The sequence below is a fragment of the Schistocerca piceifrons genome, chromosome 4, assembly GCF_021461385.2.
Source record: "Schistocerca piceifrons isolate TAMUIC-IGC-003096 chromosome 4, iqSchPice1.1, whole genome shotgun sequence".
In the NCBI taxonomy this organism is placed as follows: Eukaryota; Metazoa; Arthropoda; class Insecta; order Orthoptera; family Acrididae; genus Schistocerca; species Schistocerca piceifrons.
In genome coordinates this window covers 186,909,916-186,982,004 of record NC_060141.1, presented here as the reverse complement: position 1 = coordinate 186,982,004, position 72,089 = coordinate 186,909,916, and positions in this window count along the sequence as shown.

Sequence of the window (72,089 nt, the reverse complement as noted above, 5' to 3'; positions counted from 1 at the left end):
AGACAGTGTTTGTTGGTAATGAGGATCACCCTGTGGCTAAACATGCCTTGGTGCATGGCCAGCACATCTTGGCACAGTGTTACACCGTCCAGGTTATCTGGATACTTCCCACTAACACCAACCTGTCAGAACTCCGGAGATGGGAACTTGCCCTTCAGTATATCCTCTCTTCTCGTTACCCACCAGGCCTAAACCTCCGCTAATTTCAAGTTGCTGCTGCTCGTACCTCACCTGTCATTCAACAACATCTTTGCCTCTGTACTTCCGCCTCGACTGTCATCTCTAACCCATACTCTTTGCCTTTACAAATGTCTGCTTGTGTCTGTGTATGTGCAGATGGATATGTGTGTGTGTGTGTGTGTGTGTGTGTGTGTGTGTGTGTGCGAGTGTATACCTGTCCTTTTTTCCCCCTAAGGTAAGTCTTTCCGCTCCCGGGATTGGAATGACTCCTTACCCTCTTCCTTAAAACCCACATCCTTTCGTCTTTCCCTCTCCTTCCCTCTTTCCTGACAAAGCAACTGTTGGTTGTGAAAGCTTGAATTTTGTGTGTATGTTTGTGTTTGTTTGTGTGTCTATCAACATGCCAGCGCTTTCATTTGGTAAGTCACATCATCTTTGTTTTTAGATTTATTATGTACAAAGGTATATTATATGTAAAACTGTTAATAGTAACAAAAAATCCTAATATCTCTTGCACATTGTGCAGCTGTAGATGAAAAGGATCAATAAATCAAATCAATAAATCAAATGCTAGTGCAGGCTGTAGCTGATCAGGTTTGTTTGTTCTGGGCACTCCAACACTTCCAGCTATTCCTGTCTGGGATGCATGCACTTGCAGTCTGCTGACTAGCTTGCTCCCCAATGTGCTTGCACTGTTTTGCTCTGAAACCACTTGTATTTTCACAGCAAGTTGTGTATTGCATTGCACACTGCCGTGCATTTGACAAGTTCATTATTTGTTTACAACTAGGCTACACACAAAGTAAAGCACTGTATTTAGCGTATCGTCATCTCTAGAGACATAGAAGTAAATTTATTCCTTATTAAAACCACTATCATTTACAAATTTGAGATATAAGAAAAAACACAAAAATTTTTATTAAGAACTAACAACATAAATTCTGAAATGTGACTTCCCAGCATCCTAAATCTAATATTATTATTAACGTCTACTACTTAGAGGGTATACAGCCCTTCTTCAATATATACTTGTTCTCAAGTCTTAGGGCGGGTAAAGGACCTTGTCTTTACCTGTGTTTGTGTGTACCAATCTGTATGCTCCCGGGTACAGGATTTTAGTAATTACGTATCATCTAGTGTATAGTACTTGCTACTTATGGTTCAGTTTTCCAATTTTTGTCAACTTGGGATGTATTCTAAGTAACACCTTGTGTCCTACATCGAATTGTGTTGTATGTTTCAGCTTTCTGTCATACATTTGTTTCCTAAATTTAGTCCCGCTTCCTGTATTTTATCATCCAGTGATAATTCCTGTATCGGTATCTTGGGCAAAGGTTCCTCCCACTTATCTACTTGTATGCAACTGAATGTCAGCTCCTTTGTTGATATACGGGAAAGTTTGTTACCAACTTGGAAGAATTGACATATTCAATCCACTTGGTATGTTTACAAGGTATATAGGTCCTCACAAACCTACTGAATTCCTTAAACAACCTGTCATTGTGGCATGCTTCTAGATGAAATTTGGACACTAAAATGTCTTTGATTTCGTTGGAGTCTACAAACTCTTTCCATTTACATCCAACAAAATAAGAGGCATTATCTGTTAACATAACTTCTGGTTTTCTTACTCTTGCAAAATAATCCTCTTTGATTTGTCTTACAATTGACTGGCTATAATGTTCTGTGCAGCATACAATTTTACATGGTTGGTGCAAAATCACACAGACCTACTTTACTCTATCTTACATCTGGGGTAGGTTCCAGACACATCCAACAATACCTTTTCTAGAGCTTTTTAGCCACAATGGGAAGTAGTTCAATCTGTTTGGAGATGTTGGAATGTTTTGTTTTCTGGCAGACAATGCACTCTCTTCCCACCTGTAGTACTCTTCACCTAAGGTTGGGCAAATATCAGTATTTACCACTTTGTCAGTGCATTTAGCAGTATTATGTGTGTATAAGATAAAATCATCCACACATTCCTCAGGCAAACACATGCACCATTGTTCTTGTTTGGTATGGTTCCTATGGAACAGACCACCTTTGTGATGAGTGAGAAACATTTTTAATTTTTCATCACTGTTTCACATATGTTTCACTCTTACCTTACTCCAGCATGGGCCTTCCTACTGTAATTTCTCAATATGTTTACATTTGTGAACATAGTATGCTTGGGATGTTTCATCTTCCATCAACATAGTTCTTATTTCACCTTCATGCTCTAAAAGATAATTAAATTCCTTTAAGCCTTGTGGTATCAAGAAATAGCATCAGCTAATACGTTCTGGTTTCCCTTTATGCACAGTTTCAAAATTAAATTCTTGAAGATACATACACCAACTGGCTATCCATCTGTGTAGCAATTTACAAGTTAACAAAGACAATAGGGACTTATGGTCACAGTATACTTTTGTGGGTTTACCCCAAAGGAAATATTTAAACTTTTTAAAGGACCAAATTACAGCCAAACCCTCCAACTCCATTACTGAATATGAACGTTCAGTGTGGATAAGGTGCAGCTGGTGAAGCTAATTACTTTAGGGTTGAGTTTTCCCTCTTCTTCCATCATTTGAAAAAGGATTGCATCCAGACCTTGAGAAGACACATTGGAGCATAAACAAAAATCCTTCTTCATGTCTGGTTGAGATAAAATATTAGCTTTTAATAAGGCTTGCTTGATGTTCTTGAAATTGGTTTGACATTGCTTGTCCCATAACCAAGGTCTGTTTTTCCAGACAAGAGTGAGCAAAGCATCACTGTTCATAAGCTGGTTAGCGATGAATTTCCTGAAAATTAAGACTAGGCCTTAGTATGTCTTCAATTGCATCTTGTTTTGAAGAAAAGGACAGTTCCTAATGGTACAAAGTTTTTAGGACCTACACTATGCCAGAGATTATAAGTCCTAAAAATTTTACCTTTTGTTGTCTGAAATTAGATTTGAGATTTTCTGTTACTCCATCTTCATAAAAGTGACTCAATACTTGTTCAGTTAATCTTAAGTTTTCTACCCAAGTGGGCATGGTGACTAAAAGGTCATCCACATATACTGTTACCTTACTTAGAAGCTTGGACCCTTACACTTTCGCCAGAGCAGAGATAAATACACCTGCACTTAGGCTAATATGAGGACCAGAGATCAATTCCAGTAACAAATTTAGCATTATGGAATTTCATATGCTGTTCCTCTAAATTGTTGGATGCGTTTGATCTGGTACAATAATCTTATTAATGTTACATGCATCAAGGACCAAGTGCACCTTGCCATCTGGCTTCTCACAGCCAAAATAGGCCTACAATAAGGAGAAAATGATGGTTGTATTATGCCCCATTGTAGCATCCTGTTAATCTCTTTTCTTATTGCTTCCATCTCTATCCATAATATAGTACAGTTTCATGAGGATATACTTCCATTTTGTACACAAAATCCTTAATGATATCTGGTCTTTTTCCAAATACATGTATATGTATCAGTACTGCTTGCTGTTCTAGAGATGAGCACTTTGACTCATTTACCTTTGTGTTTATTGTGTTGACATTTACCTCTTCTACTGCCAACTGTTCATGACAAACGTGACTATGGGATTTATCAATTGAGGGGTTTGGCGCAGCAGTGGTCTAACCCTCTCCAATATGGAAAATGAGATATTGGTGCAATCTGTTGTTTAGTGAGGTGATCTACCTTTCTATCATGTGACATAGACCAATATCACCTCATACATATTTTTTAGGAGCCACTAACTTATTCCCTCAAACAAACTTCCATTTTGTTTGAGTGCAACGTTGGTACAGCCTCAAACAGCCAATGAGAGGTCAGTATCTGGATCACATGTAATAACATCAAGTATGGCTGACATTCAGGGCGAGAGGGATGTCTCAAGCAATGGAAATAATGAAGGAACAGTGGAAAACTGTGGAAGGAAAAGGGCAAGATGCATACATTCCTGGGCAAGAATATAAAGAAGAAGAAAAGAAATGCAGGAGAAGAATATGTAGGGAGATCAGGCAAGAAAGTCTACAAACGTAAACAAGGCCCACCATGTGGTTGTCAACATAAGTGTTATGCATTTTTCAGTGAACAACAACATGAAATAGTGTTCAAAAGGTTCTGGAATATGTGTGACTTTAGTTTACAAAATGCATATATTAGTGGGTGTGTGAAAGTAAACCTAGTGAAAAAAAGATAAGGTGCAAGTGCAAATGAGACCAGGAGACAACACACCCATGAGTATTACATTTTGTTTGATGGTAGTGATAAAAGAGTTTGCAAACAGGCATTCATATCTTTAGTTGGAATCAGTAATGGTAGACTTTCGAGGGCAGTTTCACAGAAACAAACTGAGGGAACACCAAAACAAGATGGTTGTGGAAGACATGGAAATAGACCCAATACAACTAGTGATCATCAGTCCAATTTAGTTGTACATCATATTAAAAGTTTTCCATTGTGTGGAAGTCATTATTCGAGAGCTTCTGCTCCAAGCAAAACATTGCCTGAAGGTCTTAATGCAGCGATGATGTATAAACTTCATGTTACTTGGATGAAACAGCAACATAATCCTGAAGATGTTGTTAGTTAGTATATTTACAGGGATATTTTAAATACAAAATTCAACCTCTCTTTTTCCTCACCATCTACTGACACATGCAAGGTGTGTGATTCATTGTGCATAAAACTTTCATATGTGGAGGAACATGTTGAAAAAGCTAACGTCCAAAAAGAGTTAGATTTGCATCAATTAAAAATGCAACAGGCATATAATAATCTAAAGACTGATACAGCTTATTCTAAAGTCCACAGTTCTGTGAAAGTGATAGCATTTGTTTTACAACAAGCTCTGCCTACTCCCCATCTACACACTAGTGAAGTTTCCTACGAGAGACAGTTGTGGACTTATAACTTTTGTGTGCATGATTGTACTTCAGATGATGTGCACATGTATGTATGGCCAGAACATATTGCAGGACGGGATGCTGATGAAATTATATCATGTTTAATTATAGTTCCAACAATCTTTAAAACATTGATAAATTAATCATGTATTCTGATAGCTGTTTTGCTCAAAATAAGAATATATCCTTAGTATGTTTTTGGTTGTGACTTATTCACAAACAATATGTTAAGGAAATAGTTCACAAGTATCTAGTATCAGGTCATAGCTACCCACCCTGTGATAGGGACTTTGAACTCATAGAGACCTTATAAAAAATACTAGGGCAGGTAAAAGAGAATTTAATGCAACTGAAATGCAACAGGTTGATTTCGTAAGTTCAAAGACTTTAACTGATAAAATAACTAATCATAAATTTACTGAGGATAAAGAACCTGTTGCTTTCAGTTGCATTTCAATGCTGAAAGTCTCTGTTGAACAACCTTGGAAATACTGTGTCAGGTATTGTTATTCAGATGATATAGAGCAAGGTGCGTATGTGAACATCATTAAGGACAAAAGAGAAAGAATAAACACAACCTTGAACTACAACATATTCAGCTAGTACCAAATGTTCCAACCCAAGACCAATAAACCCAAAGAAACTTAAAGATATTAATGACTTTTTGAAATATGTTCCACCCATTCACCATTCATTTTATAATAGTATGGTATCTCAAAATAGAACTGAGGAAGATGAAAATATACAACATATTGTGGAGGATCACAGCAAAGACATTTTTGATATTCCTGATTATGTATAGTAGGCCTACTGTGTAATCTTGCAAAACACATACTGAAAAAGAAAGCTCTTGTTTGTAATGATAAGTTTATAATCTTAATATTTTACTGGCAGAACCATTTTGTGTAATGTATTGTTACTTTAAATTCATATTAAAACTTGTAAAAGAACTATTAGGATGAACGTATGATTAATTACATTATATTTATTCAAATAACATTTTTTCTTCTTTCTCATGTACACAAAAATGTCAGTGCAACAGTGGTCTAACCAAGGACACGAGTTGCAGGTGCCTCATAAAAACTCCATTATCTCTAAAACTAATTCACAAAAGACTTTATAACTTTGTGGTTAAGTTAATGAATCATAATAGAATACACCACTACCAAAAAAAGTGGGATTTCTGAAGTCCAAGATAAACCACAATTGTGTAGCTTTGACCTTCTGTTGCTCTATTTCTCAAAAAAGTGGCTTAGACCACTATTGTGCTGACCCCCTCAATTGACCCTCAAAGTCATCAGTAACTACAGTTTTATGTGTATCAGTACTTCCCTTGATTAGGTCTATTGCAAATAATTGGTTACTTACATTGAAATGATATTGGCCTTGCCTATATACATTTGTACTTGGCGTGTTCTAAATGTATCCATACTGATTAAACAATCATTTGTAGTTGGTGTGTTTTAAATGTATCCATACAATTTAAACAATCAACTATTAATTTCTCTATTCTCAAAAAAAAATTCATCATACAGAAAACTATCCTAATTGAATGGGAATTAAGGCTTGTATTTTGACTCCTTTTGATTTCTTCCCAGTTGCAGTCTGTACCTTACAATTTGCACTGGCAAGGTGGGTATATGGCCACGTTTCCTCAATTCTTGAAAGAATCCTTGTGACATCAAATTAGTCATAGCACCTGTGTCAAGCACAATGGGTACATCAAGGTCAAATATTTTGGCTTTAATAGTAGGTTGTACTTCGCCCTCTGTCAAGTTTTCCTGTGTACCCTCATTACTCTGATACAGGCCATCTTTCACTTCACTACCTTGATCATGTCTGATAAAGCAAGTTTCAGTCAAGCTTGTGGCCCCTCTCTCCTCCCAGGTCACAGAACAGGGGCCTTCCATGACCAGTTCATGTTTTCCTACATCATAGTGGCATCGGTCTCTGGGTTAGGCGCAACTTCTACTATATCAACTGTTAGTGTATGATTATGCCAATAAGTAACCTGTGAGGCCCTCAACTGAAATTCTCTTTGCCTTTGTGTGTTATTTGGCATATTTGTGTTAGTTTGCTGACTGAATTCCACTGTTTGTGGATTATTCAACTGTCTGGTATTGTTTTGTTTTTAAAAAGTGATCAGCTGATTATTGCCAGTAGCTTGTGTCTGTACATATTGTACAGGCTGGCCATACTCCACTCACCTGTTATAGTTGTTTTTGTTAAATTTTTGACCATTTCTTTATATGTACCCTTGAATTTATGGCTTTTTCCACTGCCATTGTGATTACCATTACCATTACCACAGGTCTGTGTGGGATAAGGTTGACATCCATGTTGCACTATGAATCCATTGTTCACTTGTAGGTGTGTCAATCTATGTGACACTATGTGCGAATTAAGAGGCTCGGGTTGTACTCACCTCTCTTCATATATCAAGTCTATTGAGTGCCATACAGATAGAAAGTATTTGGTGTTGTGTTCCAGAATGGTAATGAGTTTTTCCCTAATTTGGGCAGGAAGGCTGCTCTTTACAATTTCCAGAACATCACTAGGTTCATCCAATATCTGGTTTTATTCAAATATTTTTCAAAATAGCCCCTTTAGCTTCCATGTTTTCTATTGAATGGAATACTTCACATCTAAGCCTCTGCTGTATGACCTCAGACCAATATTTATCGAGAAAGGCTCTCTCACACTGTTCATAGTAGTGGCAATGTCCTGTCACATCCATAGCCCATAGCAGAACATCACCCTGTGTGTGTATCCAACAACAAATCTAATTTTCTGGCCATCATTCCAAGTACAAGGTAAAAAATTTCAAAATGCTCTGATCAAGGCCATGGGGTTTGTTTCTTTCCCTTCAGGGGAAAATACCAGAAATTGTTGATGCCAAAGTAGTCCTTCCTCTATAAGTAACGTTGACAAACATGCCGTGCTGTCAGTAATAGGCGTGTTTTCGTTGGCTTGTGCTGTAGTGCATGGCATTTGCACTTGCTCAAAAGGTACAGCTGCGAGCAAGTGTTATTGCATTCTGCAACCTTTGTTATTTTCCTTTGACAGGCTAGCCACATATTATGCATAACCAGTCAAAGTATCTAAATTCTCTAAAGGCATGGGTTTATTTTCTGTCAAATGTTGTTTTGGAATGTCAGTAGTTTTAGCAATACTGCCTCATAACCTTTCCTCTGCTTCCTCTAAACCTGAATCTATTTTAGTCAGAAACTGACTCTCTTTCTCTTTTAGAGCTTCTTCTACCGTATATACATAAAATTTGCTCCCTGACACTACTTTTGCAGCAAGGGTGCTGCCCTTATCCAGCATCCCAGCTTCAGCCTTTTAAGTTATTTCCTTTACATCTGCACACATCTCTCTGTTTTTTGGCAAATTTTGACTCGAAATTTAGCTGGTCCACTTTTAGACTTAACTTTTGTACTTTTGTATGTAATTTTTTGCACACGTTTGTAGCTCGCTGACTGCGTTTGTCACATTTTTTACCAACCCATCCACTTGGCATTGCATCTCCTGAATTTGGGAATATGCTTCACTCAGGTTTTGTAACTCACCTGTTGGTTGTTTCTGTTTATCATCTATGCATGATATTCTTCCCATTAACATTTCTATATTGTAGGATATGTCAGTAATTATTTCTTGTTTTACTTGTTTACCTAGCTCTGCCAGCTTTGCAGATAGTTTGTCAGATAATTCAGTGCATACAGTTTTGCTCACCTCACTGAACTACAATATTATTCTTGGAATTACTAAATGCTTGATTTATCTGCATAAATTGTTGTCCTATATTTTCCTTATATTTTGTGAACTGCTGTGTCACACCCTTAAGTTGTTGTGTTACACTTTCCTGAAATTCCTGTTGTTTTGTAAACTGTTGTGTTATTTGTTGAATGAGTTGTATCAAATTGTGTGTCTCACTAGTATTTACATTGCTTTTATGAATTGTTTCCTGTTCTTGCATTTGCGATTTCGTAATCAGAGGTATTTGAAAAAATGTTTCCCAGTGAGAACTGAAAAATTGTCTCATTGGGTATCGTAAAAGTGGCATCTTGATTAGTTATATTACCAGTGTCATCATTTTTTGATAGTGGGATGCCAACCTTAATGCCAACCACATTGTTTTGGTTGCTATTGGCCAATTCACGAGTTAGCATGTTACCTTCAATTGTTGCCAAGCTCTGATTTCCAACATCTTGCCATATTGCATTTTGTAATGCATTTTCAACAATGTCCTTTTCCTTTGAATTCATTGTGAATGGTTTTTAACAAAATAAAGAATAATTTTTTTACAAAAATGAAATTTTGTCTGTATTGGTACTTTTCAATTAAAGTAGCTTTATCTGTGTATCCATTAGTGAACCTGGTTATTACCTGTCACAGTCTTATAGAATACAAATGACTTATCTTGCACTTTAATGATGACATTGTACAAATTTTTGTTGTTTCTGCAGAATTGCACTTTCTGTAAAGGATATTAATTGGAAGGAAAAGAGATTAATCACTGCCAAAGAGACGGTGCCAAGTGTGGCCATACAAGCATACAGTGTAGCAGCTTCCTATCTTTACTGCTGAAATCAGCATTGCTGGGCCATCTTGTTTGTGGGCAGAATTTAATTTTAATTTGCTCTTTCAATGTATTTATCCACTCCTGTCAACATGTAATAATTACAATGAAAGTTTCATTAGTTTCTTGTAACAATAATATGAATCATTTATCTCTAAAATTTTTATCTCAGCAATTGAAAGGTCTGTTCATATTTTGCTTGGCACTGTCCTTTAAACAGTTGCCATTGGATAAGGATGAGGGAATGGAAATAGTTTAATAATTGACTGAATAATTGGAAAAATGGTTGGAAAGAATAGTTGAAAGAAATTTGAAGCTAATTTATGAACCTGTGCACAATCCTGGGTGTACTTTAACTGATACCAATATCAACTGAACCTTAATATCAATACATTCAAGGTCAATTAACATAATTTGCATTATGTACTGCTTCACGTTACTTCCATTGTGTTTTGTCTTGATTGTGACAATGTCAATACAGGACTGCTCCTGCAGGTATCGTGTACATTCTTCTTGTCTGCACCAAACAAGATCTTGGTGGTGAGAGGAATGATGAACAAATAAGAGTAGGCCTCTTAACCACACAAACAAATGTTGCTTTTCCAATAACCTTTCGTAATATTTTTAATGAATGGTTGAAATACATGTTTTTAACAATGCTGGTATGGCGGATCCAAGTGTACATCCATACACTACCACTTCTCAAAACAAAACTGTGAATATAAATGAATTAATAAAGTGAAGAGTATGTTTCTTATTTTGTTTCACACAACTATGTAATGGTGTATCAAAACATAATTCTTGCCACAAAATAACTCATTTATTTACCTTTGGCGGTGTCTGTAACTCATTCAGTTTACATACAGCTTATATTTAAGAAAAGAAAAGTACAAAAAATAATATGATTCAGTACATTGTACATTGGCCAAACAACTAGGACAAAGCACATCAATCCAAACAATACCAGAAGCACATCCAGCTAAGACAGCCAACTAAATCAGCCATTGCTGAGCACTGTCTGTAACTTAATCATTACATGAACTGTGACGAAATGAAGGTTCTGGCATTGTTCCCCAGATACTGGGAAAATGGTATAAGTGAGTTTATACACTTAAAGGTGAGGAATAACCTTATGAGTCATGACACTTGGTATCAACTCATTACTGCCTGGGATTGTGCACTGGAGTTGCTGAAAAATTGATGGGGGCAGCAGCAGAACACCATAAGAGAAGAACTGTAGGTACAGAAATGGGAAACAAACCCCATATAGAGCATCAGGTGCATTGGAACAAAGATTGAATTTCACAGATTGCTTCTAGTTGGAGTGGATCGCAAAAGTCTGGACCAAAAGGAAACACAATGTGCGGATGGGTGCATTGTGCCAGAGATGAAACACCAGCACTTGAACTGGCACAATGGACCAAAGAGGGAATGCTTAAGAACATTCCTAGTGGGAGAAAACCTCAGACAGAACACCTGGAACCAATGCAGACCAAAAAGGAAATACAAGACCATAGACAGGCATTCTGGACCAAAGAGTGAAAGCCTAAGGATGCTGCTAGTGGAAGCAGAAAGCAGACGGACTGCCTGGAGCTGATGAGGAAGGGGGAAGAGCATTGTTGTGAGTGGAGTCCATGTTTCACTCAGTGAGCAGTCTAAGGTAGCTCCTGATGTAGATAACGAGTCATGATGTCAAAATACCATGCAAGTATGACAGTGATATCTGACAGAGTACCTGACATCTCAAGATACCATGAAGTTATCAACCAGAATGAACAGGCATAGATGAACAGTGTATACAGATAGTATGCAATATCCTGTTGCAAAGCATACTCTGCAACATGACAGTCTAAACTTCATTGCCTGTTTCACCACATGTGCAATCTCAGTTGTTTTCCCTTACACCAGTTTCACAGAAGCTGCAAGTGAGAACTGGCATTACAACATGTGCTTGTGATGTGTTTTTCTTGTTGGTTCAGGGTTTTATGTAGCTGCTGGTTTGCCACTTGTAGTTAAAGCTGTCAGAACACTTCATGAGGTCTGTCACCCAACATAAAATTTGACATATCTACCTTTTTAAAGAAAATAAATAAAATAAAATTTGGTCACAATAGTTTATTCTCTTGAAGCTGAGGTCCTGCTAATCAATGCCTCTAAAATCTCATGTGTAGCTAAGGAAAGGTTTGACTTCTACTACTGTTGTTATTGGAGTAAAAGAAGAGGATGTTAAAGAGTGGCAATCTGGTATCACTGTAACTACATCTGTGGTAACTACCTCTGTCAGCACAGATTAGTGGTGCTGTACAGTTAGTGCAGTGGATAGAGTTTTCAGTCAGAATGAGGTGGTCAAGGGTTCGATCCTGGGTTTGAGCACAATTTTTTATTTGCTAATTTCATTCTGACATTTCATACTGGTATATACACCGTTCATTAGGTCACGTGTATCATAAATTTAAAACATTTTGTAATGCTGAACATAACAAATATGTGATTAGACAAATAAGAAATAGACAGTTGAAACAAATGCTAAAGATGATAGCACAGTACAATAACACATCTACTTGTCATTTATACTACAAGTAATATGAGCACACAGATATCGCACATTAGCAAGCAGTGACAACAATAATGTTCATATTAATGACTGCATGACCTTGATAACAAAATACATTGTCATCAGAACAACAGATGCTCAAAGTGACCTCTCTGCACATCCAAACATTGCACAACCTGTCAGATCATACAGGTGTGGACCCTTCACAGTAAAGTTGTGTCCACAGTAACAAGAGCAGCACGAACACGTGCTACCAATACTTCCACATTCTTCGGTGGAGTAGAGCACAAGTGCTCCTTCAGATGTCCCCACAGGAAGAAATGCAGTGTATATAGGCCAGGTGAACATGGATCTCCATGTCCGAGCCATTTCCTTGAAAATGTTCTGTCCAGATACTGTCACTCATTAATTCCAGAGTGTGGAGGTGCACCACCTTGTTGGAACCATATCCTCTGCTGAACATGTAGTGGAACATCTTCCAGTGCATCAGATACATAGTTTGAGAGGAATGCGTTATACCTTTGTGCAGTCAACCAGTCAGGCAACATGTAGGGTTCCAAACACATGATGCCCAATATTCCAGCCCAGACATTGATACCAAAATGACCTTGATATCCACGGTCGTGAGTGACATGCCGGTTAACCTTACACCAATGATGGGCATTGTGCATAATGAAGACACCCTCACGAGTGAATGCTGCTTCATCCAACAATATTATGGTGTTCAAAAAGTCACTGTTGGCTTCCTGTTGTTGTTGGAACCATTCACAGAGATGTATCCACTGATGGTGACCTGCAGGGTTCAGGTGTTGCATGAAAGCATAATGATGGCGGTGCAGCCCATGCTCATGAAGCATTTTAACGACCATTTGTTATGAGACACACAGCTGCCTTGTTATGCTACATGTACTTCACTAAGGTTCTTGGTGTATAACCTCCTGAATAGCTTCCTCAGTAGCTGGAGTATGGTGAGTCCATGGACGACCTCCATCATGTGATGGTGTAAGGAGAGTGGCTGACTCCTGACGGTGCAGCTCCAGATGACAAAACACATTTTTATCTGGATGGTATCAACGAGGATATCTAGCAGAATATTCACAAGAGGCAACACCAGCCCAGTTATCAGATGGACCAAGGACCAGAAGCATATCCACATAGTCATTGTTTGTGTATTCCATTCATCTGCCACACTCGTTTAGAAGTTTACAACGAGAAAAGTCGATATACATTGGAGCCTATCATGGGCACATTACTCCATTCAGAGAACTGGTTTCAGTTGTCTGAGACTGCAGATGTGTGTGCTAGTTGTGTTTGTGTGTGTGTGTGTGTGTGTGTGTGTGTGTGTGTGTGTGTGTGTGTATGTGTTTGTGTGTGTGTGTCTATGTGTGTGTGTCTATTGCTGACAAAGGCCTTAATGGCCAAAAGCTATAATTGTGTGAATCTTTTTGTTGTGCTTATCGCGACTCAGCATCATCACTATATGGTGAGTAGCATTCAGAATATGATATATGATCCGATAGTCTAAGCAATGCCTTGCCAGCAATGTACAGTGCTGCATGCCTTTCCACTTTACTTGTGGATGAAGGCTGATTACGATATAGGCAGTTTCTGGTTTTTTCTTCCAAAGGTACGCAAACAAACCCATTTGTGTCCATAAGAGCCCTCCATAATGTTTTCCCAAGGAATTGGACCAAAGAACAGAAGATACATTTTGTGGTAGGTTAGACACAGGGTGATGTCTTGCTGTGGCCCATTGACAGGGTGGAAAAATGTCACACCTACAAATAGTTTGAAACAGCATTCTCAGAAAAGTTCTGATCCATCACAGTACAAGAGAGATTAACACAGTAAGCATGGAGGGCTCAAAAGATACTTCGAGAAGTATCTAAATAAAACCCACTACTAGACAAATCCAATATCACACATAGATGTTCTAAATAACTTGAAATGCTGGCTACCAGTTAACATACATGACAAATTAATCAGCACTCTTGAGCACAATGTAGAGGCTTCCTTCTCCCCAATTCTTGATTCCATTGATCTTATTTATGAAGAAAGTCCTCTACGGCCACCAACTGATAGCAAACAGGCAGATCTCGCATGAACTAATGCTCAACAGAGTGGGAATTGCAAGAACAACCAATGCAGTTGGCAGCTATATCCTCCTTGCAACAATACCAACATGAGCCAATTTGCTAACAGGAAGGGGCAAAACTTCAAGTGAGGATATAAAAATAACCAAGGACAGAATTTCAGTCAAACAGGATTTAAATGGACAGAGGGGCTAAAGTCAGCAAGCATACAATGCGCTACTGACCTGGGGGCAATGACCCAAACAGCCACTGAGAAGCACAGAATGCAAACAGATGACAAAATAATCTGCTGCTATGTGGCTATAATCAGTAAAATGAAAATTACATTTTGGATAATGGCCAGGAACAATGAAATTTCTAAACAAGAACCACACAAGATACTAACTGGTAAAGCCAGACACATAGTATGCACATAGTTGAGGTTATCCCTAATGAAGAGGTCAGTACGCAGAGCAATTCAGAAAACTTGAACAGGTCTCAATACACCCCTGTTTGATGACCAGTAATAGGGGTGGGGGTATGGAACTAGTTGCAAGCTGTTTTCTTAGCTACAACAACTGTGGTGATACCAAAGATGACCTGTATAAGGAGGATATGACCATCTATGTAGACAGAAAGTCAAGGATAGAAAGTAGAGGTAAGTCTAAAAGCATAAAACTGCAGACAAAGATTCCTATTCAAATTCAGAGCTTCTCTTTACAATTCATTTTTCATGTGGTTGAAAGGCTAATAATAAACTGCCTTATTGCCATGGATGCCTTTAGGAAGTACAAAGTACAAATTGACATTGGTAAGGAAAAGTGTCATTTCATTTCAACGACCAACAATGTTCAGTAGACCTGGTCAAGTCAAATGCCAGAGAAAGCAAACCAAAACACACTGCTGACATTTGAATACAATTCTTCTATCCTACCATCATGTTTGTAAACAGACAGGCAATTGAGCAACCACAGGAAGAGGAAACAGGACCCAAGATCACATGTGCGAAGGTAAATTAATCACCATGTCTTACAGAAGAACAAAAGGAAGAACCGCAGAAGCTTTTAATGAATTTTGCTAATGTTTTTGAACAATGCCCTGACATAATCAAAGGACACAAATACAAAATGGAGGGGTACCCTTACAAAACCTTCTGCTTTATGGCTTACACCATCCCAGGGGCCAAGAAGGAGGCTCTAAGGAAAGAGATCAATAGAATGCTATACTGGGAAATAACACAACCATCCTTATCTCCACACTGCAGCCCCATTTTTGCCATTAGCAAATCAGATGGTAGTGTCTGCCTTGTACCTGGCGCATAAGGAATAAATAAAATTATTATGCCTGTCAGGACACAGCCTGACAATCTGGAATAACAACTCTGAAGTTTCCATAACATTAAGTACCTCACAATAATAGACTGTACTGGCAAATTGCACTACAAAAAGATAGTAGTAAGTATACTGCTTTTGTATGTGGGGGCAAAAGCTATGAGTTCTGTGTACTCCCTTGTGGTTTAAATATCAGTGCAGGTATATTTATTTCTGCTTTAGATCAAGTCATAGGACCTGAATTGGTAAGCAGAGCCATTGTGTAAGTTGATGATTTACTGATTGCTACCCCCATGTGGTCATAACACTTCAGTCTCTTGGCTCAAGATTTGTATCAGTTCTCAGAATGCGGAGTCACAGCCAACCTAATGAAGTCACATTTCAGTAAGGAAAGGGTTAAATTTCTTGGACACATAATATCATCTCAAGGCATACTTCCAGAACCTAAGAAGCTTGATGCTATCAGGCACTGTCCTGTACCTCAAAATAAGAAACAGTTCTATTGAATCTTCTTCGGAAGAACCAGCCTTGATTATGGACCAAGCAATGCCAAACTGATTCTCACCACATTAAAGGATGCATACTTGCAAGGGCTGGGGGCTTGTTTATTCCAAATCACTGACACAAATGGGGAGCTTAACCCAAGCTAATTAGTTTTGCTAGTAAGACCCTATCTGAAGCTGAACGATCAGATTCCGTGACTGCATTGGAAGCTCTCACGATAATGTGGGTGTTCACACAAGAATCGCTAGGTGGTGCTTGTCTTTGCTGGAATTTGAGTTTGAAATTGTATTTATCAAAGGTAATGAAAACGTAATTGCTGATGCCTTATCAAGGCTTCCACCAAGGTCTAAACAAATTCTTGGAATTCATGGAGAACAATTCAGCAATCAGGGTTCTGTCAATGAAAGATAAAACATAACAGCCACACTGCACTAGAAAGCGTAAAAGCGTGGAGCAATTACAGCAGAAGGATCCCACATTCCACAGAACAATGATCACAGGTTGAAAATTTTTTTTATTTTTTTTAATGACACCACCCAGAGCAGAGCTAGTTGTGTGTTTATGTTCCAGCGGATCATATTAATGACTTATATTATACATTCACAATGTTTGGTGACACTATGGTATGTCCAAATGCCTTATTAAGATAAACACTTATTGTTACTATCCAAATTTAAGAGAAAATGTTCTGCAGGTAGTATGGAAATGTGTTGTGTGTCAGGAGGCGAAGCATACAAATAAGTCAAAACTTTTTGAACTACACCCAATATTGACTAAAAGATCCTTGGAGATAGTTTCCTTGGATGTGGCTGGACCATATCTGCAAGAGAAAGGAAATGTGCAATATGTTGTTTGCTATATGACATTTTCTCCGAGTAAGTCAAATTGTACACTTTGCGGTCAATGACAACCAGTTCCATCATCAGATGAATTACAATGGATTATCTACCCAGATTGGGCAAGCCAGAAATATTGTTGATGAACAATGCATCACACTTTACAGGCAACCTTTGGAAAGAGGTCATGAACACTCACAATATTAAACATATACTTGTATCCAGGTTTCACCCAGAAGCAAGTCCCATAGAGAGGATATTTAAGGAATTTAACAGATTTATAAATGCACTATTTGGATTGAGTATGTTACTCAATTCCAGCAAGTAGTTAACAATGTTCCACTAGCTCAACCGATTTTACACCTACAGAATTACTGTTTGACAAAAGACAGGTAGACAATTGGGAAAAACCTCTACCCAAGGAAGTCCACATGTGCAGAAAATACGTTGGGCATTGGTCAGCACTGAAGGAAAGGCCAAGTACAGAAAACAATTGTGTGGTAGGATATTAGGATGCAATGTAGATTGTGGGTCAACTGAAGTATGGTAAGTTGAGTCACAAGTGGTTACTGTCATACACAGAGAAATGTGCTACATCAAAAATCCCTCATCCAGGAGTCTGTAAGTTAGTATACTTAAACAGTGGTAAGGAAAAAGGGCTCTACCCACACAAAGATTTATGTGAATTTGTGCAATAAACAGAATATGACACTGATTGGGCAGCATTTGGAGAGTTTTGTGCATAAATGTGTATAAGAGATGATCTACAATCCACTTGAATATACTTCTTACAAGTGGCTTTTAGTATTAAGGAAAGATTTTGTTTTTGCCTATTTCATGTGTGATGATTTATTAAGATGTAAGTTTTGCTATGTAATGTTTTTGTTATATGTTTATGGAGCAGAGTAGCTCAGTAACATTACCCTCACCAAGCATGGGTAATTCTTTAATTTGACACTATACTATTTAAAGACACTGTAGGGATGCGACTGAGATGCAGCGCATGTAAGCAGCAAAATAGGTGAGGATAGAACTGTGCACTTGCAGTGCCTAGCTTTAGGGTTGACAACCTCCATGAATGCACACAGCACAGTGTAAGCCGACAGATCACCACCAGATGGCAATAGCTCAGCAAAGAAACATCAAGCAGTCTACATTTAGAGAAACCTTATAACATGAGTTGACTAGTTAGGAAATAAAATGTCTACACTACAGAACTAAACTAACACTGGGAAATTAGGAAGAACTAAGCAAAGGAAGATGAAGTAAACACTATCTACAGAAAACTAGCTACACACTATAATGCGATGTAGAAGTTATTTATATTTATACAAGTGGCTGTTCACACACTACACAAAAGGGAACATCTACATGAGGAGTGAAGAAATAAAAATTAAGTCTTGAATATACTACAAGAGATAGGATTGTACCCCACATAAAATGACATTTTGCTTTCCATGTGCGAAAATGTAAGTCAAAATGACAACCACAGTACTAACATGTTCACTGTTACTACCTATCAAAAAAAACTGATAAAGAATGAACTGTGTACTAATAGAAATTGAAAATATGAACGTTGGAAGTGTGATGCACAAATAGCCAGTGAACAATGATGCACTTAGTTTTAAGTTAGTATTTAAGTGTCCTTCAAGTGAACGATGCACTGCCATGCCCTGTGTAAGGTAGGGATGACAGTAGTTAAATGTTTGGTACAAAGCGTAAGGGCCACACTGAAAATAAATAATTGTATGTTTAAAAATATGTGTGAGTGTGATTCTGTATATGCATGTATGAAAAAGCTACAGTACACCAGATGTATAAAAAGGCTGAACTTAGGTCTTGTGCTACTGAAATCAAAAGGGTCAGACCACACATCATAAGTCCATGTGACTGTGGAGAGCACCAAGTAGGAGTTATTACAATACATTTCCACATGAACACAAATTGTCTCAACATTGTTTTGCACTTATTCATTGGCAAAATTCTTGTAGAGAGGTATTCGTGTACAATGGAATACACAAGAGTGATATCCTGTAGTAAAATGAAGCATCAGTAACCAATACTGAAGTAAACTGTCTACAGTTGATGATGACACTTGTATAATGCAATACTGTACTGTCAGAATGTATCAGTAGACAGCAAATACAAAGTAAGTTGATTAACACGAATAGATAGTTATGAAATGATGGACTCAATAGTTCTTTCATGATGAATGAATGATGGCAATAGTAGAGTGAAAATGTCCTGCCCATAACATTTCCTGTAGATCAGTAGAAAGAGTATAGTAAACTTTTCAGAGACATAGTTAAGTGCAGTCATGTCGGCTTATCATGATTTCATGTTATGAAGCTTTCCTTCCTCTGCATATGTATGTGTATGAACACAAAATTATGCACATCATGTAATAACATTTATGCAAATATTTTGTCAATACTGGAAAATGAGATTGAAAAAAATGGACAATCTGCTTAATGTTGAAGTGAGATGAGACTACAAATACAGATTGGTCACAAATGAACAATTAAAGGCTGAGAGTAAAATGTGATAAAAATGATAATGTACAAACTGAAAGATGTTATGTGACATAAAAAGACATGAGATGTATGTAATATTAAATATCTTGTATGTATAAATTCTGAGCAGCATTTATGCAAAGTTTTGTATAATATTTACGAAAAGAATTTGCAGTTCTTTTCATATGAAAATGTATATGTACAGAGTAAAAAATACGCAAACCCAGCTTGTTAATATATTTTAAAATGCAAATACTTAGGTTATCATAACAATGATGAAATGTAAAGATTCTGTAAAGCTGAATATGTTTTCCAGGACTTTATATGTAAACCAGTAACTGTAAATGTGTTACAAACATTATGTGAATGTCAGAAACCTGTCATTCAATGTGTTCCATGGATATAGGCATTGGAGACATACCTTGAACCCATTCAAGGTCTTCGGGATGTGGAATAGCAAGAGCCTGGTTCAACCACTGAAATATGTTGATTATGACAGGAACAGATGCCTGGACAGTGCCACAATAGCAGCAGTTAAATTGTAATAATCAAACTACAGAGTCTGAATTCAAATGCGCTTGCTGATGCAACCTTTAAAAATTTTTGTAATTAGTGGTAGTAACAATTTTTAAATATAAATTAAACAAAATTATATATATGTATTATGTAATGATATGTACTGGAAGTAAATGAGGTAAACTTGGCCACAAATAAAGGTCTCAGTACCCTGACAGGCCAAGAGATTTTAAAGATGCAAACAGCATAATGCATCGCCACTGTGTAATGACATCCAGTGATACGGATCATGCCAGTATACAGTGGGAGGGGAGTGGGGTGCAGTTGTGTAGATTCTTTAAATGGCATACATATATCAATAAATATTCATGCCATCTCCATACAGCAAAGATATCAGAGGGATATGTGATTATATCTACGCTGACAGAAAACTGATGAATAGAAATAACAATCATTTTATGTAATTCATTTGTCTTTTTTCACTGAACTTGGTGTCTGTCAGTCTTCTGAGCTGTGTTAAGTAAAAGTTCTAATATATGAGGGTAGCAAGTTTTTTTTTTTACTACTGAGCTGCATCCTTCTTTCCTTCTCTCAATGAGATGAGGACTTACATTTTAAAATTTAGCTCTTTGGAAAGGAAGTCAACTTGAAGAAAGAACAGCAACCACAGCCATGCCAGCATTGTTGTACATAATTGATGAGAAAATATAAATACTAAGTACCAAGCCACTCACCAAAAAACTATAGGAACTTATATTCAAGTAATGTTTCAGAATTGCCACAACATTCTCAACACACATGCATCTGTACCTGCATGTGTTTCTGGGAAGACAATCTTTGGTGCAGCTTCCTGATAACATGCATATATCCCTCTCCCCAACCAATATAGACCCACACCAATATATAATTTACTCCTCTCCTACCAGTGGGCAACTGGCCATAGAACTCTGCTGCCATTAAATCACGATAGTTTATAGTGACCATGGCTATTATCCTCTTTAATGAGTTGACAGCTCATACACAATCTCAACACACTAACTACACCCATGTTCAGAAAAGCAGAACATTTTGAATGACTAGAGATAACACGTTTTTATTCAAAGGAGATGTACATGAGTATGTTCTGCAGAAATGATTAGCATTTTAGCCATACCAGACTGTGAGTTCGACGTCAACATCGATATCGTCGTGCAACACTACCTACCAGTAAAATGTGCCAGTGGTTCTCATTGTCACTATAAAGCAAAGGTAATGGATCAGTGTCACTTGAGCATATCTACAGGATGCCTTGCACATGTATGCATGAACTGTACTGCCAAATCAGTAATTTTGAAAGAGAGCACATTATTGGCTTGAGAGAATGTGATACATCCATCTGAAAAATTGCAGCTCATGAGGGACAAAGTGTTTTGGTAGTGCAACGGGTGTCTGCAGAAGGGTTCACAGAGAGCCATAGAACATGACAAGATGGGTCAGGTCACACCACCCAGACCCCCCTCCCCTCCTGGAAATATCGACACCTCATCCGAATGACACTGCAGGACACATCTGCACATCACATTGGAGGACAGATCTGCATTCTTGTCACCTCTGGTGCAACAATGTAACACATCATACACTATCAGGGGTCACAGTCCATTGCCGTTTATTATGGCACTGGTTACATGCATGTCTTCCACTTCTCCACCTACCTTTGATGAATGTACAGGAGCATGTTAGATGACAATGGTGTATGGAACAACATCACTGGGGACAGGAATGAAACAAAATAGTATTTCCAGATGAATCCAGGTTCTGTTTGTTTGAAAATGATGACTGCATTTTGGTTCACCCCAGACGCAGGAGTAGCATCACAGTGACCGGATTTGCACAAGACATACAGCACCAACTCAAGTTCTTATGGTGTGGCATGCTATTAGGTACAACCACAAATCACAGCTGGTGCGAGTACAGGGCACTGTGACCAGTGCAACCTATGTGAATGACATTCTGTGACCCATAGCCATACCCTTTCTAGACAACACCCCAGATGCCATTTTTCAGCGAGGTGATGCATGAACACATGCCTTCTTTGTGTCACTGGATGTCAGCCTTTCAGTCTGTCCTGCCAGATCGCCAGACTTGTCACTGATCAAAACTGTGAGGGATATGGTGAAATAACAGATGTAGCCCTGTGACGTAATGCCAACCACCGCAGATGAACTTCAAAATGAAGTTAATGCAGCACGGATGGCTATAGCCCAGAATGCCATTCACACCTTGTATGCATCAATGCCATCACACATGGAACAAGTTATCAGGGCTCATGGCAGACCCCATGCCTACTAGGCAACAAGAAACATGGTGAACTGTAGTGTCTACATGCTTACCATTTCTACAGTACATCCTAATGTACAAGACATGTGAATATTAAAGTCCTGTCTCTAGTCATTCAAGGTTTTCTGTTTTTTCTGAACATTAGTGCATCTTCTGACTCATATTTCTGAAATAATAATGTGTTTAATATGTCTTCTTATTCCATAATGACAATATGCTTTGTTTATGAATGATATCAGATCTATTTATACACTACATGGAATACATAGTTTCAATCTTGACTGATATGATGGTACTTTCTAAAATAACACATCTTTTATTATCATTCATTCAGAATTTTCTGACTGGGTGAACTTAGTTCTTTACAACTTTAGTGAGAGATATCACTAAAGTAAGGATTCTCTTTCAAATCTTGTTTTATCCAGAATGCTAAAGTCCTCACATCATTGCTCATGTAGCTTAATCCCAAAAAACTGATGGCAAAAATCATTTCCAGTCCTTCAGTTCATTTAACATTACTCATACCTATTGGTAATCATGGTAATTCATCAGAAACTATACTCTGCAATCCTTCTGTATAGTTAATTTTGTTATGATATTCATGTAAAAAAACAGCCCAACAATACAATAACGTGCTTTCCATAAAAAATGACAATGCTTGACGGTCCATACAGATAGTAATCTTTGATCAGGTATGGAATTCTTTCTAATACTCCACACTATTGCTAATAGTTCTTTCTCTGTGGCTGTGTAGTTCATTTCACACTTCATTAAACTTCTTCTAGCAAAGGCTATCATTCTATGTTCCACCACTTAAGGATTCCACTCCCTTTGAATTAATTTTGCCATGGTTCCTTACTCCAATATGCCTGTGGCCAGCTTAAAATGCTCATTCATTCTGAGAATAGGGGCATCTACCAGCATCTGTTTAAAATTTGTAAATGCTTCCAGTGCACCCTCATTCCATGACCAAACAGATCATTGTTTTAAAAGATGTAGTAACCATGGATCATTCAATACTCCTACTCTGAACATATTGATGATACAGTTCTGATAATCCAAAACACGAAAGCAAGTGTTTTACATTTTGAGGTTCTGGATGCTCTCCTGTATAGCTCTTATTCCATCTGGGTCTGGTTTTATGCCCTTAACCCCAAAGAAATGTTCCACAAATTTTAATTTCCCCCTTGCAGAAAGTGATTTTGATAATTTTATGGTTATGCCCTATTCATTCAACCTTTGCACAAAGCTTTAATGAATAAATCACTATGGTCCTCCCAAGTTCTTGATACTACCCAAAATGTCATCTGCATTATAATGAGTTCTTGTAACAGTTCTTTACCTAACACTTATTTGACTGGTCATACGAAAACCAACACCGAATTATTTAACTCAAATGGTAATCCTCTAAATTGGTAAGATTTTCCATTAAATAAAAAGCAGTACATTTTTTAGTCATCATGTACCTTGACCTGCCAATAATCACTTGTGAGATTCATGGTGGTGAAATATTTGTCCTGTTCCAATTTGGTTAATAATTCCTTTATGCTAATTGGTCGGTCCTTTTCATTTTCTACATGTTTATTTAATGTACAACTATCCAACATCAAACAGACCCCTCCTTCAGCCCTATCCACTACAAGTAATGGATTCTTATATATGCTCAAACTTCATTTGATGACTTAGTTATCTATCATTTTTTTTATTTCCTCTTGAACTGCTGCTCTCTAGCTTACGCATACTGGATATGGTTTACAAAAGAAAGGATTTTGATTCTTTATCTTAAATTTACATATATAATTTCCTATGATTACTGGTTTTTTAATTATACATCACTATATTTACTCAAATTTTATGTAACTCTTGCGTTTGCTCTATAGTTAACAATGGTGAATCATAAGCTTGGTTAAATATCAGCCTTTCACTAGTTGGTACATCACTTGCCATTTGACCTTGCGAAAACAATTGAACAGTCACAATTAAACATATTTTTATGTTTTGATTTGTCTCAGCATCTGACTTAAATAGTATTTCACTGCTGCTTCCATTGAAATTACAAAATAAGGTCTTGATGTAAAAATTTATGCAACTCTATACTTTAACATCCAGTCAGTACCAAGTAGCAGATATAAATGTATATTTGACACGGTTTGCCAAAATTCATGATAGGTATTCTTGTTTCATACTTCACAGGCTTACATTTGGTTCCAGTAAAACCTATTAAATATACTCCTGTAACTGATAACATCGGAAATACAGAGACAGTTTTCATAGTATATTCTAGTTCTTGTGACATTAGATTCTTCACTATCCATATCAATATAAATATCTATGGGTTTTCCATAAATTGTCCTGGTTACTCTGGGTTTCAATTGAATATCCCCCTTTTCTCTTTCTTCCCCTTCTAATAACCAATCCCTTGTAGGTATGTTATGAGTAAAGTGAACTACCTTTTTTACATACATGCCTAATGCTGTTGATTATGTCCTGGATCATGGCCCCCGTTCCTGGACGTTCTCCATTTTCCATAACTATTGTAGACTAATCTGTTGCAGTCACTAAATTCTCTGTTCCTCCATGATTTTCCCTTGTTCTGTTGTTCTCACTACTAGCTGATACTTTAGGCACACATATTTGTGAACATACATTGCTTTTGTAACACTCTCTATAGTGTTGGGGGCAGGAAATGTTTTGCCCACTCATAGGTGTATTCCTATTTTTGTTTTCTCTTTGTACTTGGCAAAGATTAGTATTTTGATTCTTAATGAACTTGTCTGGTAATTGTTTACTATCCATGCTATTACTTCACCTGTTATCATCTGACGTATGTCCATTCCTTTCTTTGTTCAGTGTGTCTAATCCCTCAACAAAAGTTAATAAATCATTAACCATCATCTAGCCTCTGTACCACACTTCCTTTTGTACATATTATAGTAACCTTCATACCAATATTTTGACTAAATGGGACTCCTCTATTAGCTTATCTAAATATTTAGTTATGAGTCAGTGCCATTCTATACTCTTCTTAAAATTTCCCAAGAGTTATTATAGCATTTCAGCTCTAATAATTCTAATGTCAATTTCCCTTGTGTGCTAGTAGACCAATATTTTCTCCTATTATTTCTTCTTAAAATCCTCCAAAGATGAAAAATTCTCAGAATGAGCAGCGCCCCATTCTGCTGCATCACCTACCAAATAATTCAGTGCAAAATCTATTTTTTTGCATTTGTCACAGGTTTTTGGTAATGATCTAGAAAATAAACACAAAAAACAGGTGGGTTTACTTCTCCACGATGTTTGAATTTCGGAAATTGCTCTTATAAATTCATATTACTTCCCAGTTGTAACTCCTCTAATACACTAATCAATAAGCGACTGTTATTTATGCCTGTCTTCTTATGGATTTCCTGCTTAGTGCTCTCAATAGCTTCCCATAGCCTCATTAATTGTGTAATCATTCCTCCAAATTAGATCATGTTTGAGGCATAATAACTATTTCTCTAAATTCTTTGCATTGTTCTAAAACAGTTACATGTTCTTTCACCTCTGAGATTTGTCTTTATCCTGGCTCAATTTCCAAATGGCAAATTGACCTGCTATGTTAATTTTACCATCTAATTATTTGAATTGTTCTTTTACTTTCTTGCAAACTGAATCGCATTGGTTACTGACCTCATCCTTCAACTCCTGAGGCAACTGGGTCAAAGTATTTGCAATGTTAGTTAATTTAGCTTCTATTTTCTGTTTGACATGTTCTGTTTTCTCTAAGTTTATTTCTTCTTCTGTTGTTTCTAACTTGGCGGACTGTTCACATAGTTTTGGACTCTATTTTGTCAGATATTTTCTTAATATTAGAATCTACTTTGTCAGATAATTCCTTCCTGGTGTGAGACAGTTTCTCATTTGTTGAATCTACTTTAAAATTACAATTCATCTCTTCAGACATTTACTGTAATAAACCTTTAAACCATTTTGAAGGCTCTGCAGCCATTTTTCTAGTAACAATGGGCATAAAGTGCAGATATTCTCCGTTATATACCCTCTATTATACTAATAAATGCTTACTGCACAGTTTTCTTAAACATGATAACACTGAAACACTGAGTCATGTGTAGATGCAAAAAAAGTTTTCAAAGTGGATTTCTGTATTTGCTGAACACCTCACCCTTTCTGATGAACTGAACTCTCTTGTCATGTAGCCAATGCAACCAAACGTATGTGGTAATGTACCACAGATGATTTGCCGATGCTTTGAAACAGTGATAGGTGGATTGTACTGTGTCATACAGCAGCACCCCTGCAGCGCTGTTCACTTGCTGCTGCATCCCCGTTGATGTTAAGATTCAAAAACTTCTTCTCTGAACCCACTGAAAAATTCTTCTCCTCCAAACCCACCAAGCAATTTCTCTGTTGTAGTTAAAACAGCCTTTTATTCCCATGTCAGCATTGTTTACTTGATGTATAAATTTAATTGAAGTTGCTGTAATACTTGTACCACAATTGTATAAGTATGGTTTGTCTTCATATTTAATAAATTGTTCTAATGTTTCCTTTTACTTTCTCCTTAAAACATCATCACTTAGTTCAGACACTATAGCTACATCCGTTCACTTATAGTTCCTCCTTTTGTTTAATCCTTGTTGCTCTTAGCAATGCCATCATTTGAATTCAAGATTTTGAAAATTTATAGTTCTCTATTTTCTTCCTTTTCCTCCAATGCTCCATGTCCTGTACACCAGGAGAAAATGAAGTGTTTTTCTTGTTGGTTTAGGATTTTGTGCAGCTGCTGGTTTGCTCCCTGCAATTGAAACTAAGACAAAACACTTCATGAGATCTATTAGCCAATGTAATACCTGACATTTTTATCTTTTAAAAAGAAATCTGGTTGCTGTAGCTTGGTCCTGCTAGTCAGTGCCTCTGAAATCCCATGTCTAGCCAAGGAAAGGCTTTACTTCTTCATGATCCGCAGCTGTTGTTGGACTAAAAGAAGATAACTTCTACTCATATCATAAAAATCACATCCACTACTGTCATTTTACAAACATATATTTCCTTGAATGGGTGTACTGGTCATTAGGGTGACTCACGAATTAGAGCAGAACACAACTTTTCATAAATATGCCTCAAGGGCTCAACATGACAACCAAGATTACAATATATTTATGTGACACAAAACCATCTTGTCTTTTGTTCTCATTCTTAGACAGTGTGGTTGTTCCTTGACTGTCAAGCCACTGCCAAGCTTTGACACCAAAATGTAAAAGGCAGGCCATTACTTGTCATCACACCTTGCCATTTTCTCATATTCCATGGCTTCCATTTAATGTCTGTACATACAAAAACATCCACACACAGTATATGTCCTGTAACTTACTCCCTATTTAATATTATTCTGTCACAATCATCTTTCCTTGTACTACGCAAGGAATGTGAAATGTCATTCACGTAAACAGGATGTAAGATTTCACTTGGTTCTTGTCACCCATCTGGCCTTTGTTTATGTTAATTTCTTTGGTTTCAGTATTTCTTTGCATTTTCTATTACTTTCTTTGCTCCCTTTAATTTTTCTATTCCTTTTATTTTCTGACCTGTCTATTTTTCCCAACCAACATCTCCATCTGTCTACCAAGTATACTGCACTTACTTTTCCACTGTTATTAACTCTTGCACAATGTTTCATCAGTAAATTCTGTCTTGCATCCTGTCTTCCACCTTTATGCTCTCAGTTTTCAAACTTGATCCAATGAAGTCTCCAATGATCAGTAAGTCTCCCTTGACCAGGGGTTCTGGGCAACTTTTCCAAAACCCTCACCATTTCCTAAACCTCCCCAGACCCTTTCCTTCATCCCTCTTCCTCTCCCTTCAACCCTTGTGCTAGGAGCTGCCATTGGCTCCTAAACCCTGCATATTTCCTTTTCTGTTTGTTTTCTCCTGCCAGGTGGGTGACAAGAACCAAGTGAAATCTTAAATACTGTTTAGACAAATGATATTTCACACTCCTTCTGTAGTACAAGGAAAGATGATTGTGACAGAATAATATTAAATAGGGAATAAGTTGCAAAACATATACTGTGTGTGGGTGCCCGATTTTTATCCATCCATATATTATATTTTCAAATATAGATTATTTTCATTGATATATTACATTTACCACTTGCAGTTTACTTAGCTCACTACTTATCAACAAATCTTTAGATTCTTTGTGAACATGATCATGAACTTCAACATTTTTCTTTATTACTTGTACACACTCCATTCCCACATCATCATGAACGTCAATATTTACATCAATAACATCCCCTTCCACTGTATCAGAAACAGTTCATTACTATCCTCTTCAGTATTTTTATCATCATCTATCTGCATTACCCTCAGACCATCAACTTGGTTAATCATTATATTACTATCATAAAAAGAACAAATTTGAACTACTTAAGTTAAAGCCTCCTCATAAAAATCAACAACTTCCATCTCCTTCTTACTTTTGTTGTCAGTTACATTTTCCCCATTTTCTAAATTCTAACCCAAGCACCTAACTGATTTTCAACAAAAACTTTTACAGATTCAGTTTACTTATACAAATTATTAACATTATGGTCATATTAATCACACCAATTTCTCTCTTAGTTCCTTTCATCTCAACCTTTTCACTACCAATTTTGCTATCATTTTTGTCCGTTTTTTAAATCTAATCTACTAATATCACGTCTAGTATGCATGTTCTCATACATTTTCTTAAAAATTCTTTTCCTATTGTTTCATGAACTTAATCTATAATAAGTTCATACCCTCATTAAGTACCAACACTTCTTGTATCCTACACCCTAAAACACATTGCCTTTTACTTTTAGTTTGCTTGTTTTGACAAAATATCTAACAGACACTCAACAAAGTAACACTTTTACTTTGAATATTCATTAAGCCTGCTTCTGCTGTTGCATTGTCTGCTAGCTACTCCAGTTCACAATTTCCACATCGGCCTGTTTGTATTTCCACTCCAAAATTTCATGCCAGACTGGTTTCTTTATGTTCTGGTGACTCCATCCTGCAAGTTTTGCATTGGCTGTTGTCCAAACTGGCATTGATGATGAAGACAGGCAATCCTGTACTCCCACTGGCTAAAGCCCCCTCCACGTAATAGTGACTGGTTGATGTACTTATTTCAAATAATATAATTTTGCGTTTTCCAAAAATTTTTTGTGTTTTGTCCTATCCACATATCAAACATAATACTTGTTTCTTCATGCCTAGGAACATATTTACACAGTCCAACAGTCACTTCACCATTATACATCAATAGTTCACTGTCTAATGAACAATTCATTGTTAAGCTATATTTTGTGTGGACTTCATGAGTCATAATTATGCCAGGGTGGAATAATTCTCACTAGATGAGGTATCAAATGTGATGTAACTGATCTGTTTTCCATAGCCTTGCCTCATTGGCACATTATCAATAACTGAATAGTTCAAAATCCAATTGTATGTTGGATGGTGTTTGCTCTCTGACATACATGATACATATTGTAGATACCACACATATTATTCATGTGAAGTTCAGTGATTAACCAAACCACAGTGACCAGTTTTTATACTATGACCAATCAGTAGCACAAATCTACACGTCAACAAGTTTGATTACTGAGAAAAGTTTTCAACTGTGGCTCCAACTAAACAGTTCATGATTGGTACATTCCTTTAGTAATTTGTTGCAGATGATTACCCTTCATTGTTTTGTTTAAGACAGTCCTTAACTTGTACTACTGAATCCAATAGTCAACAGGTTTCAATGAGAATAACATATACACTCTTGACAATTACAACACAGTTTGAAAGAATCATGTTATATACTGTAGCCACTGAGCCTTAATTAATTATTAAAGTTCAAGAGTTTTGTGGTTTCCAGTATATTTATTTTTGCCTGCAGAGTATACATAACATATATTTGTATTGAATAATGAGAGCATATCCAGCACAGGTCTTACTCATTAGCTCTCTAACTGTGAACTAACTACTTGGGATGATGTCTAACTACTTACAGTCTGGCATAAGAACAAACTGTTATTTTGAAAAGCACATGATGCTTTGAAATATGACTAGGATGGAGTTTATTATTTTAAATGAGCAACAGGAACTAATATGATTGTATGAAATTTATTCACAATTGCAGAATCTTTCTGACATTAGCCACATTAGGTATGGTAATATTACCTACATCTACATCTACATCTACACGATTACTCTGCAGTTCACATTTAAGTGCTTGGCACAGGGTTCATCGAACCACAATAATACTATCTCTCTACCATTCCACTCCCAAACAGCGTGTGGGAAAAACTAACACCTAAACCTTTCTGTTTGAGCTCTGATTTCTATTATTTTATTTTGATGATCATTCCTACCTATGTAGGTTGGGCTCAACAAAATATTTTCGCATTCGGAAGAGAAAGTTTGTGACTGAAATTTCGTAAATAGATCTCACCATGACAAAAAACATCTTTGCTTTAATGACTTCCATCCCATCTTGTGTATCATATCTGCCACACTCTCTCCCCTATTATGTGATAATACAAAACAAGCTGTCCTTTTTTGCACCCTTTCGATGTCCTCCGTCAATCCCACCTGGTAAGGATCCCACACCGCACAGCAATATTCTAACAAAGGATGAACGAGTGTAGTGTAAGCTGTCTCTTTAGTAGACTTGTTGGATCTTCTAAGTGTACTGCCAATGAAACGCAACCTTTGGTTCACCTTCCCCACAATATTATCTATGTGGTCTTTCCAACTGAATTCGTTCGTAATTTTAACACCCAGGTACTTAATTGAACTGACAGCCTTGAGAATTGTACTATTTATTGAGTAATCGAATTCCAACAGATTTCTTTTGGAACTCATGTGGATCACCTCACACTTTTCGTTATTTAGCGTCAACTGCCACCTGCCACACAATACAGTAATCTTTTCTAAATCGCTTTGCAACTAATACTGGTCATTGGATGACCTTACTAGACGGTAAATTACAGCATCATCTGTGAACAACCTAAGAGAACTGCTCAGATTGTCACCCAGGTCATTTATATAGATCAGGAACAGCAGAGGTCCCAGGACACTTCCCTGGGGAACACCTGATATCGCTTCAGTTTTACTCGATGATTTGCTGTCTATTACTACGAATTGCGACCTTCCTGACAGGAAATCACGAATCCAGTCGCACAACTGAGATGATACCCCATAGGCCCGCAGCTTGATTAGAAGTCGCTTATGGGGAACAGTGTCAAAAGGTTTCCGGAAATCTAGAAATACAGAATCAGAAACTGCTAGCTGCGTTGCACAAGAATGATGTTTTCTGAAACCATGCTGATTACGTATCAATAGATCATTCCCTTCGAGGTGATTCATAATGTTTGAATACAGTATGTGCTCCAAAACCCTACTGCAAACCGACGTCAATGATATAGGTCTGTAGTTCGATGGATTACTCCTACTACCGTTCTTAAACACTGGTGCGACCTGCGCAATTTTCCAATCTATAGGTACAGATCTATCGGTGAGCGGTGACACCCAGATATCCTGGTTGTCATGAGTAGTCTTCTTAACCACTTTGGCTATCTGAGCATGCTTCCTGGTAAAGTACAAATTTTCGTATGTCACAAATAAGTAATATCTTTGCAAGTGCGAATAAATTTCATAAATTTAGTAAAGCTGCAAGATTGTTACCAAAGAATGTTTCTTCAGACATTGTTAAAAATAAGTGTTAATAGCCTCAACAGGAGAAATGATGGCAGAAATCCAATTAAAGGTGTGAGTGATGGGGTCATTGATAGCATAATATTTGGAAGTTTATGTTGGTCCGTAAGTCCTGGAAGCATGCTCAGATAGTGAAAGTGGTTAAGGTAACTACATGTGACAAGAAGGAAATATGGGCTTGAGTCACAGTCCTGCACAAATGTTCACATGTCACCAGTATGTAATATCTTCATAGCTAATGCAGATAATGCCAGGTAGATCCCACAACTGAGAATAAATTTCATAAATTTAGTACAGCTTTATGACTGACACCAATGCTTATTTCTTCACCATTGTAAAAATAATATAATTTTGATTTACAGTAAATGATGCTTGTCAGAAATTTAGAAAAATACATGAAACTATTATCCTATTTATCAAATCCCCTATTTATATGGATCCCCTATTTATATGGATGAGCACAAATCAAAATAAATTACATTTAATTATGAATTGGTGAGTTAAATTAATGTTGTTTGTCAAACTGTGCCAAAAAATTAATATAACAAGAGTATATACTCAAAGTCTGGAATCTAACAAACAGTGGCTGTGCCATAATCTGCAATGCAAAATGGTACTGGGAGATTATTTATTATTTTTCAGTAATTAAAAATACTTTACATGAAAGTCAGAAAACTTAAATTTTAAATGGTACAGGTAATCTTTCTTAAATATAAGTATTAGCTCATAAACTGTCTGCCCTGATAGTTGAGTGGTCAGTGTGACAGACTGTCATGCCAAGGGTCCCGGGTTCGATTCCCTTTTGAGTTGGAGATTTTCTCCCCTCAGGGACTGGGTGTTGTGTTGTCCTAAGCATCATCATCTCATTCCCATTGACATGCAAGTCGCCGAAGTGGTGTCAGCTCAAAAGACCTGCACCAGGCCACCGGCCTACCCAATGGGAGGCCCTAGCCACATGACATTTCATTTCAGCTCATGAACTTTTTGTGTGTAGTAAACAGCAATGCTAACTTCAGTTAACTGCAACTTTTAATTAACAGTGGCCTAATGAAAATTAATTACACAAATGTAATCAGAACACTTAAAATAAGACTCTCAGTAACAAATTTGAGTGAAAGTTGTTCTCAGAAAGAACTTGAGATTTCCAAGTCCAGTAAATGTACTGAAAATGAGATGAAATTAAATGAAAAAATTTGGTTATTTTTGTGAGTAGGAAAACATAACAGATGGAAAGAGTCCACCTGCCTTATCACCTATGCAGCTGATGTAAAAGCAACACATAAGAGATATGTAATGAGTAGTATACTGGTTGGGAAGAGACACAATGCAAATTAAGAGGTGAAGTAATTATTGTTTAGCTACACCAGAAATTTTATGCCCAGAAACACATTAAGGTATTGATGCATGTATGTTAAGAACATTGTGGCAATTTATTCAATGTTAATTCCTTTGAGTTTTGTTGTACGGCTTAATATTTACCTTATCTCCCAAATGATGTACAACAATGCTGGCAAGGTTGCTGCAGCTGCTCTTGATTCTTATCCAAAAAGGACCATTTAAAAATGCAAGTCCTTGATGAATCTGGTTGTGTTTTTATATATCACTGGACAGAATCAGACTTCAAAAAAGGTTTGAATGAAGTTGCATTAGCAATTTTTCATAGGCTAAAAAATACTTGCTTGGAAGGAGTGACCACTGTAAGGCATTTTGCAGATGGTTGTGGAGAAAAAAACTGGAACAGTTTAGTGATGATTATGCTTCAATACTGGTTGGTAAATGAAATGCCACCAAATATTAAAGACATTGTTTTAGTATTCCATATACCAGGTCATTTGTATGTGCCTCCTGATCATGTACTTGGCAGAATTGAGAAGGAAATTCAAAATTATGATACTATTGTTAAGCCTGAGTAACACATTGAAATCTTTATGGTATGTGGAACTGTTTTCAGTATGACTGAGAGCTGTAATACTTTTGACTGGAAGAAGGTAGGTGAAAATTACCAAAAGAAGTCTGGAAATTAGCACTTTAAATTTTCTCAAATGCTAAAAGATTTGTTATAACACTAGGCTATGTGCCAACCTGTGAAGTACTTGTTGGAGGTGAACCTTGGTATAACACCAATCTCAGAAAGGCAAAAAAAAAGTACTTAGACCTGGATTTAAAGTTCAAAGCTATAGTTTGGTACTTATTTTCTGATAGCAACTATCAAGCTGAATCCAATGATGTGCAACAGTAAGGTCTTTGAAGGCCAATTGAGTGTCCACTTACAGAAGATGTACGAAGTGATGACCACTGGTACCAGTGCAGTGCTACAATGTTCTTAGCAGGGATTGAGTGGTATTCCTTATCACATTGGCACTTACTGAAGCACATGCTCTGACAATTTTCTCTTGCATATCTTCAGGTGTAGTTGGAACGTCTTTATAAACAATGTCTTTCACGGATCCTGGTGAATGAGCCGGCTAGGACACATCTCCTCTGCTTCCAACCAAATGATTTGGTAATTGTCTCTGCAACTCATTTCTAGCCACCAGCAAGAAATGTGCCAGACACCTATCATGTTGATTCCACATTCTGTTCCTTGTTCCTAAAGGTATTTCTTCCAATAACAGACCTAATGTTTTTTGCAGGAATGTGGTGTACTTTCTACCATTAAGATTTCCTTCAATAAAATAGGGGCCTATAATTCTGTCCTCCAAAATTCCACACCATACATTCACTGACCATGGATTTTTGGTGAGCAACTTTCTGCAGCCAATATGGATTTTCAGTTGCCCAATAATGCATGTTATACTACTTAACATTTCAATGGTTCATGAATGTAGCCTCATCAGTAAATAAAATCAAATTAATAAATATGTCATCCCTATGAATCTGAAGTTGAGCCCGTCAGCAGAATTCAATGCGATGCATACAATCCTTGCCAGTTAATTCTTGGTGGAGACTGATATCGTAAGGATGATATTTATGGCAATGCAGAACATGAACAACACTACTCTGGCTCATGCCAGATTCCCTTGCAATTTGATGTGGACTAACACAAGGATCTGGAACCACAGTGGCAAGAGTACCAATTTCCGTTCCCTCATTAGTAATTTTCCTTTGCTGTACATGTTTCTGATGCATTAAAGATCCAGTTGCACTCAATTTATCATACACATATTTAAAAGTATGTCGTATAGGGTGAGTACACTGAGGATATCTTTCAGTGTATAAGTCTCTAGCTCTCACTGAATTTTATTGGCATTCACCATAAATGAGAAGCATATGAACTTGTTCTTTGAAGGAATACATTCACCTGATTTGACGATACTAGTCTTACTGTTCCTATTAGCATTGTATTGCAAAACCATCAAATGGTGTTTACATGTCAATGGCACATTAGATGGATATGCCGTATCTGGCGAATATTTACTATTTGCATGATACATCAGAGATAACTGCCAGAGCATGTACTTCAATAAGTGCTGATGTGATAAGGAATACCACTCAATCCATGATAAGAAGATTGCAACACTACATCAATACCAATGGTCATCACTTTGAACGCCTTCTGTAAATGGACGTTCGTGCTACCTTTGTGAAGTTCATTGACCTTACTGTTACACACCATTGGATTCATCTTGATAGTCACTATTGGAAAATAAGTTCCAAACTATAGCATCTCATTTAACAAAACAAAGCTGACCTTCATATCTCTGAAGCGACCCCACCTAGCAACAAAACGCCAACATCATATTATGGCCCCTGTTGTCCCATGCAACTTTTGTGCAACAAACTTTTCAGCTTCTATCATACTTTCTGAGTTATTCTTGGTGGCAATAGTTAGTGACTCACACTGTATATATAATTTTGTTTATTGTACACTTACAGATTATTACTAACTTAATTTACAAAAATTTTTAAGGCTTGCAACAACAAGTGTATCTGAATTTGGAATCTAACCGCTGCTATTGTGGCACAGTTCAGTGCACACACCTCACATGACATATGCTGCATGAACACTCAAATTTGTTAATCTTGCAGTTAAGTTGAGCTGTCCATGAGTGTACTACAGTATCACCTGTTTACTCAAAGTCAATGAAAGTATTCACCCCTATTGCTGCAACATAGTATGCTGAGGATTGTGCATACCGGAACCATCGATGCTGTGGTGAGGAGGTTCATCATTTATGGCTCAGGCATTTGTTCATGTTGTAATCCACAAGTGGCCAAACCAGGATCATGCTATCAGGATCCTGAAGACACTTGAATGGGTTCACAGTTAAGTCCACAACGCCTTTATCTGTTTCCATGCCCTCTCTGTGGTGAAATGTCTTGTTGATCCCCGAGTCCACTGAGGATAAAAGTGTTCAATACTGCATAGCACAGCACTGGCAAATCTTTTTCACAGAAAGACATGAAATTACAGGTTTCAAACCTTACAAAATGTTCCTAGCACATTTGTAGTTATCAGTTCAAATATGCAGTCCTTGGAAACCTATTCAGCTTCAGATTGTATCATACATTTCATCACTGTTACAATAACTTGTATTTACATTTTAAAATATACAGACATACCAGGTTGGCTTATTTCTTGCTCCATATATATGCATTCTCACATGGAATTTACATTTCTTTACATAAATATTGTACAAACACTGTACAGAAATTATATATAAAAGGCTTTTAATATTATGTACATTTCTTGTGATTTTATGTTGTGTAATATTTTTTAGTTTTTACATTAACATTTTGATTATATTTTGCTTTGCAAATTACCCTTTTGAATGTTCATTTGTGAACAACTTGTATTCATTGTCTCGTCTTACTTTAACATTGCACATGCTTTCATTTTTTCAAACTCCTTCCAGTACTGACAAAATATTTGCATGCAACATTATCACATGATGTGCATATGTTTTGTGTTCATACTTGCACCTGACATGAGTATCCATTGTTAACAAGTGCAATAAGCGTATATAACTATGTTTAGCTATGCCTCTGACGAGTTTACTGGGATGTCTCTCCTAGTCTGCCAGAAATGTTATGGACAAGATGCATTCTTTCTTACTCTAGCACTGCAATCCTTTGTTCATCAGGAGAGCACTACTGAGTAAATCATTTTGTGACTATCTATGCATCTTAATCCACTTACTTCAAGTTTACTATCTACTGATATATTTTAAAAGTTCAATATAGTGTTATACAAGTGTCATCATTGACTGTAAACAGTGTACTTCAGTGTCAGTGACTTAAACTTCCTTTTGCTACGTGATATCAGCCTTGTATATTCTGTCATGCGTGAATATGTCTCTACGAGACTTGTGCCAATGAACAAGTGTAAAACATTGTTGCTTGGTGCTCTTCTCAGTCACACAGACTTATAATGCATGGGCTGACCCATTTTCATTTGGCAGCACAAGATGTAAGTTCAACCTTCTTATGGTTATGGCACACTGTAGCTTCCTCACACACACATTCAAACTATCACACTCACACATGTGTTAATACATATAATTATTTATTTTTGGTGCAGCCCTTATGTTATGGTACCAAACACCTAACTATTGTGTTCCCTACTTTACCCAGGATGTGACTCTGCATCACTCGCTTGAAGGATACTTAAATAGTAACTTAAAACTAAGTGCATAGCTGCTTGCTGGTAGCTAATGTATCACACTTTCAACATCCATATATTCAATTTTGATCAATATACAGTTCATTCTTTAGTTTTTTATGTGTTTTAAGAATGCACATGTTCATACTGTGGTTGTCTTTTTGACTTACCTTTTCACACGTGGAAAGAAAAGTGCTGTCATAGGTGGAGCACAATCCTGTCTCTCATAGTACACTCAAGACTTATTTACATTCCTCCATTCCTTATGTAGATATCCCCTTTCATGTAGCATGTAAGTAGGCAATTGTACAAGTGTAAATAGCACGTGTGTAGTATTATAATGGGTCACTGGTTTTCTGTAGATAGCTTTTACTTTTTCCTCTGTATACATATATTCCTTAGCTTAGTTTCTCCTAATTTCTTAATCTTAGTCTAGTCCTGTAATGCAGATGTTTTATTTCCATAGTAGTCAATTGATATTATAAAGCTAGCTGTCATTTTATGAAATGGTCTACACTGGTGTCACTGTTGTGTGGATTCTTTCATAAAATGATGAAATAGGACTACTTTTTACTTGTAATTAAAAATTATTTGTTGTTACAAATGTGGTTGAAAATAATGCTTATTTGAAATTAGCTAATCATATGATTACATAAATATTACATTACAGCCTACTACAGACCATGTTTACATTTGTTAACATTAGCTACTTTGCATGCAGAGCTCTGCCTCAGTCCTGTTCGCCACTTACATGCAGTGCATCAAAATTACATGCCTACATAGCTAAAACTTTCATTCTAATAAGGCAGCACACATGAAATAGGCAAAATGAAATTTTTTCTTCATACTAAACATTAATCATAATAAGTATATTCAAGTGGACAGTATATCATTTCCTGTGTGCACTCATATTCATTCCTCGAAGCCATGATGGATCAGTGTCAAATTCTGTTTAGTGCACAAATTCATGTAGATCTTTGTGTGGGTAAAGTCCTTTTTCCCTCACCACTGTTTAAGTATACCATCTTATAGGTTCCTGGGTGAGGAATTTTTGATATAACAAATGGCCCTGTGTACAGCAGTTGCCACCTGTGATTCAACTTACCATACTTTGTCGATTTTGGATGGGAGCTGAGGAGTACTCTTTGTCTGAAATGGTACTCTACAGTGCATCCTAATTTCTTATCAAACAATTGATTTCTGTATTCTGCCTTTTCATCAGTGCTAACCAATGACCAACATATTCTCTCCTCATGTGATATTTCTTTCATAGGGGCCTTGGATAGCAGTTTTTCCCAACTGCCTACTTATCTTTTGTTTGTCAAACAGCAACTCCATAGGTGTGAAGCCGTTGAGATATGTGGGAGATTGCTAACAACTTGTTGGAATGGGGTAATGTATTTGACCCACCTTGTGTGTTTGTGAGGGGTGTAAGTCCAGATTAATCTGTTATATTCCTTGAATATCCTCTCTATGAGATTGTTTACAAGTATACGTTTAATGTTGTGAGTGTTCATGAACTCTTTCCAATGGTTACCTCTAACGTAAAACGCTTAGTCCATCATCAGTATTTACAGCTTGCCTACTCTGTGTAGATGATCCATTGTAATCTATCTGATGATGGTGCCTATAGTCACTGACTGCACAGCATACAATTTGACATATTTGGGAAAAACATCGCATAGTGCAACAAGAGAAACATTGTATAGAGCAACAACATATCTTATATCTTCTATCTGTTGTGGATATGGTCCAGCCACGTCCAAGGAAACTGTCTCCAAGGATCATTTAGCCAACATCAAGTGCAGTCCATTTACTTGTATGCTTAGCCTTATGATACACAACACTTTTCTGTATTACTAGCAGAAATTTTAATCTTAAATTTGGGTAGTAACAATAAGTGCTTATCTTACTAAGGCGATTGGAGATGCCATAGTGCCCTCAATCATTGTGAGTGTGTAACATAAATTTGTTAACGTTATCCTCTGGTAAACAAACACATCCTGGCTCTGCTCAGGGTGGCATCAGTGAATCAGTACATCTTGATAAACCATAAGTATATTTTTCAACCACTTACCATTGTTCTGCAGCAGCTGTAACCTTACCTTTCACCAGCTGGCCTTTTGCTGTAGTTGCTCCATGCTTTTACACATCCCAACATAGTTGGTTGTTGTGTTTTATCTTTCATCAACAAAACCCTGATTCCTGAACTGTTCCCCACAAATTCAAAGAATTCATCTAGACCTAATGGAAGGCTCAGTAAGGCACCAAAAGTTTTGTTTTGATTACCTTTGATTTACACAATTTCAAGATCAATTCCTGTAAATACAAACACCACCTAGTGATTCTCCTGTGTAAAGGTTTACAAGTGACAAAGAAGGACAAAAACCAATGGTCACAACACACCTTGGTGTGTTTCTCCACAGGTAATATTCAAATTCTGTGAATGCCCATATTACCGCAATGGCTTCCAATTTGGTCACAGAATATGCTAGTTCACTGACCGTAATTATCCTCCCATCCTTGTACAAAAACAAATCTCCCGTGCCTTATCTCTCCAGTCTCCCACCACCTCCCAAAGTCCCACAGTCCGGCCACAGAGGAGCATTCCCCTCGTAACTCAGTACCATCCAGGAATGGAGCAACTGAATTACATTCTCTGTCAGGGTTTTGATTACCTCTTTTCGTGCCCTGAAATGAGAAATGTCCTACCCACTATCCTTCCCACCCCTCCTACCATGGTATTCCACCATCCACCGAACCTACACAACCCCTACTTCCAATCCCTTACCGCGTGGCTCATACCCCTGTAATAGACCTAGATGCAACACCTGTCCCATACGTCCTCATACCACCACTTATTCCAGTCCGGTCACTAACATCACCTATCTCATCAAAGGCAGGGCTACCTGTGAAACCAGTCATGTGATTTACAAGCTAAGCTGCAACCACTGTGCTGCATTCTGTGTCGGCATGACAGCCAACAAGCTGCTTGAATGCATGAATGGCCACCGACAAACTGTGGCCCAAAAGCAAGTTGTTGCTGAACAGACTGCCAAACATGATACCCCTCATCTCAACAACTGCTTCACAGCCTGTGCCATATGGATCCTTCCCACCAACACCAGCTTTTCTGAATTGCACAGGTGGGAACTTTCCCTGCAATACATCCTACATTCCCGTAACCCTCCTGGCCTCAATCTTCATTAGTCACTGCCCTCACCCATCCAGCCCCCTCCCTGTTCCCATTCCAGCACTACACAGCCATCATTTCACCCCCAGTCTTATAATTTATTTTTATTTTTATTTCTCTCCTTTCTGCTACTTACCCCCTCCCCCTCCACACCTTCTCTCCTGCCCTCTGTCTAAACTAACACTTCACTGTCCGCCACCCCCACCATACTATCCCTCCCCTTCCCCGCCCCAGCCTCCTCCTTACCACCACCCAGTTGCCACTCCCATCATGCACTGGTGCTGCTGCTTGCAGTGTAGTTTCAGCTCTCTGAGACTGCAGACATGTGTGCAAGTTGCGTTTGCATGAGTGTGTATGTGTGCATGTGTGTATGTGTGTCTACTGCTGACAAAGGCTTAATGGGTGAAAGCTATAAGTGTATGAATCTTTTTATTGTGCCTATCATGACACAGAATCTTTGTTTTATGGTAAGTAGCAACTTTCCTTCTCTGGTACTGTTACATTCCATCCTGGATTTTCCATTGTTTGATGTAAGATGTTGGCATTCAATAGAGCTTCTTTAATGTTCTCAAAATCAGTTTGGCATTGCCTGGTCTGTAACAAGCGATGGTTCTTTCGTAGAAGAGTCAATAGAGCATCACTATTTAAAAGCTGCTGTGGTATGATCCAAAATATACCTCCAACTGTTTCTTATTTTGAAGTACAGAGCAGTGTCTGATAGCATTGAGCTTCTTAGGGTCTGGAGGTATGCTTTGAGGGGATATAATGTGTCTGAGGAATGCAACCCTTTCCTTATCAAAATGTGACTTCATTAGGTTGGCCATGACTTGGTATTCTGAAAATTTATACAAGACTTTGGCCAAGAGCCCTAACTTTTCTGACCACATGGGGATAGCAATTAGTAAATCATCAACATACACAGTGATGCTCCTTAACAATACAGGTCCTAAGACTTGATCTAAAGCAGCAATAAGTATTCCTGCACTGATGTTTAAACCAAAAGGGAGAGCACAGATCTCAAAGCTTCTGCCCCACAATACAAAGGCAGTGCACTTAGGGCTATCTTCATGTGGTGCTATTTGTCAGTATGGGGCTCAGAAATTTATTATGGTGAGGTACTTAACATTATGGAATTTTAGAAGTTGTTCTTCCTTGTTGTCAGGCAGCATCCTGACAGGCACAAGATGAAAAGCTGAAGGGATTGTGTGGTTGCACCACCACTTTTTATTTGTATACTTTGATTATGTCAGGGCATCATTCAAAAACATGAGCATAACACATTAAAAACTCTTGCAGCTCTGCCTTTTGTTCTTCTGTAATACATGCTGACGCACTCACCATGGTGTGCATTATCCAGGGTCTATTTCTTCTTCCTGTGATTGCTCAATTCCCTGTCTGTTTACAAACATAATGGTAGGATAGAAGAATTGTATTCAAACATCAGCAGTGTGTTTTGGTTTGTTTTCTCTGGCATTTGACTTGACTCAGTCTACTGAATATTGTTGGTCATTCACAACCAAATGACACTTCCCTTACCACTCCCAATATACACTTGACACTTCCTAAAGGCATACATGGCGATAAGACAGTATACTATTAGCCTTTCAACCACATGAAATATTCATTGTAAAGGGAAGCTATTAATTTGAATAGGAATCCATGCCTGCAATTTTATGTCTTTAGCCTACAGCTGTTTGGCTTTTACAATTTTGGACTGGAATCATCGATATGTGTCCTCATTTTTGTAATTGATAAAACAGACCCTGTGAGATTATATTCATGGTATCTCCAGTGTCCAGAACTCTGGGCACCCTTTCCAGAGCAATGGGTACCCTTAACCAAGTATTTGTGTATTGATTACAGTCTGTATTGTGTCTTCATTTTCATCTACACAGTTGGTAACATATGTTCTGATATACCTTCAGTTTCCTTGATCATGTCTACATAACCCTTGTGTTCTTGGACTACCTTCTGCACTAGGGTCTGCTTTCATCTAGCATACCATCCTCAGCTATATCCTTTATTTCTTTAACTATCCTTTCTTGCTCTTTTCTCATGAGCTGAGTATTTAAACTTTTGCTACCTAGTTCAGTGACAGGTCTTGCACCTGTTCAGGTAAACCTTTGTACACTGTTTGCAACTCATCAAAAGTATCTGAGAGTGTATTAATATTTTGGCTCAATTGTAACTGCTGCTGCTGCATTTTTGACTAAGCCTTAGATATCTCCTTCAGCTTTTCTGTGAACTGTTCTTGTGGCTCACCTACTGATGACATATTTTGGCTTAAATTATTTATATCTCATGACAAAGCAGTGAGCAATTGTGTTTTTAGGTCTTTCCCCATACATACAACTTTATCCATAACTCATTTAAAAGATCAGCATGCAAATCTTTTCCCAAGTTATTGAAATGTTGTGCTCTGTTCGTTTTGAAAGTCTCAAGAGTTTGCTTTTGCCATTTAAGTAATTCCTTTTGTGTATCTGCCTGTTGTTTTGGAAAATAATTAAATTTTTCATTTTGTTGTTTTGAACAACCATTAAATTTTTCATCACCACTTTAATGAAGTGTTTTATTTGTTCATTATGATTATTAAATGTTTGTTTTTGCTCTTCCTTTATCTCATTATCAATATCATTGAAGCTTTGTTTAAATAACAGTTGTAACATTTGCACAGTGATTGGGGTTTCTGGTGTGCACAATGCACCCTGTACAATCATGTTTGTATTAGGTGTAATTGTGGCAGGCAAAGAATGGCTTAGTAAGTCCAAGCTGTCGTGCATACTGAAACATCAGAAAAAAAATTATCATCTACACGTGTACCGCACAGAAAACAGAATCTTGTCACCAATTATTTCAACAACAGCAAATCCTAACTGTACCCTCCATATACATTTACGAAATTATTATCTTCCTACACAGCAGGCAAAAATTATTTTAGGAAAATTATTTTAACAACACATACAACACAAGAAACAAAAATAATTTTATGCCTCCCACACACAAATTGAAATTATATGAATGAGCTCCACATTATATGGGCATGACAATACGTAACAAATTAATAGGCAAAAATATTTTTAATGTTAAGCCAGAGATCCTAAAAATAAGGCTACATCAGCTTCTGAGGGAGAAATGCTACCATTTGATAGAAGAATTTTTAGAGGATGACATGATAATTTGAGCTAGGGTAATTTAGTGTTCTATTTTCATTATTGTTATTATTATTATCTCTACCTTTTGTGTATATAAAAAAATTATATTATTATTATAATGCTGTATGTAAACATCAGCTTTCTATGTTTACAGTAAATTTTACCAGACTTTTGAAGTGTCTCCTGTACCTGAATCATATTATTTGGATTATGCATATTATGAGACTAATAAACCACAATTCATAATTCACAATTTACAATTACTTTCTCAGCAGAAGAAAAAATACTTCCTGGAGAAAACTGTGACCCAGTTACATCTATTATCATCATATCATTGTGAATGATAATGCTACTATCCTCTGTATTGATTTTAATTGAAAAACATAACTGGTCATTGTAACTGCTACCAACATTTTCAGTTTTCATTTCATTTGTTGCAATGCACACAATGGCCTTATCTTGGGCCTGGCTATCCAGCAATGGACTGGCAAAAATGCGCCTGTCTTGTGTACCCATTTTTGAGAATTTTACAAAATGTCAAAATAAATGAATATTTTTGTAAGTAAAATATTCTATTCATAATAGTGATGATACCGCTATGAAACCTATTCAGTGGTGCCTTGCTAACATGTATCAAAATACACTGTCAACTTAGGTCAGTTGTATGCACTCATTTTTCTCCATAAAATTACTTTTCTGTCCAAATATATTTTACAAGAATACTTCAATTTGTAAATTGTATTAGGAAAGTTTCTGTGTTCACTATTGACAGAGACACAACAACTCGCAGTCAGGAATTTCCATTGGCTTTTCACTCCTTTCAGAATTAATTCTCCAATTGATTACGTTTAATCTTTTGCACATCATGTGATTTCCATCCTCATTGTGATATAGTATCCCATTCACAAAACAGAGAAAGACAAGAATTAGTACAACAGAAAATTTACAAAACTATAAAATTATTTTAAATTATTATGCAAGCGCTAACTCTCTCCCAATGGACACATGCTAGTATAGGTCACCAGATGTAGTGGTTGGGCAGAGAGATAATGTGAGCTGTTGACAGCAGAAGTAATTAATATTTAGCTGTATCAGAAATTGTATGCCCAGGGGTGCATGCAGGTATGGATGTGTGTGTTAAGAATGTTGTGGCACTTCTGGAACATTTATTCAATGTTAATTCCTTTGAGTTTTGGTGTTCAGTTTATATTTACCCCTTGTTGCCCCAGTGATGTACAACAATGGCAGCATGGCTGTGGCAGCTATTCTCTCTTCCTATGATTTCTTCTCTGAAAAGGTCAATTTAAAAATGCAGGTCCTTGTAGGATCAGGAGGTGAAGAATAGGATATAGCTCACTAGGAGAATGAAAAATTGTGACTTCCACATATTAAAGCTTTTAATTAACAAAACACTGGATGAGTGCAATTACATCTGTTTTTATTGCACCAGCTCAAAAGACCAACAGACACCGAGATCAGTCAAAAAAACAAATCAGGCTCATAAAATAACTGATAGTTTAGCCTTCAATTTCCTGTTAGCTTTCGTACATAATCATACCTCTCTACAGTATCTTTGCCACACAGGGATGATGTGAATACTTATTTATAGGTGTAACAATATTATGAAAAGGGAAGTTGCTAATTATCATATAGTGAAGACACTGAATCACAGATAGGCATGAAAAAAAGACTCTCACGAATAAAGCTTTCAGCCATTAAGGCCACAGTCACAAATACACAACAGACACACACATACACGCATGCTCACACAAACACAACTCACACACACGACTGCAATCTCAGGCAACCGAGACCACAACTGAGTGTGGTTTCAGTTGCCTGAGACTGCAGTTGTGTGTGTGAATCACGTCTGTGTGAGTGTTATGTGTCTGTTGCCTATTGTTGACCATGGCCTTAATGGCCAAAAGCTTTATTAGTGACAGTCTTTTTGTTGTGCATATCTGCAACTCAGCATCACCACTACATGGCGAGTAGCAACTTCACTTTTCATAATATTGTTATTTATATGTGTAGGTCATTTAAAGAAACTACAAAGTAGCCAATAACTACATTGTGTAGTACATTATACAAAATAACATTATGTATGATGCCTATATGTGTATGGCAATATTGTGTCAGCACAGAATACTTACACTGTTCAGACTATGCATACTAAGTTTAAATATAATTATGAATAGTACTGTGTTATATTTGATTACTGTAATGGATTATTATTGTTATTATTATCATAATTGTCATTATAATTACTATTATTGTTATTATTACTGTAGTAGTGATGTATGTATGATTATTGATATTATTTTAGCATTTACTTCTACTTCTTTAGTACATGCACATTTACGTAAAATAATTATTATGTATTGTTTTATGTATTGGATACATAGATGAAGCCAGTTGTATGGAAAACATGCTGAAAGGCAAATAGCAATTCTATTCTACCCTATGCTTTTCTTTTCTTTAATGTCTGCTTCTATATTTACACAGCCCTAACATTTTCTTTACTTTTCTTTTTTTTCACATACACCACCTTTTCTACCTAATTATATTCACCTATCTCCTTACTAGAACATTTCATTCTTTCCTGCACACTTTGGACCAGCTAACAGATTTTCAGTGTTTCATTGGTTGCTGTCTTAAATTTCATAGTGCACAACTTATGCTGTTTATTATTATTATTATTCAGAACTAGTACTTTTCTGAGTAACATTGTTAACAGAACAATTTTGAGTGCTGTAGACATTTAAAACCATTACTTTGATATTGCCACATTTTGCAGTGGTTTCTGATGTTGTACATGCTTTTTTTTTACATCACTGGTGGCTAAACCTACACCACAAATCTGTTAGATTACAGTTTTATGGACTAATAATATTCTTGATATGGACAGAGCTGTCAAAAATATGATCTCTAGGGCATATCAAGGGAAAGTAAGTAAACAAATGATTTCATGTCACTTTTTGCAAGATTTGACACGTCCAGTAATTAGTCACCCATGTACTACAAACATTCAGATTAAAACAATGACATTTATGATGCAACCAAGTGAGAGAGTGATGCATCAGTCTCAGCTGATGTGTCAGTAGTTAAGATGGTCAATAAAAATCATCAGACAGCTACACAAGAATAACACAGTAATAAGTTTGTTTACAATACGTATACTTAATTACGGACAATATTATGAAACGGAAAGTTGCTACTCACCATATAGCAGAGATGTTGTTTCAGATAAGCACAACAAAAAGACTGTCACAAGAAAATCTTACACACATGAAAATCCAGCTCACACACATGACTGCAATCTCAGGCAACTGTAGCTACACTGTGTGCTGCTGGGTAGAATGAAGGGGAGAGGTGGAGAGAGGGTACGGTAGCTATGTGCAGTAGGGAGTTTGGATGGAGGGCAGAGAGGTCAGATGGGGGGCAGGGGAAAGGTGGGGAGGGGTGAGGGGTATCAAAATAGGAGAGAAGTAAAAACACTGGGTGTGATGGAGGAATGAAGGCCATGTAGTGCAGGAATGGGAACATGGAAGGGACTGGATGGGTGAGGACAATGACCAACGAAGGTTGAGGCCAGGACAGTTATGGGAATGTCGGATATATCACAGGGAAAGTTCCCACCTGCGCAATTCAGAAAAACTGGTGTTGGTGGGAAGGATCCATATGGAACACACTGTGAGGCAATCATTGAAATGAAGAGTGTTTGGCAGTGTGCTCAGCAACAGGGTGGTTAACTTGTTTCTTGACCACTGTTTATCAGTAGCCATTTGCATGGACAGCTTGTTAGTTGTCAAGCCCTCAAAGAATGGAGCACAATGGTTACAGCATAGCTTATAGATCACATGACTGGTTTCACAGATAGCCCTGACTTTGATAGAACAGTTAATGTTTGTGACTGGACCAGAGTAAGTAGTGGTGGGAGCATGTATGGGACAGGTCTTGCATCTAGGTATGGACCATCAGGTAAGGGGTTTGGAGCATGTGCTGTGTAGTAATGGATGAGTATATCATGTAGGTTCAGTAGATGGTGGAATACCACTGTGGGAGGGGTGGGAAGGATAGCAGGCAGAACATTTTTTATTTCAGGGCACAGTGAGCGGTAGTCAATACCCTGGCAGAGAATGTAATTCAGTTGCTCCAGTCCTGGGTGGTACTGAGTTATGAGAGGAATGCTCCCCTGTGGGTAGTCGGTGGGACTTTGTGAGGTTGTGGGGGACTGCAAAGTTAAGTCACGGGAGATTTGTTTTTATACAAGGTTGGGAGGATAATTATGGTCTGTGAAGGCTTCAATGAGACCTCAGTGTATTTTGAGAGGGACTACTCATCAATGTAGATGTGATAACAATGGATTGCTAGGCTGTGTGGATGGGACTTCTTGGTATGGAATGGGTGGCATCGGTCGAACTGGAGGTATTGCTGATGGTTAGGAGGTTTGATATTGACAGAGGTACTGATGTAACCATCTTTGAGGTAAAGGCCAACATCTAGGAAGGTGGCTTGTTGGGCTGAGTAGGACCAGGTGAAGCAAATGGGCGAGAAGTTGTTGAGGTTCTGGAGGAATGTCGATAGGGTATCCTTACCCTCGATCCAGATGGCTAAGATGTCATCGATGAATCTGAACCAGGTGGTCCATGAATAGGTTGGCATAGGTTGGTGCAACACAGATGCCCATAGCCATACCTCAGATTTCTTTGTAGGTAATGCCTTCAAAGGAGAAGTAAATGTGGGTGAGGATATAGTTGGTCATGGAGACTAGGAAGGACGTTGTAGGTTTGGAATCCATCGGACATTGGGAAAGGTGGTGTTCAATAGCGGTAGGGCCATGGGCATTCGGAATGTTAGTGTAAAGGGAGGTGGCATCAATAGTGATGAACAGGGTACTGTGTGATAAAGGGACAAGAACTGTGGAGACTCAGTGAGAGGAAATGATTGGTATCTTTTATATAGAAGGGTAGGCTACTGTTAAAAGGCTGAAGATGTTGGTCTATGAAAGAAGAGACTCTCTCAGTGGGGGCCCAGTAACTGGCCACAATGGGGCATCCTGGGTGGTTGGGTTTATGGGCTTTAGGGAGCATGTAGAAGGTAGGAGTGCACGGAGTGGTAGGGGTGTGCAGAGAGATGGACTCCACAGAGAGTTTCTGGGATGGGCCTAAGGATTTGGGGAGTGACTGGAGATCCTGCTGGGTTTCTGAAATGGGGTCACTATGGAAAGGTTTGTTGGCAGATATATCTGACAACTGGCGGAATTCTTCTGCCATTTAATCCTTGCAGTTCAAAACCACAGTGGTGAAGCCTTTGTCCACAGTAGGATTTTAAGGTTGGGATCAGTTTTTATATGGTGGACTGTGGTTCTTTCTGTGGATATAAGGTCAGTTCGCTTTTTGAGGGATTTTGAGCATGATGGTGAGGCAAGGTTCTAGGTTAAGAAATTCTGGAAAGTTAACAGGGGGTGATTTGGGGGCAGTGGGGGTGGATCACGGTTGGACGGCATAGTGAACTTAGCCAGGATTCAAAATTGATCTTTGGTTGAGTCTGATTGGTAGAGTTGGTGATAGAAAAGTGTTTCCACTGTAGGGATGGGGGAAAGAGAGAAGGTCTTTATCAAGTCCTGCATGACTGAATTTGGGAGTGAGGCAAAAAGTTAGGCCTTTGGAAAGGACAGATATTTGTTTGTGGCTAAGACTTCTGGAGGAAAGGTTCATTACTGTGTTTTGGGTCTGTTTAGGTTCTGTATTCTGTGTGGTGGTGGGAGGGAGTTTGGAGGGTGGGGTAAATATAGTAAGTCTGCAAAACAGGGTTTGTCAGCTATTGAGGAGATGTGGAGGAGGTTTGGAGGTTATTGTAGACATGGTGGAGAGTGTTACCCCAAGGCAGGAGTAGAAAGTGAGCAGGATGGCGAACCTCTTGGGAAGGTGTTGTGCATATTACTCTAGTTCCTGAAGGGCAAGAATTTCAATGTGTGTTATGGGTTTCAGGAATTTTGGATTGCATAGCAGGAGAACTTGCAGATGGAGAGAAGGTACTGCAAGGAGGTTTGGGCTTGGTTGATATGGTTTTGCAGACTATGTTGGTGAGGGACAAGGCATGGTGGAATCTGAACGGGTGGACGTCACCCACAATTACTTCACCTTTGAAAGCATTACCTACAAACAAATCCGAGGTATGGCTATTGGCACCTGCATGGCAACATCCTATGCCAACCTATTCCTGGGGCATCTACAGGAATCCTCCCAAAACACCCAGAATCCTAAATATCTCACCTGCTTCAGATTCACTGATAACATCTTTGGCATCTAGATTGAGGGTAAGGACACTCTATTCACATTCCTCCAGAACCTCAACAACTTCTCCCCCATTTGCTTCACCTGGTCCTACTCAGCCCAACAAGCCACCTTCCTAGATGTTGGCCTTTACCTCAAAGATGGTTACATCAGTACCTCTGTCAATATCAAACCTCCTAACCATCAGCAATACCTCCAGTTCGAACGGTGCCACCCATTCCATACCTAGAAGTCCCATCCACACAGCCTAGCAATCCATTGTTATCACATCTACATTGATGAGTAGTCCCTCTCAAAATACACTGAGGTCTCATTGAAGCCTTTACAGATCATAATTATCCTCCCAACCTTGTATAAAAACAAATCTCCCGTGCCTTATCTTTGCAGTCCCCCACCACCTCCCAAAGTCCCACCGACTGCCCACAGGGGAGCATTCCCCTCATAACTCAGTACCACCCAGGACTGGAGAAACTGAATTAATTCTCTGCCAGGGGTTGACTACCTCTCATTGTGCACTGAAATAAAAAATGTTCTGCCCACTATCCTTCCCACTCCTCCCACAGTGGTATTCCAACATCTACTGACCCTACATGATATACTCATCTGTTACTACACAGCACATTCTCCAAACCCCTTACCTGACGGTCCATACCACTGTAATAGACCTAGATGCAACACCTGTCCCATACATGCTCCCACCACCACTTACTCCGGTCCAGTCACAAACATTAACTGTTCTATCAAAGTCAGGACTACCTGTGGAACTAGTCATGTGGTATATAAGCTATGCTGTAATCATTGTGGTGCATTCTTTGAGGGCATGACAACTAACAAGCTGTCCATATAAATGGCCACTGACAAACCGTGGCCAAGAAACAAGTTAACCACCCTGTTGCTGAGCACACTGCCAAACATGACACCCTACATTTCAATTATTGCCTCACAGACTGTTCCATATGGATCCTTTCCACCAACACAAGCTTTTCTGAAACGCATAGGTGAGAACTTTCCCTGCGACATATCCTGTGTCCCCATAACCCTCCTGGCCTCAACCTTTGTTTGTTATTGTCCTCACCTATTAAGCTCCTTCCTTGTTCCCATTATAGCACTACACAGCCCTCATTCCACCATCACACCCAGTTTTTTTACTTCTCTTCTTTTCCACTACCCCTCCCCACCTTCCCCTGCCCCCCATCTGACCTCCCAACTGCACATAGCTCCCATACCCTCTCTCCATCTCATCCCTGTGCACTACCCAGCAGCACTGGACTGTCTGCCACCCCTATTCCTCCTCCTCCTCACCCACCTCGTCCTTACCTCCACCCAGTCGCCACTCCCATTATGCAATGCTACTGCAGCTCACAGTGTGGCTACAGTTGACCAAAACTGCATTTGTGTGTGTGTGTGTGTGTGTGTGTGTGTGTGTCATATATTTTTGGTGATGGCCTTACTGTCTAAAAGATTTACTTGTGACAGACTTTTTGTTGTGCCTATCTGTGACTCAGCATCTCCACTATATGGTGAGTAGCAACTTTCTGTTTCATAATAATGTCACATTCCATCCTGGATTTTATATTGTTTACTTTATTATTGAGATATATATGACTCTGAAGTGCAGCAGATCCTTTTGTGGTACTGAGTTATATGAACAAGAATATTTTTTTTGCTAGAACAAGTAGTCTTTAATGCTAATACAGTCAGATAAGTTACCAACATATATAAATGTTTAATGGCATCATGCTACAATGATGTAATTTCTTCACTGTAGTATTCTGTATTGAGGCTGATATGAGTCTGGAGTCTACATATCCACTACCTTGGGTAAAGCTCTGACTTACAGCTGATTAAAAAGATGCAAAATATTTTAACTTACTGACATTTAATCTGCAAAGTTGTCAATACTATTCTTATGCCAAAAGTAACTGAACTTCAATGATTGAGCAGGTTCCACCAGTTAAAGTTTCCATCAGTAATCCCATCTAAGAACTCAGAATTTCCTACCCCATTCTTTATTTCTTTCTCATACACTAGGATAACTGGAGGTGAGATGTTTTTGACAGTAAAAAAGTGATTTAAGCCTATTTGTGTAAAACCGATTAGTAACATTCACAAAAATATTTGTTCCTATTTTCTGTGTTGATGCTTCTTTGCATGGTTTCACAACAGTGTTTTAACATTTACAAATGTGTCTAGTTCTGCTGCTTTATTCAAATATAATAGCAGATTGTTAATATAAAGCAACAAAAGTAGTGAGACAATGATCAAACCTTGTGGGACTCCCACTGTAATTTGTCCCAAAGCATATAATATGATGTCACTCTTTGTGTTACTGGAACACCCCAGGACACCTTTCTGCATTCCGTTTCTTAAATAAGAATTAAACCGGGCATCTGCTGAACTACATATTTTGTAAAATCTTAAATTATCTAAGAGAATACTATAATCACAGAGTCAAATGCCTTCAGTAATTCACAGACATTCCCAATTGGTGATATTTCCTCATTTAAAGCTTTTGCTATGCACTCAGTAAATGTATAAGTACCTCACTGAGTAGAGTTGGCCTTTTCAAATCCAAACTGTCAAGGGCTAAGTATCCCATTACTGCTCGGGTGGTGACAGCCCTGGAGAACATTACCCCCTCAAAAATTTTAGAAAACAACATACAGAGTGACACTGAATGGTAGTTTTTTACACCTTGGAGTTAATCATTAAAATACCTGCTGCAAATGGACTTTCTTATACAATGCTCCCATTCTCTTTAACAAAAATAATATCTTTTATTCATTTCATCGTCAAACATTTTGCATGCTATTGATGTTAATAGTTTGTACACATTTAATTATACATAATGGAACATATTGTAATAAAGAAAACCTTTAAATCATGTAGATTTGCATACAAACATACAATAGGCGCAAGTTAAAATTTTAGATTTTCCTTTGCACAATCAAAAAATTTCTCTATGGCAGAGAAAGCCTTCTTTTTAAGCCATTTTATAGAAGGTTTTCTAAAGGTTTTTGCTGAGATGGTGTATGCTTCTAGCAGCATTGTACTCAAGATCTTTACTCCAAGGTACAGTACATATAGCTACTGTGAGTATTGCTTGGTCTTGTAAAGGGTTCTTCAATCTTTTCTTTGTGACATGTATTGTTACAGCGAAATCATTGCCTTACTCTGTAGCTCTCTCGATTTTCTTTTGTGTAGACTAGGCAACAAAGTACAATATAAATTATGATGGGACCGTCATGATACCCAGTTTCCTGAAAAATAGCCTACAAGATACATTGTTGTTTTAAAATATCTGCTACACATCTGCTAGCCTTTTTTTGCCCAATAAAAACTCATTTTGTCCGGTGAAGCTGCCCCAAAGCAGTATTCAGTAAGTTTAGTGGGCATTAAAAAACTTTAGTTTCTTTTATTAGCATTTCTGCATCACTTATATGACATTGGAATTGCGCTAATACCATATAGCATACACCCAACATGATTCTACATGTTAATAAATAAATACAAAATTAGCGTTTTAAAATGTATTTAAAAAATTTCATTATGAACTAATGCATTGGCCTTATACATGCTCTCTGATGATGTGACATACATGCAGTACACTTTGAGAAGCAAATTTATTCACATGACTTACAGTTAAAAGAGTATAGAAATCAAATATAAAATTTACGATGTGAACAGCATGATTGAATGGCAATGAAGAAAACATAAGTGCTTTTAGTCATTCAGGGATTCAAAATATACATCTATATTTTAAAAACATTTATTTAACAGGTAATTTTTTTTATTCTGACCTAAATTTTCTCTCAGCTTCAATTCCCTTGATGCAGATTGGCAGAGCACCATACTGCCTTATTTCATAATGGCTCATATATTTTTGAGTTTTTGTTTCTCTAGCTCTTTCCACATACAGAGTCTTGCTGATACACATATTGTAATTATGTAAATCTGAATTCATACCTAAACTACTCAAGTGCTTTTATGTATACAGTACTCTTTTGAATATGTAAAAAGTTGGCACTGAAAATATAATTACATGAATAAGGGCTTAAAGAGTGTTTGTGGAGAAGTGTGTGTATTAATTCTAATGCCTCTTTTCTGTAATTTAAAAATGTCTGTCAATCAAGGTTTTATTATACTCCAGAACATTTTTCCATAATATACAATGGAATGGAAACAAGCAAATTACACTAATCTTGCACATTCTGTGCTACAAACTCTAGAAATAATTCTTAGTGCAAAACAAGCAAAATCAAGGTTTTTGGATATGTATATCATATGGTCTTTCCAGTTCAAGTCATGATCAAATATGTAGACTGTACTTTCTCTATTGCATGGCCACACCATAATAAACGGAGGCAATCCTTCTTATTTACTTAACTGCAGTGTATGTAATTTGTTTTATTTAAATTCATTGTTGACTTATTAGCAAGAAACCACTTCTGCACACATTTCAGAACTTTTTCAGCTGAAGTAGTTCAGAATTTTCTGTCATCACTTATAAGTATGGTTGTGTAATCTGCAAATAACATAATTTTTGATGAACTGTTTGTGCTTTTAATGTCATTTATATAGATCAAGAATATGAGCCCAAGAACACACATGTTTCCTCTGTCTTAACATCTATTTTTTTTTGCACATTTTGAGACAAGATGAGTTCCACAACCTGAGTTCTATCTTGGAGACCGAATCGAAACAATTCCCTCCCAATTCCTCTTATGCCTATTTCCTTCAGTTTTTCAAGGAGAACTTGGTGGTTTACTGTATCAAAGGCCTTGGAAAGATCTAGGTTGATTCCTACCACACTTCTGTTATTGTCTAAATTATTAAGTACCTCCTCCATATAGGCCTGTACAGCTTTTTTTGTACTGTAACCTGTATGAGAGCCGTGCTGGTTACTATTTGGAAAACTGAAGGTGTCAAGTTTGTTTATGAGTCTGATTTTCATCTGTTTCTCAAAGATTTTTAAAATAGACTGAGGGAGGGATAAAGGTCTATAATTCTCTACCTTACTTGCATCTCCATTTTTTTAACTCAAGACTAACCTTAGAAATTTTCAGCCTCTGTAGGAACAAGCCTTTACTTAATAATAAATTGGTAATATGTACCAGTGGTTTCATAATTTGTGAGGCAACTTTTTTTATTAGTGACATTGACACTTCATCTATTCCTGCAGACATTTTTTGTTTCAGGCTATTAATTACTTTCAACAATTCATATTCATTGTTGAACTTGTACTGATGACAACTTCTGGTGCTGTTATTGTCTCTTGTTCAGCAAAATTCTTTCTTAGTTTCTGAGGTGCACTTAGAAAGTAGTTAATGTAACTGGACGAGGCTTCATTCTTTATTTTAATGTTATCGCTACATTTAAAAACAATGTCCAAAGCCTTACTACTTTTTCTATTTCTCATTTAACAATTTCCCATGTAATTCTTAATTTATTGTCTGACTTCCTTCTTAATCTATTATTATTAAGCACTTATACTGAATTAATTACTCTACACATTTTTGTAGTTTCTTACATCTTTTTTAAAAAATTAGGGTCAGTACAAGTTTTCATTTCAGAGTTGAGCCTTTCCACAGTCTTGGAAGAATTTTTTGTACCTGATGCGATCCATGAATTTGTGTGTATATTCCTAAAAGAGTTGAGTCTGACTAATATTTTTGTAAAGGACATATCAAAACTTGTCATAAAAAGAGGAGAGAAAATGTTGTATGCAGCATTTGTATTTCTTTGTGACAATACTGCCCAGGATTGATTAATCAGTGTGATGTCAAACTGGCTAAGTTTTCTGGGGACAAAATTCTGTTATACATATGATGTATTGTTTTTGTATTTACTGGAACCATGAGAACTTTAACAATGGGAGCACTGTGGTCAGATATGCCTAGGTCAACATACATTATTTCTATATCTGAGATTTCTATATTTGAAAATATATTGTCCATGAGACTATCTGATATGTTTGTTAGCCTTGTAGGGCTATTTATATTAGAATATAAGCTGAAACTGGTAGAATATTGAGGAATTGAATTTTAATTGGACTTTCTACTGACACGTAGTTATTAGAGACCCTACTTATAATTACTGATGATTTCTTTTTATGTAAGGTGGTCAGCATCATACAAAAATTTCTAGGTCACCATATGGTGATCTATGAACTGACATTATTATTGTTTTTTTGTCTTTTTTTATGTTCAGTTGCACTGATGTAACCTCAAAATGTTTTTCTTAACTCATGGCTTCAGCTTCAGGCCAGGGTTTACTTTTGCCCCTGGCTTCACATAAATGCACACACCTCCATTTTTGGCTTTGTTCCTAGAAAAATTTCTGATTAAGTTATATGGGGAGACACTATGTTTTCTGATTCATAACTATTGCATAAGTGCTCTTGAATATAAATACAGTCAACACAAGCATCATTGACTTCAACATCAAGGTCTGGAACTTTATTTTTGAGGCACTGTACATCAGGGCTCCTTTTAAGCTGTTGCAAGTAGGTTGAGAGGATTTCACACTTGTATTGACTGGTGTCACCAGCTTTTTCGTATTGAGGGTGGGTGCCAAAACTCCTGTAGGGACACAGGTCTCCTCCATCTTGTCTTTTTTCCTTCTGGATATGCTGCAACTTTTGAGTCCATTGACTCGGTGGCTGCTGGAACATCAGTCCATATTTTTCTTGTTAATGATGCAGTAGTGTAGTATGTAGCTGCTTCTGGTACTAGTGAATCATTTTGTCAGCTGCTTTTGTGGTGAATGAAAATCTAGTGCTGGACCTGTTGTTAGTGATTCAGTTCTGTTTCCTTGTTCGAAATTTTCATTTGGCGTGTTTGGTGGTGGAAGTGGTATGGTCATTCCATTCTTGCCTTTAACTGCATTAAGGATTTCTTGGCTAATAAATGTTCATCCAAGATTGTATTTGTGTAGCCCATGCCCGGTAAAATGACTTCTTTCTGCAAATGGTACTTTCACATATATGACATTGAGGAGGCTTCGAAAAAATTTTCTGAGTTTTTCTATGGGTAATTGTGTTTTCTTTGTTGACACAGGAGTTTTCTATAAGATCATGGCTTTATGGAATACTAGCAGTGAAGAAGTTAACATTTGCAATTTTCTGTAATGTGTTTCTTTGCACTCTTATGGTGACTGTACCATCACTCTTATAAAAATCATTAGTGCCTCCTATTATTACACAGTGGTGTCCAGGATGCAGAAAGTTTTCACAGTTTTTTAGAACTTCACCTCAGAGGGTGCCTAGTCTCATTAGTTCACTAACCTTGAGCATAGTTTGCATGTAACACAAACTGTCAACTAAAGCCTTCCCATGATTGTCTGAAAGTATGTACAAATCTTCTTTGTTGTTCTTAGTGGTAATTGTCATATTTGTATGATGTACATGTTCCCTGCATTTTCTGTTATTTCCTTACTTGTTATTACAGGACTTCATAATTAATGGATGTTTAATTGCTGCATTTGGTCAAAGTTCTTTGTTTCTTTAGTGCATAATAAGAGCTGAGTATCATATCTTCACTCTCGCATGCTCTAAGTTCACGTAACAGGTATATGACCCATGATCATTTAGTGCATATAGAATCTGTGTGGATATTACAAGTAACTTCCAATCCAAGTGTACACCAAGAAGTTTAACTAACACGCAGTCACTGTCGGAATTGCATAAACAAATAATTATATTTTCAGTTTTATTTTGATTTAGGTTACCTCACTGTCTTTAAACCGGCTACTAGAAAATCTTAGGCTGGCTTTGCTTTGTTGTTTAGATCCTCTATATCATTTCCAGTTGCCATGAAAGTGGTATCATCACACACAGAACATATTTACATGGCATGATACTAGCTAGGTCATTAATACAGGTTATAAACAATAAGGATCCCAGTACAGAACCTTGAGGTGCACCTTTTGAAACATCTACAAACCCAGATCACATACCATTAAAGTGTACCTTCTGCTTCCTGTTGTCCAGAAACACTTCTTTAGAGTGGATGAGGCAAGATGCCTAAAGCCATTTCCCACAGGACACCATCATGGAGGGCACTCACTAACTGTAGTGTGGTGCGAAGGCAGCTGCATATGCTGCTGTGTTTATTGTTTCTCCACTTTTAAACTGACACATACAAGTTAAGTGCTAAAGTGGACAGCTTTTTAAAGGTGCACAGACGTTTTCAAATGCTTACAAGCATGTGAATAAAGTATGCAATATCAAACAATGGAAAATCCATGTTACACTGGTATAAGAGGCAAATGTTAGACATGTAGAGCATAGTGGCTACTTTGCTGTATACATTCCCATCCACAGTTTCCCTGCAGCAGACATATTGTGCTAGTCATGGAAAGTGGCATCTCATCCCAGTCTTTGGGAGAGATTTTTTTTTTTTTTTGGGGGGGGGGGGGTTACAATGACGGATTTCATTCATCACTTACCATAGTCATTATTTTCATAGGAAGTTCCTTGAATGTATGTAATAACATCAAATAGGAGTCAGTGGTCTGAATAATCCCTATAAACAGATATGGAGCATGAAAGGAGTGTTGGAACAAATTGTTTTAGAGCTTCCCAAGGCTATGGAAATCCATACAGAACTCTGAAATGAGGATTGGTGAAGAACGATGAAAACAATCATGCCATGCACCCACAGAGTAAGCAATATTAGATTAATTATAATGTTTCCCTCAAGTAGGGATGAAAATGTGTATGTATAGATTTTTCCTCCAATATTTTATTAAATTCAAAATTAACAATTCAAAGACAAAGTTGTTCGACCTTAACTCTAGTGCTTGAACTGCATATTTCCAATTTCTGCAAACATTCCTTATTGTTGAATAACTACCACATTATTACTGTTATTGCTAGGTGGCCTTGGTGAAGAGAATGAGAAACCATTAGTCACCTACATAAAGAAGTTGCAGATGTGTGGATTTGCACTAACTGTAGGAACTCTGTGTAGGATATTCCAGTTTGCAAAAAGAACTGGAATTTGTTATAGATTTTCTGAAGAAAATCCAATGGCCAGTTCTGAAATGATGCTCAAATCTAGTTACAAGAAAGCCATGAGGTCTCTCTATTGACAGGACTATGGCAATAGACAGAATAGCAATTGCAGCTTATTTTTCTTCAGTTCTGGATGTATTAACAGTATTTACTGCATAAGCTTGGGCACCAGTAAAATATGAACAAAAACTGGCTTTCAGAAGAACCTTAGGTCAGACAAAGCTACAGAAGACAGAGGTTCTCCTATATTATGTCAAGTAAAATCTGGAGAAAAAGGAGAAAACATAGTAGTTACCACTTGTTGAAATACTGAAAGCAACTTCATTCCACCAGTGTGCACTTTTAAAGGTAAAAGAAAGAAGCCTGAATGGGATGATGGACTCCTGAATGACTCAGTTGTATTTATGAATGAGAAATGAAGGTACGTCAACTCTGATATATTCATAAGATGGATGTATCACAACTTTTGTCTCTGGAAACAACAAGGAGAAGTGATCCTGGTTCTCAACAACCATACCTCACATTCTACTGATCCTGGTAGCTTACAGTTTGTTACAGATAATGCTGTGATCTTGATTTGTTTATGTCCTCATTCAGTGCCGTATCTTCAGCCTCCTGAAATGTGTGTTTTCACATCACTGAAACAGGCTTTTAATAAGCAATGCACAACTGGACATTGTCTCATTCTGGACATAAAGTCTCAAGAGCAGAGTTCCCACTCTTCCTCAGTGAAGCATGGAAGAAAGCTGCACATCCATCCAATGCTTGTGGCTTGTAGCCTTTCAACCCAGAAATAATTCCAGAAGAGGCATTTCAAATGTCTGACATGGTAGCTACTGCTGAGGCAGATAGGAATGATTGAGATAAGATTAACAGCAGAGGATGTGCTCAGGCTCTTCTCCCACAGATAGTCAACAGCACACTTGAAGTAGAGATTGAGAACAATCTGATTTGAGAACATTCTCTGAAGACACAGAAAGAAAACAGCTGAATTTCTCACAGAACGGGCTCAGATTGAAGTTGTAACAGCTAGGTCACAAAAATTAAGAAATCTATAGCAGGGCAATCTAGGATTAGTGAACCAGTCAGATCACAAAATGACAGTGATTATTGTGCTCAGTGTACCATGAACTACTGCAATAAAAATGGACCACAGCTAGCTGGGATTCAGTGTGTTACATGCAAAAAGTGCTTCATGAAACCTGCGCAGGAAAAGAAAATGTGGCCAATAGTTGTGCAAAAAACCTCTGATACAATGTGGCAGAAATCATGTTATTTACTAGTTTTCTAAATCCATTTATGTTTTTATTTTGTCTTTTTGCCTTTTTAATTTGCCTTTTTAATTTGCTTTGGAATTATGTATTTAGCTACACTGTATCATAAATCCATAAAACTAGCACTGGAGGCTGCTTCTGATATAACTGCTGTCTTACGCTTAGTGTGAGCTGCCTAAACTAAACTTTCATAAAAAATTCAAAATGCACATAATTATTAACTGCAGCATAATACCGAGTAACCTGTATAAAAAAAAAAATCCTCAGTGAATACCAATTTAGTGTTGAATCCAAATTCTCAATTCTAACTAACGTTTTGTCCCTCCAAACCTTAAGCTGGGCATCTTCCCCTGATCTATTCTACATGTGAGTTATGTATCTCGAATGCCATAGCACCTCAATTTATCTGTTAGAATCTAATCACCCACAGAGTCAAATGTCCTGCTTAGGTCACTAAGTAGAGCATTAACACATGATTTTGCTTCAGACACACTGAGCGTTGTTGAAAAAATGTTTTCAAGAGTTTTTAGTCTAGATAAATTTTCCCTGAAACCATACTGAGTGTTTGTCATTGTTGCAATGGGAGTGACATGTGTGTAAATTTGTTGGTACAAGCAGAGTTCAATTATTTTATAGGGTATTGGTACAAAAGGCAGAGTTCAATTATTTTATAAGGTATTGGTACAAGAGAAATAGGACATGTCTCCTTTTTATGTAGAGGGATAACTACTATTATTGTTAAGAAGGCTAGGAGAGAATAACTCATACGTATCCATTTTACTAGTACGTAGAGTGGTTGTAGTATAATGTCTGCCATATTTTTAACAACAAAATTTGACAGATCATACATGTCCTGTGACTTTGAATTTCTAATGTTTGCTATAGCTACTGCAACATCAATGACAGCCATTTGTGCCCACATGAATGATGACATTGCAGATTTGTTGTGTGAGATGGATAACTTTGTTTTTTCCAAATGTTTATCAATGCATGATTTACACTTGTCATATTGTTGAGTTGGGTGTCTTTCATTACCAGAATTAATATAGAAGTTTGAAACATACCAATATACGATCATAGGGATAAGTCTAACATGAAGTGTTGACCTCATCTGTCAGGCTACCACATTCACAGGATGGTATGAATTTTTTAACAGCCTTATTTCAATTATCTATACATTTAGAATTCAATTTATTATACCAATTCATATTCTGTCTTTAATTTCATTCCAACTTGAGAAAGCATACATATATCTCTGCGCAGGTTCAACTGTTACTAATTGATACTTGAACATAAAATATGAAAAATTATTTTGTAATTGCAGGATAGTTTTTGTAAGGACTGAAATTAGCATTCCATTTGTATTTGTGTAATAAACTCACAGGAAGTTAGGAACATTATCAAACTAATGATTTTCATAAAACAAGTAACTTTATAAAAAAACATCATTGTTAGCTAATATATTTTATGAATTCCGATACTTAAAGTTAAAAGCTGTGTAAAACTTTATGCTGCAGAGTGAGACAAATGAATTAATGCATAAATGATGATGACAGTCTGTGTGCACACCGTCAGGTGGCTTGCAGAGTATGGACGTAGATGTAGATAATAGTCAATAAATTTTCTGTCTCTAATAATGTATGACATAGGTAATAATTGTTAAAAATATACATTATGAGTAGCAAATAAGCCATGGGTGTGTGCGATTTCCAAGAGTTTTCGTGAGCCAGTTTTGTTACAGTAACAACTACATGAGTTTGAAAGAGGACATCACATCAACCTGAATTTCTTGAAATTTCTCTTTGCTCTACCAAAACAATAGCTACACCATCAAGAACTCAGCAAGCACATTTTGGTGGAACAGATAACACACAAATTCTTTTACAGCTATTGCAGCATCAGAGGTCACCAAGAAATGGAGATGAGTATCTGCTAATTAATTGTTATGCCCTGGTAGATTTCAGTCATGGTGGAGGATCCTGGGATTGCAGCTACACTGCTAATGACATTTTGCTAACAGAATTTTGTGTTTCAGGTTGATTTATGCAACAACAGAAGCTGATACAATGGACAATTTTAAAGAAAAGCACTCGTGTGAAGACCTGAAATGGACCATGTGTGTTAATGTGAAAAAATGAGATTAAAGATACGAAAAATAAAAAATGGACACAAAGAAGGAAAAGATGTTGTTGGGGTGGACTTATATTGTCACAGATAATTGAGATAAGTACTTTGATTATTTTTTTTTTTTCTATGTACTATAAATTCCATCTGAAGGCAAGTTTTTTTGTGTGAGGACTGAGATTCTCATCCAAAGTGTTTAGATCTGTGTTTATCAATATATTGAGTAATAGTATCCAAGATAGTGCATCAGCAGAAAATCAGGAACAGGTAATAGACAAAGTTGTGAGTTTAAACAGTAACTTCATTTACCAATAGTGAAAGTGAAATTGAAGTAAACGGTGAGACAGCACAGAACCAGATTTGTGACACTGAGGCAGTAAAGAGCATTAATCTGAGCAGTTGTTCAACATTCCTTGGTTTTGATGAAACTAAAGTTATAGGTAGAAACATTGGAGTTGTGGAATTATTTTCAAGGTTATTAGCTGAAACTACTAATACTATTACTAGTACCTTAGGTGGTCAAATTTCTAAAATAAACAATACTTTGAAGAATGTCAAAACAGAGTTAGAAAATAGTAATACAAGGATCACAAAAAATGAAGAGAAGATCACAAAGCTTAAAAATGAGGTAGCAACAGGTTAGAAACAGTTTTATGCTTGAGTTGGTACTGTGCAAACCAAAGTTAGTACTCTCGAATCAGAACTCAATGAGGAAGCTGCTTGTACCAAACACAATTTAAAATTTGTTCAGAGAAACGAAATAGTTAGTTGTGATGTATTCAAAAATGAAGTAAATAACAACAAGTGAGACTTGGAATGTGAATTCCAAAAATTAGCAGACCATGTTAATAACAGAGTATTGGAGTCATACTCCAAAATCACAAATGTAGAAAAACTTGTAATTAGCAATATACACTGATCAGCCAGAACATTGTGATTATCTACCTAGAAACCAGTATGTCCACCTTTGGCTAGGATAACGGTGGTGACACATCTTGGCATGGAAGATATGAGGCCTCGGTAGGTGGCTGGAGGGAGTTGGCACCACATCTGCACACAAAAGTCAACGAATTTGTGTAAATTCCAGGGAGATGTACAATGAGCTTTGATGCCATGTTTGACCACATTCCAGATGTGTGTGATCATGGTCAGATCTGGCGAGTTGGGTGGCCAGCACATCAATTTCAACTCATCATTGTGTTCCTTGAGTCACTCCATCACACTCCTCGCCTTGTGACATGGAGCATTACCTTGCTGAAAAATGTCATGAAACATGAACCTCATGAAGGGGTGTAGAGTCTGCAACCAGTGTGTGGTACTACTTGGCCATCATTGTGCCTTGCACAAGGTCCACTGGACCCATGGATGCCCATGTGAATATTCCCCATAGCATAATGGAGCTGGGGCTAGCTTGCCTCTGTCCCACAGAGCAGGTGTCAAGGAGCTACTCCCATAGAAGATCCCACTGGCATGATGAAGAAAGTATTGGAATTTATCAGACTATGCAATGCTCTGTCACTGTGACAACATCTAGTGCCAATGGTCACATGCCTATTTAAAGTGTAGTAGCCAATGTCATTGTGTTAATATTGGCACGTACATGGGTCATCAGCTGTGGAGGCACATCGTTAGGAGTGTTCGGTGCACTGTGTGTTCAGACACACTTGTACTCTGCCCACCATTACAGCCTAATGTTAGTTCCACTACCATTCCCTTCCTGTCCTGTTTTACCAGTCTGCGCACTCTACTACATCTGACATCTGTAGCAAAGATTGGCCACCCAACCCCTCGGTGCCTGGATATGATTTCACCTTGGTTTTGCCTCATGTTGAAGACAATCATCACAGCACTCCTCGAACATCAGACAAGTTGTGCAGTTTTCTAAATGCTTGTGCCAAGGCTCCAGGCCATCACAATCTGCTCTTGGTCAAACTCAGATAGATCATATGCCTTACCCATTCTACAGACAGAGCAAGCTCATTGATACTACATGATGCACCATGCATGTGTCTGACTAGCAGTCATTCCATGCCCTGTGATGCTGCTATTGCCAGTGTGGATTTGCAGTGATAGTAGGTCAGTGGTCATGACGTTCTCGCTGATCAGTGTAGATGCATGTAGTAATCAAGTGAATAACATGAACGAGAAATTTACTGAGTTGCAGGATAATTTTGTAGCTAAAAGCTTTAGCAGTAATTGTGATGGCTTGTTGGGGTAACATCGCAATTCAGCAATTTCCATATGACAGTAAAATTCACCCTGTTGGTTTTTACTCCATATTCAGGACAATTTTGTAACCAGTATGACTGATAATCTAAAAATTAAATTTGTAAAGAAGTCTTCAGATAGGAGGTACTATCATGGGCAAACAAAAATATAAATATTGAATGGTCTTATGTTGAATTTAAGAGGTGTTTTTAAATAAATTTTGGTTTGAAACAATGCAAGCAAGGACAAAGAGCTAATATTTTAATGTGCCAATTTACGGAGTGGGGCAGGGAAGCATGAAATTATTAGGTGACAAACAAGTTAGGAGACTAATTTCCTTTAAACAAACAGTTTGATGAAATCACTAAGATTGACACTTAGATAAGGAGACTTCCTAGTAGAGTGAATTGGGGACTTATGCTATGACTGGGTGAGTCTGTAGAGGAATTCATAAAATACATGGACAAACTTGACAAAGCCTTAGAACGAAATGGGAATCTAGACAATAACTTTAGCAGGAATAACAGATTTTTATTTATTTTATTATCCATCTTCAGGCATTAAAAATGCAATTGATGTTGTCATTTGCGTACGTATAGTGTTTACATAACTAACAGAAATGGTGTAATATATTGTAGATCATTATTGTCTAATAAGATACAAAAATTTGTCCTTGATGCTGCACAAGGTATTTGCATTATATTTAAATGTATAAGTTTAATCTAAGTGAAACTATATTAGTACCAGTACTTAAGATCATCTTTAGTGCACATTATAAACTCTTCTATTGTATAAACAGCTTTTCCTCTAAGCCATTTCTTTGTGACACTTTTAAACTCATTCAGTAACACATTATGTGTCTCTATTGGCAACATGTTAAATAGTTTTACTAGCATGTACCTGTAACTATCTTGAGTATTCTTTAGTCTAGCAACTGGGATGTCAATTTGCTGTTTTATACGTGAGTCATGGTGATGGATAGATTGTCATAGTTTGTGACTGTGTTGGTTTTCTTTTGTGTGTATCAGACAACTTAGTATAAAGAGAGCTGCAGCTGTTAGTATATTTAGATTTTTGAAATATGGTCTACAAGACTCGTTATTTCTGACTCCATGGATGCATCTGACTGCCTTCTTTTGCCAAATGAAAACTTGTTTTGCTCCAGGTGAGTTCCCCACAACAAAGTGGCATATGTTAAATGGGTGTGGAAAAAGGCATAGTATGCATTGAGTAATAACTTACCACTAACACATGACCTTAGTTTACCTAACAAATATGTCACACATGCTAACTTAGTACAAATATAATGGGTATGACTCATCCACGTTAATTTTGAGTCAAGATGGATCCCAAGTAGTTTAGCTGAGACACAATCAATCTTATCACTCTTAGCACACAAGCTAAAGAGAATATTTACAGTTTTATCATGATTTATATGCAAGTCATTGAGTTGGAACCACTTGATGGCTGCACTGAGGTGAGCCTCACTTTCCTCATTTAATTTTTCTAAATCTTTCCCTGCTGTAACATAAGTTGTATCATCTGCATAGATTGTGGATTTACATAACATGGTGCTGGGCAAGTCATTTACATATATTATAAAAAGTAAAGGTCCAAACACAGAGCCTTGTGGTACACCCTGCATGATATTCAAGACGTTTGACCTCATATTGTTAAAATGCACAATTTGTTTTCTGTCGTCCAGATAGGATCTGATCAGAGATAGTTCTGAGCCTCTAATACTATAGCAGTGCAGTTTTTATAGTAGTATCCTGTGACTGATGGAGTCAAATGCCTTGCTGAGGTCCACAAGAGTGGCATTAACTGATAATCCTGATTCAGATGATGACAATATATATGAAACAACATCTTCAACTGCTTTTGCCGTTGACAGGCTGGACCTGAAGCCATACTGAGAGTCACTAAGAATATTATTCACAGACAGATGTTGACTGATTTGGAGCTGTATGCAATATACCACTACTTTTGATATGATGGGGACAAGGGAGATTGGACGATAATTATTAGGACAAGACTTGTCACCTTTCTTGTGCAGTGGAGTAACGACTGCCATTTTTAAGGATGAAGGGAAACAGCCACTGACAAACATCTGGTTCATAAGAGAACAGAGTGGATGTGCTATTACATCTGCTATTTTTTTTATTACAAAATTGGAGAGACCATAAATGTCTTCTGATTTTGAGTAACTTAATTTTGCTATTGCAGTTTTAATATCTGTTACTTTTACTTCTTTCCATTTAAACACAGGAACCATATCCTCAAAATTTTGTAGAAATGAATTTCTATTATTTGAGATATGGTTGTTGTCACATTTATGAATATGTTCATTTGCAGCACTGTTATTCATACTGGCAGCATTAATGAAGAAGGTGTTGAAATCATCCAGTGTGATACAAGCATCACATGAATTATTTTTGTTAACATCTTTATTTCTACCCAGATGAGTCTTGATAACAGTCCAGGCTGCTTTGCATTTATTTTGGGACTTATTAATATAATCATCATTTGCCTTGCACCTGCTTAACCCAATTTCTGCCTTGTATTTGTTCCTCAAATTTATGTAGTTTGCTTTTTCGGCTTCACTATTTTTTGATTTGTCATAGGAAATCATTAACAGAGTTCTGAGCCTTTGTAGGTCAGATGTGAAACCAGTTATGCACTGATGTGAGACCATGTTTCCTCATAGTACCCTTATTTTTTTCTCGTTGCTTTAGGGCAACAAGTTTTAAATGTATCTGACAATGCACTAATGAATAATGTAAATGCTTTTTCAATATGATTACTTTCCAGCAGAATGTAACTCCAATTTGTCATCTTTATTTGTGTTCTGTAGTTATCTATGTTCTCTTCATTCAAAAGCCTAATGTACTTAATTTTATTGGAGACATATGCTGGCTCTTTTGTTATCAATTTTAACCAAATACCTTTATTGCCTGACAAAAATGAGTATTGAATAGCCCTAGTTCATACTGATTTGTCTCAACATTTGCGATTACATTATCAAGGCAGGCAGACTGTCTTGTTGGGTTTTCATTAATGCAGTGCAGGTCATGTGATCTTAGCATATTCAGAAGATTAAGTTGTTTAGGTGTGTTCTGCCATATATCAATATTTACGTCACCAAAAATTAAAATCCTATATTTAGGCCACTTATCGAGGTATAGTATCAGTTTCTGTAAGGCATGTGGAAATACTTCAACATCACTATCAGGTGTGCGGTATACAGACACAATTATAAGTTTTAACATGGGCAGTTACATTGCTGCTATTTCCAGTACATTTTCAACCAAACAGATGGAATCAGAGTAATAATTGGGATAACCATGTGAGGAGAGATGAGAATAATTTCAGAAATGATTGTCACTGGGGACGAAATTGAAAAGAACAATCAATGGAGTTTCAGAGATGAAACAGAGAAACAGATAGCAGGAATAGATTGTGGGAGAGACAGAATAGGGAATATCAGAAGTTGAGACCAAACAACAGAGGCAATGGTCAGGGAAACCATAGGACCTCCCAACAGGTTCATGTCAGTATGGGGTGAGAAAAAAAAAACATTGGAATCAGGCAAAAAAACTATAGGAGCAGAAAAGACAATATGAAGTTCTACAGGTTTGATAGTAATGGGACTTGCTGGGTTACCAGGTGATGTTTTTATGGAAAAATTTGGAGAGAAATTAAAATCAATGTATATAGTAGGAGAGAGTTAGAAACTGGAGAAAGATATGAATCCAGACTGGCTACAGAAACTTTTAATAATTTTTATAATCAAGAGAATAGTAAGAATGAGGGGAGTGAAAGTGATAATGATGATGACAACTTTGATCTTTATGTTAGAAATGATATGATGAGTAAAGAAGGTACAGCAAGTGTGAATGAATCTTCTTATTCTTGTTTTGAAACTAGTGAGTCTGGTGATCTTGTGCTAAAAGGGGAAACAGAGAGGGTTAATTGTAGTGCTGGGGCTGAGGAGATTAATAATGATTCTATGACTTGTGTGGCTAATAACGATTCTATGATTTGTGAAGAGATGGGGACTGATGTGTTTATGTGATTTGTAAAAGTAATACTGAGAGATATTCATATAGTGTAGGTGATTATGTTGAGGTGGATTAATTACTATTTGAGAAGTAAAATTATTTTTAACAACGAGTTAAATGGGATTATTTATGTGGAGATTACAGATGATATTCTAAAAGAAGATGATGATGTAATAAGGGATGATGAATCAGTAGGGAGTGATGCATATAATACGGTGGCACAAGAGATCAGATGTTGCAGGTGGATGTCAGAAAAGCAGGGAGCACTCACAGTGAAGAGGAAGAGAGGTTAGGTTGGATTGATGACAGGATTTTAAAAGTTGCTTGGGATTGTTACAGAAATAGTGATAATAACGTTAATTTTATTGAGAAAATAGAGGGAATATGCAATGAATTACACCCAGTCTGGTGGTAAGAGAAAAATGAGGGTAACTTAGAGAGACCTACAATGCCTGTACGAGTTTTGCAACCAGTTTCTGATAATGAATGTGATAATAATCAAGGTGAGTGTGACATTAGCTATTAAGAAGTAGAAAAGATTTGTTATTTGAAAAAAATAAGTTAGAGATGATGGAGAATTACAGGGGAGCCCTTACACCTGTGTTGGAGAGGAACTGTTTTGTGGACACTGGCAGTCCAATCTGTGGAATTTCTGATAAACTGAGAGACATTATTAACTACAGTAAGAATTTCATTGAATTACCTGTTGTTGGTATCATGATTAAGGGAGCTGCTAAAAAGCACAGTAAAAAAGTAAAGTTTAAAGTAAGATAGAGTTTGTACAAGTCCGTCTTGTCACACCTGAGCTTAATAAGGACTTAATTTTGGGGACTTATTGGATTGTTGCAGCAAAGGTATGTTTTAGATGAGGAACTCATTTTTACAGAACCAAAAAGTTGAATTACTGGGAAAATAAAATTGTTAATGTTAAATTGCAGTGTTGAAGCTAACCAGAAAAAAGGTAATGAGGACAGTGGTATGTCATTCATGAAGAATACAGCAGTGATGAGGAACAAGATAGATATTATGAATTGGTAAATTCAAAAGTTAATGATGATAGTAAGCCTGACCATAAACAAAAGAGGGAACTGAATGAATTTTTATTTGAATATGAAGATGTGTTTGGTGAGAAACCTGGAAGAGTGAGGAATTATCAGCATAAATTAAAGTTGAAACCTCATGAACCATTTTTTGTAAAGCCTTACTGTATTCCACTTTCAAAAAGAGAGGCTGTTTGGAGGGAACTGCAGAAAATGAAGAGCTGAAGGGGTTGTAGTGATTACAATAATCCTCTGGTTGTTGTGGAAAAAAGGAATTGGTGAGAGAGAACTGTACTTGAAACCAGACAGTGAAACAAATACTTCCCGAGAGAAACAGAACATCCAGAGAACATATATTAGCTTCTAAATAAATCTGAAAACCTATCCTATATATAAAGTCTTGATCTTACTTCTGGTTTCAACAAATTTCTCTTGAAGCTGAACCTAGGAAATACACAGCTTTTTTGTATGTTGGGGATGTTTTGAATATTTTGTAGTATCTTTTGGATTAAATGTGTCTGTGGTTGAATTCATTGGTGGTTTGGATTATGTGTTGGGGAAGGAGTCACTAAATAAACTAACTGTACATGTAGATGACACATTTGTAATTGGGAAAAGCTGGAAGGAACATTTGAACATTTTAAGATAAGTGGGGGAGAAATTAAGAAAAGGCAGAATGACTTTAAAATTAGGAAAGTGTGAATTTTCATTGACTACATTGACGTTTCTGGGTCACTGCATAACAGAGGATAGAATTTCGTCTGATGAAGAGAAAATCTTGGTGATGAAAAGAAAATCTTGGCCATAGCAAAATCTCCTAAACCTAGAAATAAAATATATGGTGATGAAAAGAAAATCTTGGCCATAGCAAAATCTCCTAAACCTAGAAATAAAATAGAGTTTAAATCATTTTTGGATTAATTAATTTCTACAGAAAATATGTAAAGACAAGTCCTTAATGCTTCACGTTTGAATAATCTAATTAAGAGAAACAGTATTTGGATTTGGGATGAAAATTGTCAGCAAGCTGTTGAGGAGATAAACAAACAAATTTGTGTGAGTAAAATCTTACACAGGCCAGATCTTTCTCTGCCCTTTTGTATGATGTGTGATAGCAGTGACAGTGCTATTGGGGCTCTTTTATTTCAAGAAAAATCTGTAGATGGGGAAGTGCACAGCTCAATAGCTTTTGCAAGAATAACTTCACAGAAACATGAAGAAAATTACACAGTTGCAGAAAAGTAACTATTGGTTATTCAGTGGGCATGTTTAAAATTATTAAGATCAATGCAAGCAATGAGCTATTTTGTAAACTGTACCTCAAAGGATCACACAGTGGGCACTTTTTCTGCAACAGTTTTATAAGAAAAACATGCCTGCTGATACATTGCTGTGTAGACTACCGTTGGGGGATGAGAATGAGAAGAATGAAGGAAACTGTGTTAAAATTTCAAAATTATGTTCATGAGAGGAATTAGAGATGAGAAGGAGATAGCTAAGATTTATAAGAACATCAGGCAGAATCACAGTCATGATTCAAACTGCAAATTAGTAAAAAGCTATATTGGTATAAAGGGAAAGGAAAAAGTGGGATTGTACTTACGGCAACTCTTTTTTGGAGAAATAGACCAGACAGAGACAAGTGGAAGTTATGTTGGCCAGAACAGTTTATTGATACAATTATTTGGTATGTACATGACAGCTGTTGTCATTGTCGAGCACTGAGATGCACACAGAAAATTCAAGAAAAAGTATTTTTTTTTATATATAGAAATGATGAGTTAGAAATCATTTAGCAATTTGCTACATATATCAGAGAAAAAAATTTAGTAATGAAACATGTAGAAGCTATATGCAGAATGTTCTGCCAAAAACACAATTGGAATTAGTAGGGGTGGAATTCTAGAGGCAGTTATCACAATCTAAAGTCAGTTATAACTATATTTTTGTGATGGTTGAGTTATTCTCAAAATGCAAAAAACTTTACCCATTAAGAAAAACTACAAGAAAGAACATTATCTCTAAGATGTGTAAAAACTATTTCAATATGTAGGGGAACTGTTTAGAACATGATAAAAA